This window comes from Alligator mississippiensis, chromosome 5, assembly GCF_030867095.1.
Source record: "Alligator mississippiensis isolate rAllMis1 chromosome 5, rAllMis1, whole genome shotgun sequence".
Taxonomy (NCBI): domain Eukaryota; kingdom Metazoa; phylum Chordata; order Crocodylia; family Alligatoridae; genus Alligator; species Alligator mississippiensis.
The window spans coordinates 107,336,272-107,408,360 of record NC_081828.1 but is presented as its reverse complement, the minus strand read 5'-3'; the positions used below and the strand labels follow the sequence as shown (position 1 = coordinate 107,408,360).

Genomic DNA, 72,089 nt, shown 5'->3' with positions numbered 1-72,089 from the left:
AATAGTAAAGAAGCCAGAGGCTGGCATGCAATGCAGACAAGTGAAGCCAGTCATTGAAAGTGGAAATGGAGGTATCAGGAGGTGAGGGACAGGCCGGGGTGGGGGAAAAGTGGGATGTAGCAGGTAAAAGTAGAGAGATACATGGGGAGTCAGATGTCTGGCATGTTGTAGTGTGTCAAAATTCCAATGTCTATATTGAGTCCATGAGTTTCTGTACCTAGGAGGTTGATGAAGTGAAATTCATAGGCTCATCTGTGAAAAGTTGTTTGTAAATTCCTTTTCAGGATAAGGCCTGAGAGATTGGAGACAGGTAGTTGTGTGTTCTTGTCTTTGTTAGATTTTTGGTGTGCGCTCATTCTGGTGCACAGTTGTTGCTTGGTATCTCCTATGTATTTTCCATCAGGGCATTTGGTGCCCTGATGGAGATATGTATTGTGAAGGTATCTCCATACTGGAGATATTGTTGGCAGGTTCTGCATGTATTGTCATGGTATGGTCTGGATCCATTCCGTGTGTTTTGGGCTGTAGGAAGTTGGCTTCTGGTGATGAGGCTAGCAAGGTTCAGTGCTTGTTTGAATTTACAAACCACTTTTCACAGATGAGCACCTTGAGCTGCATTTACACACACACATGACAGGAGTTTTGCTATCATAGTATCATAGTACTTAGGGTCGGAAGGTACCTAAACAGATCATCAGGTCTGACCCCTAACCTCAGAAGGCTGAGAGGGGATCTGGTGACCATTTACAAACTCACCAGGGGGGACCAGCAGGAATTGTGGGAGGCTCTGTTCCCCTGGGTACCACCCGGGGTTACTAGGAATAAAAGCCACTAATTGTTAGAGACAAGGTTTAGGCTGGACATCAGGAAACATTACTTTACAGTTAGGGCTGCCAGACTCTGGAAAGCGCTCCCAAGTGAGGTGGTACGCTCTCCTACCTTGGGGGTCTTCAAGAGGAGGCTGGACAGATATTTGGCTGGGGCGTTATGACCCCAGCACTCGTTCCTGCCCAGGGCAGGGGTCAGACCTGATCACGTCAGGACATCAGTTCTCTCAGCAAATGAAGGTGTGGGCACACTTTCTGAGAGAGGATTGTGGATCCATGGTGTCTTGAGCATTATGTGTAGTGATTCCTTCTGATGTGAGACTCACAGCTGCTTCACAGCTGCAGAATAGCAGTGGAATTGGGGATTGGCCCAGTCAAGTGACATCTAAAAACATCACTGGGACCTCAACATCGGAACAACCCTTGCTCTAACACCAGTCAGCAGTGCTTACATTCTCTTGCAGGACTCTTGCCTCTCGACAGTGCCTGTCTTGACAAAGGGGTGGGGAGAGGGACCCCTTCTGATTCCTGATGTGCTACAATGCTACTAATTCCCATCACTATGCCTTTTCACATAATTCTTACCTTGAAATTCCTTATCTGCTGCCCATCCCCATGGCATGGCATAGCATGGAGAATACCAATACCTGTCACAGCTGGGGAAAATAAACCAAAGGCCTGTGAGATAACAGGAAAGCACTAATACCAAATGTGAGGTAGAGATTGAAACTGGCCAGTGAATTGAACATCAGTTTGTGTAGCAGGGCACTGGGGAGGCTGCTGGCAGATTGTGAAGGGAGCTAATGAGAGCATCATCTGACAAGAAGAGGGCTCAGGATGGAGCTATATAAGCCCACAGCCTGAACCAGTCTGGAAGTCTCTCCCTGGCAGCCACCAAGTAAGGAGCTCCTGGCAGCAGCATGGCTCCTGAAGGTAAACAACTCTGCAGACCTGGGAACAGGCAAGTACCCTGGAAAGAGAAAAATGGGGTTTTATAGGCAAATGGCCTTTGTTTTTTGTTACACTCAGAGCAAATTTGAGGTGCCTGCCAGAGGGTTGTGATGCTTCTTTTTATTTAAATGCACCCATGGTTTAGCCTTAAGCCTTGCTGTGGCAGTCTCAAGAGCTACTTAGAGAACTGGTAATCCCAGAGCCCGCAAACTGAGTGGGGCCCAATAAAGCTGTGGGGGAAGGCTGGGACACAGGCCAGAGGGAAGGGCTGAGCCAGACCAGAGGATCCAAAAGCCCAGAGGGGACTAAACCAGACTAGGGTATCCAAGAGCCCAGAGAAGGGGCTGAACGTAGGACCAATGGGGTCCAAGAGTCCAGAGGAGGGGTTGTGTGTAGGATCAGGGGTCCAATAGCCCAGAGGGAAACTGTGTGGGACCAGGGGTTCCGAGGGGCCCGGGGGGGGGGGGGGGCAGTGAATAAATAGGCAACGTCAAAAGAGAACACCCGTGAGGCTTGGAGCATGGTATAGGGAAGGAATAGAGCCACAGAATTTGCCCTTAAGGCTACAGGTGCCCAGCAGGCCAAAAGGGCCTACTAACCTGTGGGGGTGGGAGGCAGGACTATGACTAAAGGGACCCAGGAGGGGCCAAGTGGTGATTGGCACAAGCTCAGGCTCACTCAGAGCCCACAGGAAACTTCCTTTACATAACCTTCAATAAGACAAAGGCATGGTGGGCAAGTGATCAAGGGAGGGCTTTAGTTGAGGCTGAGTCAGTCATGAGCTGCATAGCCACCAGGGGGGTGTCACAGCCACCTCTCTAGCCATGAGCCTACTATGGTTTGCAAGGCAAAACGTGTGAAAAAGACCACTGTAATTTTGTGGTGTTTAAGCAACATCTTGCTATGGATCACAGAGATTATAATTTTCATTTTATGACTTCTATATTAATTTTCTGGATTGGGGCCTATCAGGAAGACTTTGAGTGACTGGAGTTAGTTCAGAGAACAACAATGATAATAATTACACTTTGGAAGTACAGATTTCTGAGGAAGTAGAAGAGTTGTACATCTACACACACAGACGTGTGTCGCACACACACACACACCCACACGCGCACACACACACACACACAACCATTCATACTTCAAAAACCAAATTAAAGAATTCTGTTGACAAGACAATATAGGTTCCAAACTTAGTGTTCAAAAAAGTATAAGAAAGTAGAATCAAACTCGTATACTTATGAAACCTTACGTCTCCCATTTTTGCATATCCATTATGATTCAGCCTTTAACTGCATGGTAACTATATTTTTTTTCTGCAGGATTTTTGTTTCTATTCAGTGTAAAGGAGTAAGTAGCCTTCCCTGTATTGATAGAATTCAGTATTTCACTTTATACTCCTTGTTTGGCCTCATCCCATATTTATTAAACCCTGTCCTAAATAGAAGATAACTACTATTTTATATAGGCTTTCCAATGCATTTTTCAAAACTTAAAAATGTACCTTTCCAGTATCCCAGGAGATGAAATGAGACACAGTTCAGATGAAGAAAACATTGTTACAAAAGGCAAGTCTTAAGGTAAACTTGAAAGGAAACTTTTGATATTGCAATATTTTTTATACAAAAAACAATCTTTCAAGTAACGGTAATGATAAAATTTCCGTTCATTGAGGAATTTAAAGTAAAATTAGACTGGAGAGAGCACTGTACACTGTTGCAGAGAATAACCCTTTTGGGCATTTTTACAAGGGAGGAGGGGCACTACAATTAGAGCAAATTCAAAATGGTGGCAGGGTCGCTTTAACTAAAGCTCATCGGACGCAGGGTTTTCAACCCATTTTGAAGTGCAGGGATGCTGATACATGAAATGCAGAGGCTGCTTGAGGCATGCTAATCAATTAATCCCCACACATGTACAAACACTCTTATTGTCCAGTAACTGAGTGAAGCGTCTATCCTAAGATCTTTAGCTACTTTATACTGTAACCTAAATTAGAAAACATAGTAGCTGCTTTCTGTCTCTGACTTCTGTCCTTTTATTATTTATCCACTTTTCTAGGACTTGATTTACTGTGTGTTTTAACAGAACCCTATTAAATTGTACAAGTCTTAGAATGAGTAGTGTTCTAGATCAGTTCACAACAAGCCAGCTAAAGTGTTTTCTCTACAAGATGACTCTTAACCCTGGTCAGAAGTAGTCCATTGGGCAAATTGGAATTAGCAAAATATTTGTCCTCTGAAAGGCTGGCAGTTGTCTGGCCTCTTATTTCTTGCAGGGAAACCTGCTCCTAATAGATAAAGGGCTCTATTGCTCCTAACCATTTTGGATAATTTTACCAGCTGTCTCTAAAGAAACTACAGATCTGATTCCATTTGGAGTTCAACATAAAGGGCACATCTACACATGATGCTATGTCACTGTTGCAATGCGCTATGACAACATAACATCTTTGGCACCTACAGGTGACCATCAGCTACTTTCCCCCAGTATAGCATACTAATAATACAGTGAAGCAGCTGCTAAAAATAACCGTGCACCGCATGTATGGCACAGTATGGGCTGTTACTGCACTGTGAAGGAAGTACTAAATCATGATGCAGTAACAACATTACCATAGCTACATGTGTAGATTCACCCAAAGAGTTGATTTCGGTGATGCTTGACTAGTTTAAACAAGAACAAAACCAAGCTTTTGGTTATTTACATGAATTAGGGCCAGAGTGTGCTCAGCAAAGGCTTTAATCACAGATATCCTATGTCTATAATCTTATGTCTATAACCTACATCTGCAGACGTACCAGTTTAGTAGAACCTAGCTTATTCTAAGACAAGATTTGCCACATAGTCATATTGGGATCAAGGAAGCGGATTTCTAACATAGGACTGTTTATTAAGTTCTCAGAACAATGTGCCACTACTCACTACTACAAGTTAAATTCACCTTTCTATATAGAATGTGACTATGATTACAGCTCTGTGAGAAATACTTTCTTCTTTGAAGCATGCATTATACCACTGAGATTTGAATTAGATCTCTGGAATTTTCTATAGACTTATCTAGGAACTGGTATAGTCAGCGTCTCCATAGTATCTGAAAACCAATTGGAGTCTTCTGGGACAACAAGAAAAGGATGGGTAAAGCTGAAACAGATCATTACCTTGTCTCTGGAGGCATGATGACTGATTTCAACAACACTAACAAGTGTTTCAGAGAGCGATCTTAGCATGCAGAGTTGGCATTTATTACCTATCAAACAGTTGAAAGAATATCCTCTTGTGAAGACTGCAAACTGAACTGCAATGACTGTTTTTAGGTTTGGTGGTCGACATGTGCAGTATGTTTTTTCTTTTGCAAACCATGGTGGGAAAGGCTCCAGGATTCTTTGTCTGCCCTTTCATACTGTTGTTGTTGTTAAATATTACATAACTATAAGGCATGTGTGATTAAAGACTTTGCTTAAGCATGCTGTGCCCTTAATAAATAATAATAATAGTTGCTTTTTTCCCCCCTTGAGTGTGCTTTCTAAAATGCAGACATTTCAGTTAGACATCTAACAGTACAGATAAAATTACATGATCTCCACCCTAAAGACCTTACATGCTAATGCTTCCAAACATCTGCCAGAGATAATCTCGTGCATCTTTCATGAAATGGTCAGTAATCATTAATTCTACTGAGGTGATTATCCTAGAACATGCTACTGTTTATGTATTGAAAATATATTTGATCTATCCATGTTCTTTCTGAGGGAAACCTTTGACCTTGAAATAAAATAAGGTGTTAATAAAAATTTATAAATAAAGGTGGGAGGGGGGGCAGGGGGTTGTTTTTGCATTATTTTGGTCCCAAGTCAAAACAATAGTCTGTGGTATCCAAACTTTTTACCTGCAGACTGGATGGGCGGTGCTCCATCCATCCATGGGCTGGATCCAGCCAGTGTGTCCAATCATGATCCAGTATGTGAAACAGGTGGGGAGGGGGCTTGGCCCAATTCCATCAGGCCACTGCATGGGGAAGGGCATGGCACCAGGCCCCATCCAGCCTCATGGAGGGGAGAGGACATTGCTCAACCCCAATCCCTGCTCCCAGTTCAACTGTTGGGGTCTTGGGAACTTGGCTGTGGGGGAGGGTTAGAAGTACTAATTACCACTTCTCCCCCATCATCACATTTCATGACCAATGGGCAATCCCCATTGACTGTAGGCCAGATTTAACCCATGTGCTGGGGGTTGAGCACCCACCATGCATGCTCATTGGATAGATATTGTTAGGATTTTTTTCAAAATCTGTCAGGGTTATAGGCACACTGTTTGAAAAAAGACTAGCAGTCACTTGACTGATTCTCAGCTTTGTACTGTAATCATTTTAATATACTTCCTATGAATTTAAAAATTCCATATATTATGTTGGCCTCTGTCCAGAAGAAATGCCATACTCTTTGTCTGATTCAACAAAAAAACTGTTTAATGTCAGTTTAGACAAATTGGCCCTGCTAAAGTGAGATATACATTTGTCAAACCAAATAAAACCATTCTTAAAGAGAGAACTTAACGATGTACGGGCCAGAACCAGACACACGTTACAAGAACTACCTTTCCTCAATTTTTGTCCCCACTGAATTAAAGGTAACCAGCAAAAGACTCGTTTATGTAGACATTAGAGACATAACTTTCAAAATGGTGTTTGAACCCACTCACAGCCAACAAAGCTTAAACTGGAAACAAAAGTTTGTGTATGCCCAGGTAGAGCCAAAACATAATAAGAAATCTATATTGATGGTTTATGGATGTTCAGCTGAATTCCATGTTGCCTTTAGTAGGGTTCAAATGGATTTTGGAAAATGAGTTTTAGTTCATTGTAGAGCTTCTGCAGGTACATCATGGAAATGCTCATGTAAAAATCTTCCTACCAATTTTTTCCAGTATCTTTATTCCCATATATTTGTTTGTGACAACTGCATATGGCAAAATCATAGAATCTGCAGTTGCTTATTATCAGTGAAGAATACTCAAATAGGCATACTGTGACCTGTTAAAGAAAGGAACCTTAGAATGAAAACTAGCTTCCACGGCTATAAGGCATATGTGCTCCATGAGTAAGTGGCTGTGGAGAGGCCTTTTATGGACAGACACACTAACAGAAGTCTTACAGTTGGCTTTTTTTTTTTTTTAGAGTTAAATTGAACATATATTTTCAGCTTGTTAGATTTTGTTTATTAACTCTAAAAAAAAAAAAAAAACCCAACAAAAAACAACAGCCCAAAACAGTAGAGAAAAAGGGTTTTGGAACAAAGGTATTTATTTGCTTGTAATTCCTGCAAGAAAAACTTAGTAATTAAAACCAGGATCTCCCCCCCCCCCCCCCCCCCCCCCCCCCGCAAAAAAAAAATACCGGGGTGGAGGGATGGAGGGTCAAATAATAGTTGGCTTATGTGTATTTTCTTTTCTTCCCATACTAAATCAAGAAAATGGTAATTAAGAAAATATGTAATGAAAAACAATTTTCTTTGTCAACTTACATTTATTCTGGCATTATTTATTAATTAGATGACTCATACAGTCTTTCTGTGTTCTACTTATGAATTTGTCTCTGAAAATATGAAATCCACATTTCTCAGACTTGACAGAGAAATTGTGCTTGATAAAAGATTCAACACTCTTTATATTTGTGGTTAGATTCTAATGTTATATATGCTTTCCTTTGCAGATCATAGAATTTTTTCTCAGTGAAAATAATGTAGCAAAAGATTCCTTCTTTTATTTTGTTGTAGATATTGAATGATTTTCTACTTAAAAGTTAAGGACTCATTCTTTTAGTTCTTGTTCTTTCTGGATTGCATATTAAAAAGATTTGCTTACAAGTGGTGTTTTTCTATAGCTCATCAAGTAAAAGAATGTGTCCGAATGCCTTTCTTACTGAAATACCAAAAATACCTAGCAAGGTGATGGCAGTATAGTCTGAGGTTAAATTTACTATATAACATGGTATACAGCTTTTACTAAACTGTTCTGTGTTTGTGATTCCTATTTCCTGTTCATGGACTGAAGTTAATTGCGCCTTGCAGTGTTTTTATTATGTTGTGGTAGTCATGCATGTTTTTTATCAAGATTTTTCATTCTTATAATAAAATAAAACTTATAGGTGGTGCAGGAAGAAGTTATATTTTTATTTTCACCTGCTGTCAAATGACGTTTTAAAAACCATTTAGAAGGAGCGATGGTGATAGGAGTGGATTTGATTATCTCTTGGAGCAAGTGACTGAAAAGTTTAGCAGACATTTTCAGCTATTCAGATTCCCCTAAATTTATTAACTTTATGGTAAATCCTGTAGTTTGGTGTCCATATTAACCCTTATTAATGTGAGAATGCATTTAACTACTTTTCTATAGTTTCAGTTTAGAAATGCGCTCATTCTAAACCATTTTCAATTACTTATTTTGAGGCAAGATCAGTGTATCTAGGAAGCATCCACACTTCTCTTCAATAAAATGGCCGAGTCATAAGGCTGGCAAGGAAAAAAAATTATGAAAGATGTTGAAGTTAGGAAAATGAATGAAAATGGAACAATGTGAGGTTCTTTTGTAAAAAATAAAACAATGTAAGAGGTAGAGAGACCCACCCTAGAATATTCTGGCAGATAGGTATTAACTTGATTGTTAACTTGTCTGAATTAAGCAGAGCAGGGATTTGAATGTTGGTCCCTCACATCCAGGTTTAGTGCCCTTACTACCAAGCTTTTAGCTGTTTTGGGAGTATGTATGTGATGTATGTGTCTTGTATGGTCAGTTAATTCCATCCGGAATCTGAAAAGCCTTCGTATCCATAACTGATACATATCTATCAAGTTTTCAGTTGTGTATATAAATATATATATATATATTTTTTTTACTAAAACTCAAATATCTGAATTAGATTTACTAAATTATGCATGTTTGACCCTCCTCGAAGCATGCTGTACTAAAGCAAATTTTCATGCCAACACTTATGATACATCACATTCTTGCACAAATATAAGTTTGCTGTCATTCATGTCTGAGGAAAATCTATTGGGGTACATGCAGACATTATACTTTGATTGACCAAACCCTAGGTATGTCAGTCTAAGTGCCATACTGTACGTACATTCAGGGTAAAAAAACGGCCGGTCCAATCTGACTTTGTTTCCCCAAGGAAGTGCACTATGTAGATCAGGTTAACCTATGCTGGATCTAATGAGACAAGTGCACACATTCAGACTGCAACCTCAGGACTTGGAAAACCCAGCCATTCACCCTAGCCCTGAAGCTGCATTCTTGCTAACCCCACTCATGACCAGGCTATTTTTAGTCCTCGGATCTCCCCTGTGGACCTGCCAACCGTCCTTGATCCTGTCAAAACACCTGCAGACATGCTAGGTCCCATGATCCTACATTAGAACATGTTTCCAGCATAGCTCCCAGTACAGAAAAATGCACAAAGCAATCCACATGACCATCGATCAGGTCTTTTGAATTTTGCATATACCCTTAGATGTTAAAAGTCAGAACACCAAGGTCTTGATAGTGACAGAACCTTGAAGAAAATAAAGTCCTGATTAAAAGAGTCTGGAGGGAAGAGTGGGGGGAAAGGGCATTTTTTTTTTTTTTTAAAACAACGTGCATAGAAAACTGTACTCTTAGAATTTACACCATAGACTTATTCTCAGAGTTACCTCTGAGTCACACATTTCAAAAAGGGTCTCAATTCTATGATACAGAACCATGCTGTGATGGAGCACCTTGGTGTGTTCTGTAGTGGGTGTGGGCAATTATTTTGGCTGGAGGGATGCTTAATGAGTTTTGGTGAGCTGTCAAGGGCTGCAAGTCTATCCCTACCACTTGACAGGTGCCCTGCCCCCTGGTCGCCATCTTGGGAAGTTCTGTCCCTAACCTCTGACCTTTGCCACTCAAAGTCCCTCCCCTTGCCCCACAGAAGTACTCCTTTGGGAGGGAAGGGTTTCCATCTTGGAACTGGAAAAAAGCTAAATTCATATACTAGAAGTCAAAAACGTACTATAACATTAATTTGATTACAAAAATATTTTTGTGATGATTTGTGTTTGCATACTAATATGGGGGGGATTGCATAATAACTCAAATGAGGTGGTTGTGGGTGGATGTGTGTGTTGGGGGTGTTAGTGATGGGGTGGCTGTGTTTGTGTGGGGGGCTGTAGAGTATGTTGTGGGGGGTGGGGGGTGTATATGTTCCCAAGGGAGTCCTGGGACCTGCTTGGAAGGGAATCATGAAGGCAGCCAGCTCTGTCATGCAGGGATTTCCCTGGTGGCACATGTGCTGCATGAAGCCCCATGTGATAGGGGTGGGCCAGCCAGCCTGTGCTCCTTGTCGCCCTGTGCAGTGATGGCCAGAGCCATGAGCTGCCAAGTGGCAGCACCTGTGTGGGCCATGAGTGCCCTGAGTACCTACCTCCTGCTCCTGCTGCTGCTGCTGCCGCCACCGCTGCCACCAGCAGCGTGGGGTGTGCACCTTACACCCACACCCTGGCCACCCAAGCTCCTTGCTCCTACAATGCCTTTGGCATAGACTGCACACTGCTGCCAGCCCCATGCTTTGTGCTACCACCCAGCTCCAGCTTGCTTCCACCTCCATTGCTTTATTACCTGGTGCCTGGAGTGAACAGGACACTGGGAAAGTTGAGCAGGTCTGCTGGAGGCTGCAGCAGTGGCGGCAGCAGCTCCAACTAGAAGCTGCATGCTGGCTGAGCTGGGTCCTTCTCCCCATGAGGGTGGGAGCAATGCACACAGGCTGGGCAGGGTACAATTAGTTGGTTGGCCACCCGCAAGCTGGATGATATTACCTGGCAGGCTAGATCTGGCCTGCAGGCTGTATTTTGCCTACCCCTGTTCAATGGGGTTTCCTTATATTTTGGTATTTATTCTAATAGTTATCTTTAAACTTTAAGATTAAAACAGCTGTGTGTTCTTTAAAAAATCATTCTGATTTAAAAAAAAATAAAGTGGAGGGAAGAAAAAATTCTTATCACTTGTTACCTTTTCTACTTTTTGAATACTAGATTTTAATAAAATAGGATTGAGCAGTTTGAATTATTAGTAGTAAATAATTTATTTGATTTCTAATACTTTTTTTATGATTTCCCTAGTTGTGCAGAGGATCAAATTGTATTTGGTGAATAATGTATTTGACACATAATTTAAGTCAATTGTTAATGCAGTTATGGCTAAACTATTTCCTCCTACCTGTTTTCCCCACTGCATATGCATTTAAATTTGTTACATTGCCAGAGAGTGTTTCATCTGTAGAAGGTTGTATCCCTATATATTATTTAACCATGAATGTTCTTATCTTATGAGGCCTCCCCTATAGTTTCAGGCCCTCTACTTTTTTACTCATCACCCACTACAAATATTGCAAAGAAGCAAAACTTCAAAGACAGACAATAAAAAATAATTAATGAAATTCAACTGCATATAGTTAAGCTTACAGTCCAGTTTGAAGACTTAAAGAACATGGAAAAAACCTTTTCTAAAATTATTCACACAGTGGGCTAATGACTCAGACATAATAAATAGACAAGAACATATCTGAATTTTCCTTGATTTTTAGCATTCTTTCCTAGGAGATGACTAGATGTCTTAGTTTTATATAAATGTTTCAGATAAAATTTACATTACATTTTAGAATTTCTGTTTATAAAAATGGTAGTTCAAATTGAGTTTTGAGGCATCATAGAATTTTTCCACTACGTTCCATTCATTTCAAAGACTAGCATGCTTAGTAATTTCTCTGGTGGTGGTAGTATTACTACTACTACTGCTGCTGCTATTATTATTATTATTATTATTATTATTATTATTAATAATAATAATAATTCAGCTCATTACAGTAATGCCTCTATTGACCAGCATTGGTGGCCTCATTGTGCCAGGTCATGTACAAATAATATCTAATGTAAGCCCTTGCCTTAAAACCCTTGCCCCAAGAAGCTCCTAGTGTTCCCATGCTTAAAAATGGGGTGGGGGGGGGGGGGAGAGGCAGGGAGCCTAGAATGTGTTTTCATTGTCCATGAACCCAAAGTTCCCTATTTTGTTGCTTTTCTGTTGACAGGAGTCTGTGGCTTGATCTTCCCAGCAATCTTTCTGAAAGGAAGCACCAGTTGGTCTTAGTGTCTCCAAAATGTTCTCCCCCCAAACAGTTCTAGGTCTAACATGGATGGGTGGTAGGGTTGTGTGAAGCTTCGGTCACTGATTCGATTTGGTGGAGATTCGGCCTGATTTGGTGGCCAGATCTCTAATGCGAATCAAATCAGGAGACCCTTTAATCTCTCCAAATTGAACCAGAACTTTCCAAATCGATTCAGAGAGATTCAATGATTCAGATATAGACACAGCTTGAAATCTTTTTTCTACATACCTCAAGGTACCAGGCGGCTCATGAATGCTGAGATGCTGGGGCAGATGGAGCGTCCCACAGGAGCACAGAGTGGTCCCCAGTGTGCTCAGTAGTGGACCCAGAAGTGAACCAGAAGCACTTATAGTCCACTTTCAGATCTGCTACGAAGTGTGTGGGGGGAACCCCCCCCCCACCTCCCTCAGCTCGGTGACTGGTGCCTCCTGGATTGGGGGGGGTGCCCAGGGTCCCCCCTGTGGATGATTGCCAAGCTGGGGGACTATGAGAGGGGCCCCCTGTGCGCTCAGCAGTGGACCTGCAACTGGACCAGAAGTACTTTGGTTCACTTATGGATCTGCAGCCGAGCAAGCAGGGGCCCCCCTCCCACACTCCTGTGGGATGCTCCATCCACCCCACCATTTCATTGTTCGCGAGCCATGCCTGGTATCTTGTGATATGTTAATAAAAACATTTAAAGCTGTGCCTATGGCCGAATTGCTGCTTCTCTAAATCACCATCGGATTTGGCTGAATCGAATCAGGACAGTGATCTGAATCAAATCAAATTACTGTCCATGATTATGGCTGAATCTGAATCGAATATGGCCTGTTTTGCACACCCCTAATAGGTGGTTTTAGCTGAGCCCAATTTTTACCTGTTACCTGTGTTTTAGCTGTTTCCTGTTCTATTGTTATACTGGTTTTGGTTTTTTGTTTGGGTTTTTTTAAACATAAACCAGTAAAGTGTGGATCATTGTAACACTATAGATCAACTTTCACATGCCTGTACAGTCAATGCTGTCAACTGTTGGCTGTTTTCCTATAATGATCAAATGAGCAACACAGAGCTCCTTTGACTATCTGTGTTACTCATTGCTTTTGCACTCAGTGTTGGGCAGTACTATCCTATAGTGGAGTTAATTAGGTTATTGCACCCTAATATAGGTGCACATGTAGACTGTGACACTTTATTGAGTATCTAATTAGTCACTCTGCAGTAAAGAGTACATGTAGATGCACCCAGCAACCATTATTTTTACATCTAGGGTGTGTCTGCATGAGACACTTAACTTAACATTAGGATAATTGCAGTAAGTATGTGCATCTACACATCACAGTATACTTTCCCTAATGCTGAGTAAATTTTCTACCTGCAAATGCAAGTACCAAATTTACTTGACATTAGTAATTGCGCCATAGTGCTAGTGTAGATACATGACTGTAAAAAAAAAACCTACTCCCTGTCAGCCATCCACCAGGGGCAGGAAATAGCTCCTTGCCCCCGGGAGCTGCCTCCTGCCAGGGCAGGCTCCAACACAGGAGCTCAGGTAGGGACCATGTCCCCCTGCCCCAGCAGCAGGGAGCTCCAAGCCCCCTGTCCCCTATCTCAATTGGGGAGCAGGGACTGGAGAGCCTTATCTCCCAACCCCCACTTCACCATCACAACTGGGGAGTGGGAGGGATGAACACACTTATCTCCTAGCTTGAGCCCTGTGACTCCAGGGTTGCTGTAGGGAAAGTCTTATCTCCCAGCCTGAGTTCTCTGGTCATGGGACTCAGGCTGGGAGACATGTATCTCCCAGCCCAAGCCCAGTTCAGTGAGTGTGGAAGATAAGGGTTTCCCAGCCCAAGCTCTGTGACCATGGAGCTGGCACTGGCAGCTCCTTAGTGTCAGGGATAGGGGAGCCTGTTCCCTGCCCAGCTCCATGACTGCAGAGCTGGGGAAGGGAACGAGCTGGGGAAGGGAACAAGCTGGGGAGCTTGTTCCCCACCCTCCCCCTTAGTTTCACGTGCATGGAACTGAGTGGGGAACAAGATCCACAGCCTCTGCCCTCTACCTTGTTTTTTGGTTACAAAGTAAGCATACAAACAACAAACCTTCTGCATGTATACATATTTCTTGGCTAACTAGCTGAATGGAAAAAAAAAATACAAGTATGTTTTGGCACAAAGTAATGCATATTTTCCAAATCAAGGTATTTAAGTTTAATTGAACCCAAATTACCTAAAGAATGGAGAGTTATATCATTCCAACTCTTATACAAAAAGAGCGGGGGTGGGGAGGGATATAAAGTTGTTATATATAAAGTTGTGGTGATACCGTAGAGGTCCTCAACATTGCTTGATTATCATCCAAACAAACAAAGTGGCATATCTTTCATTAGACATATAACTAATGTATTTTATGCTTATTCAGTTCTCTCCTGCTTAATATAGATGATGCATCTACACTACATATTTATTAGGGCTGTGCAAAATTTCGCCGGCTTTTTTGATTCAACATTGTTTCAACTCATTTCAAGCTTGATACAGTGAAATCAAATTGAAATGAAGGGCTTCAAAATAGCCTCGAAACAAAATGAGGCTAGTCAAAACATTTTGAAAGTTTTGAAATGTTTTGAGTTTTGAAGCAGCCAGCAGCAAGGTGGTGAGAGACACGGGAGAACCAGGGCTAAGTTCCCAGCAGCAGCCATCAGCACAGCCCTGGCTCTCCCCATCTCTCGCCACTGGGCTGTGGGAAGCCGATAACAGTGCAGGAGAAGGGAAATGAGCCCGGGCTCAGTTCCCCTCCTCAACTCGGCGATTGGGCTGGGGAAAGGAACTGAGCCCTATCACTCAGTTCTCCTCCCCAGTGCTAGATTGGGCGGGAGGTGGGGAGTCAGCCCAGCCCAACTGATTCTCTGCCCCTCGCCTGATCTAGCACTGGGGATGGGAAGTCAGCCCAGATGGGCTGACTCCTCTCCCCCAGCCCGATCTAGCGAAATGTTGAAACAGCGAAGAAACAGCCTCACTGTTTCGATGAAGCAAAATGGAACACCTGTTTCAAATTGAAATTATATTCAAAACGGAACAGTGTTCCATCAAAACCTCGAAACTCAAGGTGAAATGGAACAGTGCCATTTCGCACAGCCCTATTATTTATGTTAAGGTATTCTGTGCCTCATGTATATCTTTTTATCTTTCCTGTTATATGTGAAGTTCAGCATGTGAGGTGATATGACAAGACAAAACACTACATAAAACATTGCACATATTCAATGCGTCACAAATGATGTACTTTAAAGATGTCACTTACTTGCAACTAAAGCCTCAAACATGGTGTAGTAAACTAAATTACCTTATGATGTTTTAGATGTTTTTATGCAAATGTGTCTCTCTCTCTCAAAGGATGACAACACTTTTCTAAATATCACTTTATTTCCTAGTTTTTTTATGAAATAGAATATACAGAACCATAGGATTTGAAGGGGGCATAAGGATCATCTACACCTCCTTGTACAGATGTAAGTTATCCAATAGATATAATCTGTCCAGCCTCTTGAAAATTCCCAAAGAAGAAGATTCCACAGCTTTCCTAGGCAGTTTCTCCCATTATTTTTCATTGCTTATAATTAGGAAGTTTCCCCTAAAATTTCAACTAAATCAGTTTTTCTGTGATTTAAACTCATGTCCGTGTCTTCTGACCCCCTTGACAAAGTAAGAACAATGCTTCTGTATCTTAGAGCAGCTTTTCAAATAATTGTGAGCTGCTGTCATGACCCTCTTTAAATCTTTTTCTATAATCTAAACCTACCTACTTCTTTTATTATTTATGGCCTGTATTCAAACACCTTTATCATGTCCCTGTTGATGCTTCCAGCTTCTCTACATCTTGCTTATAATGTAGTGCCTAAACTGGAGTACTTGGGCTAAGGTCTAACCAGAGTTTCATACAATGATACAATTGTATCCTAGTTTTACATATAATGTTTCTGCTAATGCAACCCAAAATTACATTTCCATTTTATTTCCCCCCTCAGCTCAAGTATATTAACTCACACCCTGACTGTAATTGGCTTTATTTTAACAACACTTCTTTAGAATATTAGATGTGCTTCTCTGTTGGACAGACTTAAAATCTTAAAGCAAATGGATAATCCACACTCAGACAAAGAAACATCTATCTCATAGCTGTCTGAAACAATCTAATGGAAATCAGAGCAGTTTCTTGGAAAGTAACAAGTAGCCTTTGAAGAACATATAATGTCTCTACTTAGATTCTTATGTATACCCATGGCCATACATATTCTGAATAGTGATATTAATTTATTGTCATAACACTGCCAGAAAGAACAGAAGTATTTATTGTCTCTTGGGCTAGGGACAGACATTCAAAAAGCCTGAGCCTGAATTGATTCAGTCTTTGTAGGTTAGTCTAACCTGGCTAGGCTGAACCAGTTGTAAACTGGACAGACATTTTTTTCTGGACTGAGAAAATTCAGGCACAGGCCTGCAATGGCTCAGGCTAGAGCAGCCCTCCCTTCCCTTCCACAGAGCTGAGTTGAGGTGGGTATGGCCAGGCCCTGGCAGGGCTCTCTCATTAGGGAGGTCTGCCTGCACAGTCCCAGGCTTTTCCCCACTGGCTGCTCAAGGAGCGGGAGTGTTGTCAGCTCCCAGCCCTGGGCTACCACTGTGAGGCAAGGGGGGTGGGGGTGCAGTGTATGCATCTGTTAATGATATAGAGCTTTCAGTCTCCCTTCATGCTTGTCATACTTTCTGCAGCAAGGTGACAGGCAAGCAAGCCAGCCAGGAGCTGGCTGGGAGAGGGATTCTGTGCCCTGTTGCTGCTGCTTCTCTTGAGCTGATTGAGGTGGCAAAGTGGCAATAGGAGGGGAGAAGGTGATTTGAGATGGGAAGAGACTGATTCAGAGGTGTAGGAGGTGACAACCCAAAAGCTCCCTGCACCACTGTCTTTCCACCCCTAGCCCCTCTCCTGTCCCTTTTGATCCCTTTTCCTTTCCACCTCATTCACTTGCCACCCAGCTATCAGTCCAGGGCTATAGAGTCCACCTGGATGATGGCTAGTCCACCTTGGAGCAGAGCCTTCTGGGATACTAAAGGGCAGCAAATTAATAATTTTATCCCAGGTGGACAGCCAGAAGTTAACTTAAGTAGCACAGTTCAAAGATAACCCTCAAAGTGGAGTAACTTTAAGATACCTAGAGCTCACTTAGCACTTGTTTAGGAGCCTTAATATGCAAGCATACAAGTCTGAAGCGCTCTTAACATGGTCTAATTGTAACATGTAATTTTACCCTTTGTTTACTAACTAAGACACCTATCACTCAACCTAATTCATTTTGATTTTTATACTGAGTGCCTGTGACTTGTTTCCAAAACACTTTTAAATGCACATGACTTATAAGCCACTTCTGATGTTTTGTAAAACCAATATGCTGCACTATAAATGATACACTTTCTTCGAGCACACCAAATCTTAATCTTGGATATAAGAACATAAGAAATGCCATACTGGATCAGAATAATGTTCCATCCATCCCAGTATGCTGTGTCTGACAGTGACAAAAGTGGATGCTATAGAGGGAAACACTGAACCAGATATATCACTCTAGATATCTCCTATTCATTTCCTTCCCTGACATGTACTGTTATTGGCTTAGAGGTGTCAAAGGAAACATCTCCAACCACTCGGTTCAATAGCCATTAATAGAACTGTCATCCATGAATTTATCCAGTCCCTTCTTTAAACCAGGTTATGCTATATCCATCTGACACCACCTACTATGGCAATGAATTCCACAAGTTAACTAGGCATTGCATAAAAAACCCCCACTATCTCTCTTAGTTTTAAATATGTCACCTGTTAATTTCAGCAGGTGCCCCCAGTTCTAGTATTCGAGGGACTTGGTGAACAAAAGTTCCCTGTTCACTTGCTCCATACCCTTCATGATTTTATAGCTCATTCCTGAATAGTCATTCCTGCTGTCCTCTTCAAGACGGTATAGAATCTGAATGGCATCCTTCTTTGGGGTTGTGTCAACCTGACATGTGTGCTCTTCAATGATAGAGTTGTTTGGGTGGATTTTTAAAGATTTAAATTAGTCTTTTTTTATGGATGACTGATAATGACCCTGGTTAGTATTTGAAGTATACTAAGATCAATATTTCATACAACATTAATGTTCTGCTTATAAGAAAAAAAACATGCCTGGTGCCATATCCCAACGGTATAAATGACTGGCAATATAGCTACTCAATTAACTAAAATTTTGCTGGCAGTATACTCGTAAATGCCATTAACTTTTCAAAGTATTAACTCTACTTTATGAAAATCTCAATACATTAGGAAACCTAAGCAAAAAATGTATGACCGTCAAGCTTAAAAGAGATGGTGAAAGTCACCGTGTTAAAAGACATATGTAGCAGGAAGTAGAGCATTATTTTACAAGTCTAAATAAATAGTCCATATATTTAGAAATAACTTCTGATCTTGAATAAATTTTCTCATCAGTCTGGAAAAAGAACAAATATTTTCAATTATGCTCAAACAATCGTGGTCCATTTAATCTCTAGCCCAAGTTGCCAACTCTACGATTTGTATAACTGAGGAAGAAAGGCAGGAGCTATCAAATGTTTCCTACAGATAATTAGTCAAGTATGTAGCGCCGTGTATGAAGACTTGAACATCTGTTCTTTCCTATAACCAGGTGTAGTGTGACAGACAAATGTCTGAGATGATTTTTTTTATTGGGGTTTACATTTTAAGAAAAACAGAAACCAAAGCTGAGCAGCATGTGACTTTTTTTTCTTGTGAAAATTAGAGATCTGGGTTTTTGTGGGGGAGCATCATAAAGGATGATAAGAAAACATTAAGGGTCATAAATAACCCAGCAGACTGCAATCACTCTGTGTCTTTGTAAGATCTGACTTTAATAGCAGATGACAGTCAATCTATAATTTTGGTATTGTAGTGCACCATTAAATTTCTCATTTTATAAAACTTGCATTCATACTTTTAACATGGGATAGAACACAAAGTACTCTTTTTTATAATGATTCATAAGCATGGTATAAATCTTGTTGTTCCATTGCTCCACATAGAAATTATATACTTTCCATTTTAAATATAATTTCTGTAAGATTTTTGCTGGTTGTCTGTCTTCAATGATATTTTATTTTACTGACTTGATATGCTATTTACATTATAAGCAACTCTTTGATAAGTGCCAGATAAAATGTGCCAAGCTTTTGGAGGTTAGATATAACTTCAAAAGCACTAAAATAATATTTTGCTATCTATGAAAAGCATCCAGCAAACCTCCTTTTTGTATACATTTAAGGAATAATCAGATAAGTCTCCAGCATTATTGTGTAGTACTGCTGAAACTTACGTCACAGTTTTGACTAAAAAAGTGTGTTGGAAGATGCCTTCTCTTGATTCCTCCATAGTAAGCTTTCAGCATTCTATTGTTTTTCAATAATCTTGTGACATAGTTTTTCTCTGATATTGTTTTCTGTGGCTTTTGATTGGTAGAGATTCTGGTAAGGAGTAATGTGAATCTGTTTCAAAATGATGTCCATTTTTGTTACCCTCTAATATATGTCTATCAAAAGGCTATTAGTTATTAAACTGAGTCTAGGCCGCGGGCTGCCTTCCCCTGCCCCCTTCCCCCCCCCCCCCCCAAGTCTCAAAGCACCTTGAGCCCCAGCTGGAGGGTGGCTCAGTGTGGGTGCTCCATGTGCCTCAGCGTGGGGGCTCCACAGTGAAGCAGGCATGCTGAGACAAGGGATCAGGCAGCCGAAGGCTGCCTGCTCCCATCTTGAGGCACACTGAGCCCCAGCCAGTCCAGGAGTGCTTTGTGCCTCTCTTTTTTTTTTTTGGCTCAACACTGCAAATTAGCAGCACTAGGCATAGCTTAACGTTGAACATGTGTGGCTTGCTGTGCCACAAACCACGCATGCCTGCACATCTGAATCAGCCACAATGTCCATAATATTCCCCATAATTACCTACAAAGCTATGTCATTATTCTCCTTCAAACCCTCCATAATCCTTTCCTTTTCTGTACTCTTTACAACTGTGAGCCTGATGTACATTTATTACTTCTGTCTATCAGGATGACTACTAGTACTTCATTGTTCCCTTGTACTTTTCACTCTATTTATGTACATCTGTTGTCTCCTCTGCCATATTGAGTTGATAAAGTCTCCGGTGCAATAATCATTTTTTTGCTGTGAGTCTGTATCATGCTAGCACAATGGATCCCTAGTACATTAATGCAGCTCCTGTGTGCTGTAACAATAAGCAAATAATAAAAAATATTTAGTGGGTACAAACCCACATGGAGTGTGGACACGTGGAAAAAGGGGTCTTTTTTTACAACCTTACTTGTAACTAACTCTGTATAGCTACAGGCACCATAAAAATCAATGTATTAGTAAGTGCAGTAAAAAGCAGTTTTTGTTATATACTGCATAGTGTGATTTACCATAAGCCAAGCAGATTTTTATTGGAAATTTACAACAAAGTAAATTGTAAAAACAAAGGTAAGTTTAAAAAAAATGCTCATGGCCAATCAATACTACAAGAAGAATTGCTATCTCATCTAAAAGCTTATGTTAAAAGATATTGAAATACCACTTTGTACGATCATGTTGTGGCACAAATCCTTTATTTTCTCATGGCTCTTTTCCACATTTTAACAAATGGGATTTTTAGCATGGTCTTCATCTTCACCTGGCATGGGCTTCATCCTGATTAGCCCTTACAGCTGAAGTGGTCTGTTACTTTCCTCATGCTACTTGCATCTGATGCACACATTTCTTTGGATACAAGGTGATCAGACACAACAGTTATATGGAAGATTGAAATAATGAAGATAGGTACCTGTATGTTACATCACTTTCTAAAATTATGCCAAGATTATTAAATATAGCTGGGTACCATTTTATATGACTTATGCTTATTACTACATCCAGTTTACTTCTCTAGCATCTATAAATAAAATATATGGATCTCACCTGTACCCACTAGTAAAGCCAATTGATAGAAATATGTGGCTGTAAGTTTTTCATAATTTAAAAGCATAGGGGCAATTAGTACAATAAGGAAAATCTCTCTGTCATGGGATGTTGCTCATGGTAATTGTGAGAGAAATAATCTAAGAATAGAAATACACATGTCCCACCATAGCTGATGAGCTTTACTGGGCAACACACACATTGCTCCTTGTCCAACATCAGATTGGATGCAGGACAGGAGGTGACATGTTTGATTGATGCAGGACAGGGGGTGACATGTTCCCCTGGCCATGCCTCACATGAAGGCATGGGTTGACATGGTGGTGCAGGAGTCAGGGAATCCCCAGTGCACTATGCCTTCACACCAGTGCTGACCTGTGCCTCCACCTGAAGTGTGGGCTGGTGTGGGTTCTAAAAGAAGGCATGGGACACCAGGGATTCTCTGGCTTCTCCACACTGTTTCATGCCAGGATCCATGCTGACCCATACTTCTGCCTGAAGCAGATCCAGGCTGAAGCAGGCAAGGTCCAGGCAAGCAGGTGCAGGGCAGTATGGGAGCTGGAGAATTCCCAGGACCATATGCTTCCCTGCTGGTATGTGTACTGAGCCCCATGCCAACCTGGAGGCACAGGTCTATGCAGGTCCTGGCATAGAGGCATGGGGCCCTAAAAATTCCTCAGTTCCCATGCCAGCCTGCATCTCCTTGCCAGGACTTACACTAACCTATTCTTCATATTGAGGCATAGGTCAGTATGGATCCAAGCACAGGATGGTGGGGAGTGTCATGGGATTTGGGGAATCCTCAGTGGGCCATGTCTCCACAGCAAGACCCACACTGATCCGTGCTTCTGCATGAAGCATGGGTTAATGTGGGTCCTCTTGCAGGAGCCAGGGAATCTTTAGTGCATCCTGCAGAGGCATTGCTCAGTGCAGATACCAGCCTGCAGGCCCAGGGTTCCCTGGGTCTCATGCCTCCATGCCAGGACCCACATAACATTTCCCCAGTTGTGGAGATGCACCCCTGGGGCTCCTCTTTGTAAGTGGAGAAAGCCAGGCAAGAGGTTTGGGGGCTTGAGAAGTCCAACCCTACCTGGGTGCACAGGACCAGGCCCTTGGAGCACCTGCCCAAGATGATGGTAAAGTGTGGGCAGCTCAACTCCAGGTTGCCTGCACTCTACCACCTCAGACTAAACAGACATTGACCATAATCAAGTGGCACAATTTTAGTTTTTTGTTGTGCCACTGATGCGGCATAATAATCAATGTTTGTGCCACCATAGAAATTGTTTTGGCAGCAGAAATACAACATCAGGCAACATCTGTTCGTACCCTAAGACTCTTTTCCCCATGATTGACAAAATAAGACCCCCAGCTCATCTACAACTACCTCTTGACACACATTCTGTAATTTCATAAAGAAACAGCCCACAGTTGTAAGTGAAAACCAGATGGCAGAAAAACACCTTAAGTGAGAAGCCCTTTATTTGGAATTGGCTCCTTCTGTTGGTTTAGTGGAGCCTGATACTGTTATGTTAACATTCTGGGATGGCTACAAGGCCTTATTTATTATCTCAGAGGATGTTGCCTGGGAAGATAAGTGAGTAAAGTTTGAATTCATTGTTCTTTAGGATAGCAGTTGTTGTTGGTAGAGCCTGCAAATTGGCTTTGTGCCAGTATGTAAAAACATTTAAAAATGCATGCATTACTTTTATTGCTTATGTGTTGAGATAATTTGTTGGTATGCGTATTTTATTTTTTTTTAATGAAGAAAAAATAAATAAGTTCAGCAAGCCAAGAAATGCCCAGCCATATTTCTAGGGGCATAGCCAAAGGCTTTTTAGCCACAAGTCCTGTTTACAAATGTTAATCTCAGCATCACACAGGTATTTTCATTTTAAGGAAGGGTGAGCAAAAGATTAGGAAGGTTTAGTAACCTGGGATCTAATTAAAAATAAACAAATAAACTTATGACAAAAGAGTTGAAGGGGAGCATTCCTCATAAACAAAGGATTCTAAACAGAATCCTATCAGTTGGCATTATTTTATGTTTCTTTCTCCAAGAAGCAATTGTAAGCATTTAAAAATAAAACTCTTGCCAGTTCTGCCACTTTTGACCATACTGTACTAAAACAAAAATAAATAAATAAAACAGTTGGGAAAAGTCAGTGGGCAGATATTATCCTGACTTTTATCCTGACTCCCAACCTCTCAGTATTACCTCTATTAATAGGATTCATTGAGAGGATTCCATGCTATGATACCTTAATGTTGTATGAAAATAATTAATTTATCCTCATCACCCATTCATCTGGCTCTAATGCAGCAGTTATTTTCTTCAGTGTTCAGTCAATTTATTCCTTTTGCAGTCTGACCAATACCTGCAATGGCCTTCAAAAGAATATAGATGTTCTGCCAGGTCTTGATCCAGCAGTTATTGTCAAGAGTGTCAAATGCTTTCAGCAGCTTGCAGAAGGACATTGGAACTTCACGGGTTTGAGCATCTTTCTTCCTAGTAAAATATATTTTCCCTGAAATTATAGTTAAATTAGAGCCAAGTGAATCAAAATATAAATTATATTTACACATTTCACTTTTATAAATATTGACCATTCATGGGTGCTCCATCTTTATCAAGAGTACTAGTTGCTCAGTACTTGTACAAGAATGTGCCATATATTTCTGGTACCAAAATAAGGCTATAGATGCCTTGTTTGTCATACCATTTCAACTCTAATATCCCCCTGTAAACATCAGACTAAAAGACATTATTTATTATTGAGAAACACTATAACTGTTCAATTGTGATAGCCAGTTTGTGAGTTTAATTTTTGTTTAACTTTATAATACTGAAACATAATGACAGAACAATAAAAATGCCCATGAGAAGGCATGTATAGTGTAAACATTTTGTGCAGCTTATCCTCTTTTCTACAAAGTTAAAATAGTATTAACGATATAGGTCAGTGAACAGGGACTTCATTTCTGAGATCTGCAACTGTTATATTTCATTCACATGACAATACATTTTAACAAACAAGTTTGGATCCTTTAATTTTCAAGTTAAAGTGTAAGTTTAGATATCCTGGGAAAACAATGACAACTGGAGTCCTGGAGAATGATTTTTTTTTCTTGATACATACAATATGGACAGAAGCAATGCAAGGATGGAAATTTAGTATAGGGAGCAGAAGACACAGGCTAGAGTATTTTTAATTATTTGATGTTGTAGGAACTATCAGAAAAGGTAGCAGTAACTATTATGATATGTAATACTCAGCATGAAAAGGGGAACCGATTTCAGCATTGTATATTCAACTTTTTGCTTTTAAAAGCAAACAGTTTTCCCTTAGAAGCATACAGTTCTGGCTGTAAGTGTGTGCAGGGGAGTATGTTTTATTTTAATCTTTTAAATATTATACTTTAATATATTTTCCCAAGAGTCTTCTAGGGGTTTTCTAAGCATGTTCATCTTACATTTTTATTTAGTTTTGCTCTAATTATATTCTTTATCACATGGATGCATTGTCCTTTTATGAGTGCATTTTTGTATTTCCTTCTTGAGTTTTCCTGGGTTTAAAGATTTTAATGCCTTTTCCCTGTGGCTTTTTTTCTTTCATTGTTCCATGTGGCTGCACCCAATAATTGTATATTTTTTCCCAAGATACATTAGTTTTCATGTTTTCCCTTGTCTTTGCTCACACCACAGCCTTTGTCAGCTACCAGAAGCAGCCAATGTAATTTCATAGTCCACGTATGAATAGACCTAAGCCTGTATATACATTGTTGAAACTGCTTTGTTTAAAACAAATGGGGTCTAAAAGTAGTTTGGGCCATTACAGGTTATTGCTGAGTCTGTCATCAGAATGTAACTTGGTTAAATCCATAATAATAAAATCAATATAAATATGTATATTATACCAAATGTTATAGTTTTATTAAAGCTTATTGATATTGATGTGAAAGCTCCAGTCAACATCAATGTGTTTGGGTCAGGCCTATAATAAAAAATTTAAACAATGTAGCTGTTTTGTTTTTATTTTAAACTATAATTAAAATGATTTCAGAATGTGGATATTGTTGTGATGGTGCTTTTGTGGGCCATATATCTGCACTAATAAAGTGATGATAGTTGAACTTAGAGGTCCATCCTACTGGATCCCACTGCACACTTTCAACATACACTATGAATCACAGAAAATTTGGTTTGGAAGGGGCCTCAGGAGGTCATCTAATCCAACCACTGCACAAAGCAGGGCCATCCCCAATTAAATCATTCCAGCCAGGGCTTTGTCAAGCCAGGCCTTCAAAAAAAACCCAAGGATGGAGATTCTACCACCTCTCCAGGTAATGTGTTCCAGTTCTTCACCACCGTCCTAGTAAGACAGTTTTTTCCTAATATCCAACTTAACCTCCCTTGCTGCAGGGAGGAAATACTATGTGTTCTTACAAACTTACTGTGAAGTTTTTCATGCTTCAGTGCTGATTTTTTGGGTGCACTTTTAATTTCATCAAATTAGTTTATTCCTGGATGTGAAGATGAGGAAACAAGGAAGGTACTTGCCAAGAGCAAGGAGAAGAGTGTCCTGGAAGCCACGGTTCCAGAGCAGCTGCTCCATGCTGCTAGAGTGGCCCTGGAGAGAGAAAAAGGAACATGAAGAGCCAGAAGTGGAAAAGTGTGGAGAGCACAGGGAGTCAAGGAGCGGGTATCAATGTCCTGAGACCTGGAAGAAAGGGTGAGACAGCCACAATGGTGGAGAGCCGGTGGATAGCTGGCTGTGGAGCTCTGGGGAGCTCAATTAGGCTGGGACATGCTGGCTGGAGAGACGCTGCCAAGTGAAGCAGTGCAAGTGGTGGAGGAAACTGTAACAGAGAAAGGGGCCAGCTGGAAGAAGAACGGTTGAGCCCAGTTACACGGGTATTAACTTTAAATTACTTTCTTTTTCCTTTTGGTTGCTTAGTCCACTGTGCCTTTGCCTCAATGGGCCAGTAGCACGCTGAGTCTAGCAGCTAGAAATTTAACCTGACAAACATAAAGGGAAAAATCCCCAGATTGATCCTGGGACCAGGGGCAGACCAGGGTCATCAGCCCAGGTGGGCTTTGCTTCTTTTTCTTTGCATTATTTGCTGTGATTTGTCTGTACCTTTAGAGGGCTTAACTCTTGAGCAAGACCAACCACAGGATTCACCTGAGACTGGAGAAGAAGTCTGATAGTCTGCACTAATTCTCTTCTTTCGAGACGGCTGTCAAGACATGCGTGAGCCTGAAATAGACAAGAAAAGTTGCCAGTTAAGACCAACATTAAGATCCTAAGGGATCCCACTCTGGTGACAGCCCAAGGAAAGGTCCCACTTAACCCTTCAGGGAAGCACTGGGCTTCACATGGCAGACAACTTCCTGTACACAAATGCCAGGACCTTGGGAAACGAGCATAAGAAACTGGCCCTTCTCCTATGTGATAATGACTACAGCCTTGTAGGAATTAGAGACCTGGAGATCGGAGATGAGCAGGGAAACCAGCAGGAGGATGGAGATGAGCAGGGGAACATCTCCAGCTCATCTCCAGGGGCTCATCTCAAGTCCCCTGTTCATCTCCAGCCCCCTGCTCATTCTCCTGCTCTGACTTCTGTCCTCCAGAGGCTTGAGACAAGCAGGAGAATGAGCATAAAGCTGGAGATGTGTGGAGGAGGGATCAGGAGGCTGGGAATTCAGGGATTCCCTGGTGGACTCCAGGCTCTCGATTGCTCCCCCACCCAACTCCAACCTTCTGCACTGCCAGCAGCTTACCAGTGACAGTAACGGCAGTGGGGGCCGCTCGTGGCCTCATAGCACAGCCCCCCAACATGGCGTAGGGGGCAGTAGGGCTCTGCCCTGGCCGCCTGGCACCAATGCTACTGCTACCACATTGTGAGGGTGCAGCCTGGCTTGGCAGTGCATCACTTACTGTCTGGAAGCTTGGGGGTGCTACAGCTGTCACCTAGGGCTCATCACTGCTCAGCCTGAGTGGCTGGAGCTCTGAGACAATGTGTGGCACCCTGCTGAGCTGGGCCGCACCCATGCAATGCGGCAGCAGGGGGGCCAGGCAGCTGGGGCTGAGACCTGCTGCCCCCTGTGCAGGGGGTCTGTGCCATGAAACCCTGAGCATCCCCAAACACTGCTGCTACTGCCAGTGAGCATGGGGGGCTGGCAGAGTGAGTGGGAACCTGGAGGAATGAATGGGTGCTGGGGGGAATGAATGGGGGCTGGGACCAGGTGGGGCCTCCCCCATGGTCCCCTCCCCCTCCTCCAGTCCCCCAAAACCCTAGTTACCTGGCAAACTGGGCCAGGTCCCTGCAGCTTGCACTGCTGCCTGTGCTGCATTCAGCACCGGGGCAATGGTGCGGAATGTCTCTGTGAAAGACTGAGCCTTCAGTTGCCTCAGGGCATGGCACAGGACCGTGCCCTGCCCCACTCCCTCCCCTCCCCCCCCAGAAGTCCATGGGTCTAATTTTGCCACGTGCTGCAAATTTGGCATGTGCAGAGGCAGGTGCGTATTCATCTGGATGTGCCCAGTGAATTCAACAGATAGAAGGGAAAATATAGAAACAAATGTTGGCAATTAGTGGGAGCTAACCTTTTTGGCAGGCATGTCACAATTTAGCTCCTCCCCCCCATATGGCCCTCAGATCCCCTTCCTCTTATTCCATCTGCTACTCTTGATTTCTGCTTCCTGCCCTGTGTATCCTGCTCAATCTTCTAATCTGCTTTCTGCTCCCTGCCCTATCTGCCACTAGTCTGCCAGTCCCTACCCTGATCTACTATGTGCTGTATAGGGAGGCTGCCTGTGCTATTTCAAGTTGGCGACCCCTTCTCTAAATGTAGATTCAAAACTTGAAGGTACAAATGCAAACATCTCCTCCAAAGAAGTCATGAATACTCTTTCTTCATTTCCTAGTATCTTGATTGGGCAATGATGTATTTGGCGCACATCAAGAATTACTCATCCAGAACTCCAGTCAAAGGATTACAAATTAACACCAAACTGGTTTTTAAATCTGAAAGGGAGAGAGAGAAATGACATAACAATGACAACGTAGCAAAGAAAATGAAATGAGAATTGAGCAACAAATGTATATTGTTAGTCAGGGAATGTATTTATGGGTCTTTTGCGGGGAGGGGCGGTTCAGGGAAGACAGTCTTACATCAGGTGGATTTTCTTCTCTGTTCTCAAAACCTTTTTCTATGACCTAAATCTGGATATTGGGATGAATATAAGTAACATGGCAGAGAAAGAAGTTTCTCTAGTATCCTACTGTAATTCATTCTCTGTGGATTTAGAGTTTAGGTTGGACTTTTTTAAAAATTTAGGATAGGTAGGAGACTGCAAAGGGTTGGTTTGGTCCTTTTTAAAATTCTCTTTTCTTGTTGTTTTATGTTGTTCATTATTTTTTCTCCTGCTTTCCAGCTCATGGGTAGACTGCTACCTGATCAAAAACTTGCTGGGAATAACTCTAGTATTGGATGTTCCAAAATGTTCATATCTGATACTTTACATGAAACTTTTCTAAAGACCTTCATTCTAAATCTAATCTTTTTATCTTAGAAATTTTTTCTTAACTTCAGAAATGGGAACTTGACATCAAACCAACATTCTTACTGTTTTCTTTATCATGGTGAATCAGCTGTGAAGGTTCATCTGATGATGATAAATCAGATTCTAAAACATCTGGAGATGAGCAGCTACTCATGAAGCACCATTGGCATAGCATTTTTTAACTTTCCATTGACATGGTTTTTGACAAATGCTTAATTTTGAATTTCAAAAAAGCAGAGCCATGCTTTTGTATGTCATAAGTGGTTTGAATGCCTGGCCAAATGTAGAAAACAAACAAGGAAAAAAGGGGTATAGGTTGTAGCCATGTTGGTCGAAGGACATAGGCAAATAAGGTTAGTTGGGTAAATAAAAAATATCAGATTTACGCAAACAACCTTGTCTGCCAAACAAGGAAAAATGCATTAATAGTTTATTTATTCCTTACAATGATGAACCTCATTGCCCCAAATGTTTTTTTTTTTTCCTATTAAACTGTTTAAGTAGTTAAAGATCCAGTTAAAGGAATTTAAGTGGGACTATGAATGTATTTTTTTCCCTAATCAACCACGTTCCCCTGGATGAGTTTTGAAAGGTATAGTTCATGCCAGAGTATATAAATTGTTTTAACAAATATGTATATATACATTGTTCTAAAGAGTATGTATTCCTGCCTGGAAAGAAACTTCTAACTAGTCACATTTATCACATTTAAGATTGCTACAAGTTCATCTGCAAATTTAATTTTTTTTATTTAAAAGTACAGAAAAAAAAAAGGGAATAAAGTAGGCAATAGGTAGTATTTTGCAGTGGTACCTAGATTCAGATCCAGGATTGTTTACTGTGCTATAAAATAACTGCCTCAGCTTCCACCATTGTCTAATTAAAACAGATTTAAAAAAGAGAGAAAAAGAGAATTTCATCTTCTTTTTTTCAGTATTAGTAAAACTTTCTGTGCCTGAGTTTCTCATGGGGATGACTGGCTCAAGGTCACATAGGAAGTCAGTGAACAAAGTTTAGAGAATAAAGCTTGATCTTTTGGTTCCAGACCAGAATTTTTAACAAAAGACCAGGGTTCCTGGTACAGTGCCTCAGTTCCAACTTGGAGAACCATTTCAGTGGTTGACTGTGGTCTTCATACCTGATTGTTCACCTCTCTACTGACACCATTAGTGGCGGATTAACATTGTTGCTTTTTTACTTTTCCTTTATTACCCAGACTGCTGCTCACTAGGAATCACAGTGAGGCCATCCTCCCTTTTGAGAAAGGCCAGTGAAGAGCTGTTTGTCTGGTTTTGGGACTCAGTAGTATTACCAACTCCAAATGTTCAAAAAGTATGCATCAGTTACTGATGATTAGATTAGCCAAACAATCAAAAATTAAAAATGGGTGTATTTTTCTTCTCCTTTTGAACCTTCAGGGAAAATCTATAGATCACATTTGAATATTGTATTTGGAATGATAAAAAGTAACGAATGACAGGATTTTGGTGATGGTGGCTTAATATGAAAACAGTTATCTTTACACAATCTATTGACTCTAAGAGCTGAGATTTCTGAAATGCCAAATATCAAAGAAGTCCCAATAAAGCTATCTGTCACTGTCCACTTATACTGAATTCAAATCAGTGGAGGTGAAATTGCCCATACCTGATCTACATCTGCAGATTTAATCCTAGTAATGCACCTGTATTCTAACTTTAAAAGAAGTCCTCTTTAACATTAATAAACATAGGAGCTCTGTGGTGCAACTACGTTTTTCCTGTTGTTCATGTTTATAAAAAAGAAGTCCCAGTGACCTTATGACACTTCCCACTTCTTATTTCTTTCCACCATTAATTTCAATCAAACAGCCTCCTCTATTGTAGGTGTCATTTACTTCATCAATTTTGATTATATTTTCAGATTAAATTATATACTTATAATGAAGAACAAACTGTAAAATGATTTATTTCTTTATTAATGGAAAAACGGAACATAGAAAACAATGATGATGCAGTAGCTTGACTTAAATGAGCACAGTTAGGCTGTGATGTTCTCATTTTTGTTTATTATTTGATAATATTGTTTTGCTTTATTAACCAAATATCTCACCCCTGGTCCATTAATTAAAAACTGGAGCCAAAAATAGCTATCAAAGTATGGAAAGATAGCTCAACCCCTATGTACTTTCCTTCTGAGAACAAAATTAATTGAACCAATAAATACATAATAATATAAAAGCTTCAGGAAATGGCACTCTTAAACAGACATGTCCAGCAGAAAGGCCAGAGCTGATAAAACTCAACTATTCAGTGAACAAAAGCTAATGTTCAGGCTTCTAAAACTGCTGAGGGGTTTTTTTTATTATTATTATTATTTATTTTTATTTTATTTTCAGTTTCTCAACATGCTTTTATTCTTACAATGTAACTGCAGACCATACAGCCAAACTGTGCCCTATGTTTCTTTGCAGCTTCTGCTTTTAAAGGTTTATTCTCAGCATGGCTACTGTTTATTTGGATTAGATGCAAGTATGTACAGTATGAGTGTTAGGAAGAGGAGTGCACCTGTTGGATAAGGTCGTGTGACCCTTCTATTTGAAGCATGCATCCCTGCACAGTGACAGAGATGTGATTGAAGCTATCTGTGTCATCCAGAAATGTTCTCAAGGTCATGGCTGCAACCTGCAGTGTTTATACTTCACTTTCTACCTCTTTGGTTCTTTCTAGATAAAAAAAAAAAAAATCTAAATAGGTTCTAAATGAAATGTTGTGCCATAGGATTTTTCTTTTTTCTCTTATACTTGCGATCATATTTTCAAAATTGCAGTAGAGAGGCTTGAGACTCCTTTCTGTGTGTGTGGGTTTGTTTTTTTTTACCCTAAAAATAATGCACCAAAATATAACTTCTTTGTCTTTCTGACTTTATGACTCTGAAAGATATTTCAGGGGGATGGAGAAGGAACCTCCCCTCCCCAGTAATTTAAGGCTCTGAATGAGTTAATCTTGAAATTCTGTACATGCGCTGTTAACAGCTTTGAGATCATCTACACTAATTTTTTCTTTCTGCTCATCACTTTTAAATCTTGCTCTGTTCTATTCCATATTAGGAAATTCTTATGCACATTTTCAAGTCACCAAAGCTTCCATGTTTTGACTGAAATAATGATAGCCAGATATTTCAGCTTGTAAGAAGTCTTGTTCAGTGTAATACAGAATAACTTAGAAACTGGTACCGACTCAGGAAAAATAGAACATATAATCAATTTGTTTCAACTGTCTCCCAGCATGATAGTGTTCCATGCTATAAAATGAGAACCTATACTACATTACTGTTTAGCCAATAATTAAACATCTTGGATCAGGTTCTGGTACCCATACACTACATTGCACCTTACCATTGAAATAAATTATATAGAATTAACAATTAATAAACATGAGTGAAGATAGCTGAACCAGGCTTATACTTTAATTTATAGGAACTTTGAGGAAAAATAACACAGGATTCAATAGGAATTTGCCTAGATAAGAACTTCAGTGTGGAGCCCCAGATTTGCTGGATTTCATGAAGATGGTGAAAGAATACATTAATCAATTCTGCAAATTTACAGTGCAGAACAGGATGCTTCTGGAATTATGAGAAAAAACATTAGTTCTGAAATCCACTTTTCAGCATGAGGGATAGGAGATCCAGATTCTTTCTTCTCTCTGACAGTGAAAAAATAATGATCAAAAGTTGGGAATCCTCAGGAGGAACATTTGGCAAACTAGCACAAAGAGAAATTGGTAAATGAAACCTTGCACATGAAAAATTCCTGCTGAGGAGCTAGTTACCACAGAGATAATTATCTACTCAGTATTGGTAGAAGGGCCGATTACCTTAGGAGAGGGAGTTAAACAGGAATGCTAAATCCTGACCTGCTTTTATAAGAAGGACTGTTGCTTACATATTGGTACTTGAATTGCTAAGGCACTCTTCTTTAAAAACAATGTTTACAATGATGAGAACAAATATGGGAAAGTTTGGATTCCTGTTCTTTTCTTCTTCTTCTTCTTCAGATAGAATCACATGCTTATTCAAAGCTTAATCTTAATATAGTTTGCACTGAAAAATAGGCTGAAAATCTGGTGGCAGTAAAGCTTAGTGAGATTTCTAGTATCTTGGCTCTGTCCAGGGATAGTAATCACCTGGGCTGCTTTGCTTGTGGTATTTCTGGTTATGGGCCTTGGGGAAACCAGGAAGTACAGAAGCTGATAAAAATGTAAACAAAACTGTACAGAGATACTCAATCCCTTCCCCTACCCCAAATTACTTTAAAAAAAATCTGGGCTGCTTTCCTGCTTCAATTTTAGATGTTGTTTCTTGTAATTTCTTATCTTGTTCAGACTGCTGTAATTACAGTTTTACTATCGCTATACCAAAGGGACTAGGAGAAATTGACAAATTTATTTGTATTTTCTGGTTTGATTTTTGTGATTCTTAATTGCAACCCTTCCTGAAGGCTCTCTATTGTTCATCATTTTAAGTACATCCAAAATTCAGTAGCTCAAGTACTCTGTGACTGGCTTTTGCTATCATATCAGCCATGCCCTTAAATCTCCCCATTGACTTTTCATAAATATCATATTGAATTTAAGGTTTTTATTACTTATAAAACTCTTTAATCATAAAGGTCCAGTTTATCTCTTAGACCTATTGCTACTGTACATTCCCACCTGTTTCCTCAGATAAGCAACTACAGTACATCTGATATGCCTACAATAAAGATTGAAGTCCTTGGTGCATGGAGCTTTCAGCTGTGGAGTCAGCATCCAACTGAGTTTTTTTTAAATGCTGTTGATTTACACCAGTTTTTTTTTTTACAATCAGGCCAAAGACACTATTGTCTGTCTCTCGTTACCTATCATTCTTAATGTTGTTTTAGTCTGGCACTTTGCGACCATAGGTAAAGAGAGAGCTGAATAGTGGAATAACTCCTGCTATTGTAAAATATTAGCAAATGGGGAGTACTTATAAGTTACACTACTTTTATACTGCTGTGCTCTGACCCAGATGCAAATGCCTTAAAGATCCCATTTTTTATCTAGTTTATCGCTGTGGCCATGGTTCATCATTTTAAACTGATTCTAAATAAAATTGCACATTAATCATTTCCCACACAGTTGGAGTATCATACCATGCTGAGGTGTCATCATTACCAAACATGACTGTGAGCCTGGAGTTTCACTTGTTAATGCAAGTGACAGAAAAAATTACAATTTCTGCCCAACAGAAATTTTTGCTATTTAAAGGGATTTTCTGTTTGTTTCAAATTGGGAAGAAGAGTTGAAACATTAGAATTGTTAGCAAAACACAACCTTTCCACAATTTTGATTTGGAAATATCATTGTGTTTGAGTTCTGATATGTTTAATTTAATCAAACCATTTTGGTTTGGTCTGTTGACCTGCAACAAAGCATTTCATTTTGTTTCAGCTCCATTCCTCTGAGCTTGTTATGGGACCCTTTGGGGAACTGCAGTTTCTTTTTGCTCCTATTCCTAGTAATCAAATTTCCTGGCCAAATTGCTTCTCCCATAATACAGTCTCCCTGTAGCTGACCTGCAGTGCTACATCATGAAAATGTAAATATATTTTTTCATTAATGAAAAAAGTCATTGCTTTTATTCTGCAAGTAGGGAAAATTAAGTCCAGGAAAAAGATGATTGCTAAAAGGCAGTGTATCTTGTTAATGAGAGGGACCTGAAAAGCACAAATTTTATCAGCTAACTGTGGTCCTAACAAGAGCTGTGTGGAAAATTAGAATTTTATTTATTTATTTATTTATTTGTGATTGAACAAAAGAAGCAGAGGAAAAAGTATTTCAGAGCATCCCAAAACATTGTGTTAAAATTGCAACAAAATACCACATTTCATTTTGGGGTAATTTAACATTTTATTTTATATTTTAGAAAGTAATAACCTTGGACTTTTAGTAAGGATTTTGATGTAGTCCTACATTGTATTGTCATACATCAACTAGAAAATTATGGTCTAGGTAAAATTACTGTTAGGTGGTTACAAACAAATGTTGGCTAAAAAGGACTGACTCATGGGACTATAATAAATTCTAGTTTATTGGATGGGATGTGAGTTACCCATAAAATAATAAATGCAAACTTTGAGTTATGGGTGCTACTGGTCACCTTAGCGCGCACACATGCACTCACTCATTGAAACCCATGTCATTCAAACCCATGTAGTATAGTAGCTGCTGCAGTGATTGTGTGAGCACTGGTGTCAGTATATATACCTATGGGAGGCCCTGGAGTCTGCTGTTGATGGTCAGCTTCCTTCAAGGTTATGTCATTTCAAGAAGGGGGTTGCCTGCTTGTCCATCTGTCTTGGTAGGTCAGGTGCTAGATGAGACGTTGCCACTGAGGGTCAACTTCACTGCCTTTTATCCCTTTTTGGCAGACTTGTGTGATTCCTGCAGCATCATCTTGGCTACTCAATCCAGAGGTCACTGTCCCACTTGGGTCTTGAGTAGTACATGACAGCTGTTAGTCACAGGGGTCTCTGCCTGCTGGTACCTGAAGTTTTGGCAGTCCACTCTTGACTTATTGATTTAATGGCTGTATTGTCATGGGTTACAGGAATAGTCCATAGGCTGAGTGCTTAGTTCCAGAAATCAGTTCTTTAGCTTGATTAGCTTAAAATGGAGTTCCTATTGTTACTTAGTTACCTACTGATGATCACCATTCACTCGTATTCACTTAAGGGACCTGTTGAATATAACAGATTTTATCACTTTACAATTATAATTTCAATGCAGTTTTAACAATGGTCCAGGGTGTAACTTCATTCTACAGGGAGTACATTCCTTAAGGGTTTAAGAGTATAAAATATAAAATAAAAAATGCTCATATCAAGACAAGACAGATGAAATATAAAAATGCACTGTGAGAAATATATAAAAATGCAATGTGAAGTAGTGAGGATCAAAGGTTACTGGGGACAGTAAGTGAGTTATTAGCACCAGGATATATTTACAGTCTTTGCAGTGGACATTTTAGTTCATTTGTTTTCTTTAGTAACACTGAGCTTAATTGATATGTAGATGTAGTTTGTAGGTTTCTCCTACAGAAAGCCACTTCAGCTTTCTGGCTTGCTCTGAGCCTTGCCACACCCATTTCATGAGTGCACTAGGTCTCTATACTAAGAAGGAAAATACTGAGAAGGAAAAAAAAAATGCACAAAGGGGGGAGGGGGGTTTGCAGGTAAGAAGGGTCTGCTGTTATATCAGTGTCCAGAAGGGAAATGTACAAAGGGGGCTTTCTGCTACACAAAGAATGTATATCAATGTATTGCTGTCAGTATGGTAAGAGGTTTCATAAGTATTCCTAAGGGATACATTCTGGGATGCAATAGCAAGCTTTCTGATCAAGTGTGCACAAGACAAAAAGCTGAGATGGGTTGTAAACACTTTTGAGGGTAAGAGTAGAATTTAGAAGGACCTTGATACATTAGGTTACTGGGCTACAGACAAAATAAAAATCAACCAAGACAAATGTAAGTTACTTTCCCTACAGAAGAAATACCACAAGGCACAAATATAGAATGAAGGAGAGCTAGGCAGGCAGTTGTACTGCTGTAAAGGATCTGGAAGCAGCGGGTAGAGAAAGGCATGAATCACAGTCTTGACATGAAGCAGCAAGTCAATTAAAAAAAAAATCAATTTGCATAAGAGATGGGAAATGATAACACCTCTCCTTGCTGCTGGTTATGCCTGATCTAGAATGTTGTTTGCAGTTGTTTTATTATATTTTCAGAACTCTGTAGAGAACCTGGGGAAGATTCAGAGGCAAACTGTATGGATGATTAAGGGGCTACAGTACAAGTTGTATGAAAGAGATTGCACATTTAGTTTGGAGAATAAGAGGTCAAGTGGAACAAGATGGTGATTTTCATATATTTAAAAGACCCCCATAAAGAAGAGAGAGAGCAACTTCTGTCTGTAGCCAAAATGGAGGTTACAAAACAACATTTAAATTGCAGTAAAATGGATTTAGATTAAATCGGGGGGGAGGGGGGATTTAGAAAAAACTATGGAACAAGTTGCCCAGAGAATCCGAAAATTTTCCTCCATTGGAGGTTTTCATGAAGTAAGATAAGGATTTGACAGGGGTAGAATAGTGTATTCTGCATTTGCACAAGATCTTTGAGGTCCCTGTATGCTCTGAAAAGAAATGGAACAAAAATAGCCTTGAATAAAAACGTTTCATGTTGAAAATTTTAAACATTTTAACAATACCATTTACCCCTTTTTAAGGTAAAACTTTTATCAAGTTCATCTCGACTTTCTGAATGTAAACAAACAAACAAACAAACAAACAAAAACCCAGCATAAATTTGATTCTGACAGTCAGTTGCCATATGATTTTAAGCCAGTCTCTGATCTTTAGTCTGTATCACTAAAACAGGGAATAGTTAACTGCTTCTGAAGAGTGTTTCAATAAGTATAGATGTGATAAAAATAGAAATAAAGATTTCCTGGCTTCTCCAGCCTGTAATCAGTAGCGTAAATAAGGGAGAGGAGGGTTACTTGGACAGCAGCTTTGGCCACCCTCTCTGCAAAGGGGCACAAACTAGCAGCCACTGCTGCCAGCTAGCTGTGCAGCCCCCATTGGCAGCTGCCAATGTCATGTGCACTGCTGCTGCCCAGGACATACATGGCCTGTTACACCTCTGAGTACTCGCCTCTCATTATTGCACTAGAGCCTGTAGCTATCTGATGGTCACCATTTCTTTCCCCAGTAGATTATTCTGTGTGTAATATTTCCAAATATATTTGCTCCACTCTTTTATGCAAATTTCCAGTGTAAATGGAGCACTTTGAAGTTTTACCTTTCTTCTTGTATTGTGTCTGGAAGTTTTATATGACAGAAAATACTTTGATTTCTCATTTTGAGTCTGCTTGTAAAGGTGCAGAGATATGAATGTTTTCCAGTGACACCCCTATTTTATTTCCAGGGCCCCTGGAATTCTACTACGTGTGAAGAGCTCAATTTTGTGGTATTATTAACTAATGCATGCCTTCCTGCAACAGCCATTCAGGAAGGGCATCTAAATTATTTGACAGGTTGTAAGAGCTGGCAAGAAAACATTATTAACAGTTTTTAAATCAGCAGATTGTTAAAACACATGCTGTAATAAACACAATTCAGCAAAACGTACATTAATAGAGCAATGGGTAATAAACATAATGATACTTGGAGATATTTTCTATTTGCCATTGACTTTAATCCCTGAAAAACATTGTCTGCTTGTTTTTAGAGATGAAAAAGACTATTCACCTGATAGGTTTTTCTGAAAGTCCCTATTGCTTTCCTGAGTAAATTATTTTCTATAGCCTGAAGCTGCTTACAGTTCCTGAAGAATTAATAATGGTGTTGGCACAGGTCAGCTCATATGCTGCCAGTTCTTTCACATAAGGTGCACACACTTAAGATTACAGTACTTCTAAATCCAGTGGGGTTTTATTACATTAGGTGATTATGATGTGGCAGTAATTCTTCAGTGCATAGTAAAGCAGCGTAGTGATAGAAAGGACACAAGGATAATATATTAGTAGAAGAAGAGCTGTTTGTGTGTGTGTGTGTGTGTTTTTAGTAGTTGCAATGCATCTGACTTGCAAAATGTTAGAGGTATATCAGGTACCTTACTAATTCACATGTTATTTCCATTATGTGATGATCTGACAAAACCAATTAAATAAGTTTAAGTACTTGAAAGTTCAGAGAAGAGAGAGAATACCCCTAAATAAAGATATGTAACTTGTAGGCATTTGTTATTTGGTGTTCAAGTTGAGTACTACATTGCTGCCTTTCTGAAGAGCAGGAAAAACTAAGTATGCATACATACATTCAATGATCTGAGAGAATTTTCCCAGTTTATTTTTACTGATAGAAAAATTTACCCAGGCACCCCTAAGCAGACATTTGAATACTGAACTGCTATGTAGTCAGGGGGCCCTCTGCATACATCTGAGTGTGCTCTGCTTACTCAGTCTACCAGGCAACAGCAGTGTGTACCAGCCCTGATTGTCTGACCCAGACTGCCTCTCAGGGTTTGTCTTGATGCAGCACAATGAGGGGCTTAGTTAGGAAGGAGCTTCCTGCTGGGCTGCAGCAGTAGAGTCCAGGCTGAGTGACACACTGTCTCCTTGGATCTTTGGGAGGGAAGGGGAGGATTGGCAAAGCACACTGGGATTCTGGAGGACTATCCTGCAGCTTTATCTCTGAAGATATGTATCAAGAAGTTTGCTCTCCCAGGGAAAATCTCTCTTGGGAGCCATTTAATCCTCATTGTTCCTGGGTTACTGTTCTCCTGGAGCGGCCATTTTGCTCTGGGAGAAAAATCCTGAACATCTATACACATCCTCTGTTCTCAGTAAACTTTCAGTTTTGTTGAACCAAATACTGAATGGCAATGACTCCAGAGTTTTGTGACAAATATCTGACAAATAATGCTATTAGGAATGTTTTGGTGAATGTTATACCTTAGTACAAAATTCAGAAGGGTGTTGCAGGACCTGGAAATCGTAAAGGTACAACAATTCACTATATAATTGGTCCAGTAAAAAAATATCACCAAAAAGCCATTTCTTCTCTTTCATTTTGTCAGGTACTAGTAGGCTATTTTGCAGAGAAAAAAAAAATATTTTCTCTACAAAACAGCTTACTAGTACCTGACAAAACAAAAGAGGCGTGTGTGTGAGATATCAGGTGTTTGAGAAGGCCATGGTTATGTTATGTTAGACACTATACAACTATATAACAAGGAGAAAAGCCTTACCTTTCAGAGTTTATAATCTTAACTAGTGTGGTTTTAACACTATCAGCTTAATGCTGAATAGATTAATTTGATGGGAAATCAAATTAATCTTTGTTCCCATTAAATATTAAAGTAATAAAGGGATATATACCATTGAAGTGTATCTTTGTGTGTTCATGTGTGTCTGTGTAGTATGAGTCTGCTTTCCATTAGAAATAACTACAGTAGTATACATATATAGTAAATTATTTTAAAAAATAGTTGTGTTACCATCTCAAGGTGTCATAGAGTAGGCTGTAATAAATCACCACAGCAGTTCATATTTTATGTGGGAATGCATTCTTTCAAATACAACATAATATTACATTAATGGCAGACATGTTATTATTTTATGAGTGCCCCTCTAAGCCAGGGTTGCTTTGCATTTAAAAGGCCAGTTTCAAAGTAGCTGATCTCTCTCAGGACCAGCTGAATCAAATGTAAATTCTCCCCGTGGATACTTATAAGAGCTTGGCTAGACAGAAGTATCTCCTGAGTTCTTAAGTCCTCCTTTTATACCTATAGTGGGGCATAGTTTAACCTAGTTCAGTAAACTCTGTCTTAGGGTAGAATAACCTATTCAGTATCATTCAACCACCTTTCCTGACTATCAAATGAGCTTCCTGAGAAAGAAAACTGCAGCATCACATGTGATAAATGAAAGCACCACCAATAACTGTACCTTTAAGGGATGTACAGCTGTTACATTTAGATTGTTTTAAGTGGGCTTAGTTCAATTTAAATCTGTAGGGGTGCACCTAGATCAGATTCCAAATGGTGCACATGACCTACATTTAGATTATGTTCAAGGCATACTAAACTATATTGATAGGAGGTAGACTGTTCTATTGAATGCCTGCAAAGTTCCCCTATTGCTTCAAGTTAGCCCAGTATGCATTGAAGCCCCTTCCTGCGCTGCCCCCCCCCCCCCCCCCAAAATCCCATCCCTCACTCACAGGGAGGCATGCTGGAACTTGGCCTCCATTTGGCTACTTTGGAAAATAGCCCAGCTTCTCACCCCAGGCTGTCTCAGGATTAGGAAAGACCAACCTGGGTCCCTAGCCCTGCCTCCAGCTTCAGGACACATACACATACAGGGCTGCCTGAGGCAGCCATATTCCCTGCACATGCCCCAGACACCAGGCTATGCCTCCATGCCCCCCAAAACTCCAGCACAAAGTGCTCCATGACCTATATGCAGACCTGAAGACTGAGGCCAAGAGAACCACAAGACTCGGGCATAGCTCCAGACCCCAATGCTTGCACACTGAGCTAGGAACTCCGAACACCAAGTTTTGCACATGATCCCACAGCCCTGAACCCTGATGCTAGGAACCCTATACCCCAAGATTTGGTCACAGTCCCACAGACCCCACATTTCAAAGGCTAGACCCAGGCACCCAGCAAACTAAATCCCCATATAGACCCAACCACTTCAAATAGGAGGAGTGTATACAGAACCTCATAATGGGTCTGGATGGGACCCTGTCCTCTCTGGAGCTTTGCCACTGCTGTCAGGTGCCTGTTCCTTGTTGACACGGGGTGTTGGCAGGTTTTTTTTGTTGCCAGGTACATGTTCCTGGAACACTTGTGCTTGACAATGGTTATGAGCATCCAAGCTGGTGCAGATAGCTGGATGCCTCTGGAAACTTCAGGCAGGATGTAGCCAGCCACCTTTGGGTTGTGAGACAGAAGCCCCTGGAAAGTTTGAGGTTGGGAGACAGGGTATATCTGACATCTTCAGGTTGCCAAGTAAAAGCCACCTGGAAAGTTAAGGGTCATAGGGATGGTCTGGCCAGTATGGTCACTCTGGAGCAGGGGCTAGAGCCAGATGCAGAGGGAGTGCCATGCTCCAAGCCCCAAATCCACTACACCCATCTACATCCATCAACCAGAACCTCACTCACCCACAGATACTGAGACCCCATGGGCATTACCACACACTGTGGCAGACCTTGCCCTGCCTTCTTCCAGTACTCAACACTGGGCCCAGAATTATGTAGTCACAGAGATGAGGGATAGCATCTCCTTCTGAGGCCAACAGGACACTGAGGAGCAGCTCCACAGCAGGTGTTGCATTAGGTAGATGTTCAAGCAAATTAATGAACAGATGCAAGTTCAAGGTAACAACACAGACTGGGTGCAGTGTGGGGCAAACCCAAAGTGGATGAAGGTACACTACAGAGACCAACAAGATGTTCCAGGGAAGAAGGCACATCATGCCCTTTTGTGAGGAGCTCTCCTGCTTCCTCACAACCAATAGAGCTACTGCCACCCTGCACAGCTTTGGCACTGCCGAGAAGGAGGAGAAGCAGTTGCCAGCAGGAGTCCACCCACAGCATGAGGTGCAGGAGGGCCATGAGGAGACAGGTGCACTAGGTGCTTAGAAGCATTGCACTGGTGGTGGTCTGGCTACTACTGTGCCAACCTTCCCTTGGGGCTCACTGGCAGAGCCTCATGCCCTCCAGCTTGCCCTCCTGTGTGAACTCCCATGCTAACTCGTGCACCAGCCTTAGAAGCATGCCTGTTGGTATGGCTCCAGCCACATGGCTCCCTGGGGGCCTAAGTGAAGTAGGAGCTGGGGGTATGTGACCTTCTTCGGCTTCTCTCAGCTGCCTCCCCACAGCTGGGCTAAGTCCCTCCCACCACAGCCCCCTGCTTACCTCTGGCTAGGCTGGGGGTTGTTGGGGGTCCTGAGGGTTCTGTTAGGGTTCTGGGGGTCCCAGGGTTCACATTTATTGTACCTAATAAACGACCTTCAGCAACTGAGTATGTGTGTAGAGGAAGGGGGCAAAGAAGGGGAATTATTACTATTAGAAGTGATTTAAAAATCATGCAAACATGAAGAGTAATGCACTTCTAATTTTGTATTATTATGTTTAAAAAATGCACTTAGGATACAGGTGTCATGATGCTAAACTGTACAACCTAAGTAGTCACATACTGTGAATCTCTCTTAGGCTCTTATTTTCTCCTGTTCCTCTAGTATCTAAGCATTTCACAGTCTTCATTGTATTTATCTTCACAACAGCTGTATGAGGCTGGCAAGCATTAGTATCTCTTTTTTTTTTCAGATGGGGGCCCAAGACTGTAGTGAAACCAGGAAGTTTCCCAGGTATATGCTGTTAGAAAGTGGGCCATGGTTTCTCTCTGATCAGTATCTTTGGATGACTGAGTTGGGAGAATGTAATGTATACTGAAGTTTTAATCTCTTTGAATTAGTTTTAATCTCTTTGGATGAGTGATCCTAGTAGTTAGCAAATAGTCTCCACATAATACTACAGAGGCTGCTGGCTTTCCACTGCCTTGGATGATACAAAGAGTTATAAAGTATACAAAGTATATAACCTTTCTAAAGGAAGACCAGTTCTTTTAATATTAGAAGGTGTAGCATGCCCAGGAATTCTAAGCAGGTGAACCCCTACACAATCATTTGTATTTTTCAGTGACCAGTCGATACATCTGTATCTTCATGAAAAAATAAGATATGGTGTGAGATGGGGGAGCGGAGGGATAAAGCTCATTGTATGGGACATATCCAGTCCATACCTCTGTGTCGTCCAGTGCTTGACCAATGTGTAGGGTCCAGGGCTGCCATGGGTCTGGAAATTTGGTGTCAGGAGAGTGGTGGCACTACTTCTACATGGCCAGATTTCCAGACCCCTGGGAAGCCCCAGACCTTATACACCAGATCAGGCACTTGATACAGAGAGTGTTATTTTCTTTCCTTTGACAAGGGATATTAATATTGAAGAAGGACCCAGACCACATGGATTAAAACCATCCAAAAGAGGTGGCTAACTGTAAAGAATGGACTCCAGGAAAAATAGTTTTAAAATAAGGACTTTTGTATACTTAACAAGCATTTTTGATATTGTGTGCACAAGGGACTCTGCTGAGTTACCATTGAAATTAACCCATTGATAATATAATTACAGCTCAATTAACCCATTGATAATATAATTACAGCTCAATTAACCCATTTATAACATAATTTCCACAAGTAGCTAGACATAAATCCATCTTTAGAAAATGGATGATCCTCCACTATTGGCCTGAAATGGAAAAATGATAAACTAATGATTTCAATGGAAAATCATGACAGACAAATTTAAGGCTACAGTAGATTTTATAATATGTGATTATCAGTTGTACTGAACTTTTCCAGTGCACAGGCCGGATGAGTGGGGTGTAGCTGGTGGATCTACTTCACCGGATCAGGTCTCCATGCCAGATCCAGCCACAGTTCAGCCCTGCACACTGGATCTGGGCCCATGCAGCTAGTTCAGGGTCATGGTGTGGCCTGATCCAACATGCAGGGCCAAGTCATCTAGCTCATAAGGATGCAAAAAGCATTGGGGGAGTGATGGCAGTGTTAACTGTTGTACAGCTCCCAGAGCTGCAGCAATTAACACTGCCACTGATCTCTCATCACCAAATTTCTGAACTCCTGGGAAGCCCCACAGTCTGGATGACTCAGTTCCATGCGCTGCATTTTATGGTTTGGTCTACAGGTCATATTTTGATTGATTACCATTTTTGGAATTTGAATAAAATAAATACAGTTATCATTATAAGAAGTTGACCAAACATACGCGTGCCATTACAAGGATCAAATACAGGTTATGAACAAGATCTCTTAATATTTGGATGGAATGCTAATGTATGTTAATCATATGTTAACTTTCACTAATAAAAAATATACTATTATATAATGTGACTGGTTTCAGGATGATGACTATTAGCGTATTTATATTTACTTCTGAAGAGCTAGAGTCTGGCATTAACACAAGTCAAGATAAGAGGTGTCCCATACATAGTTGTGTTGCCCCAGGAGCAGACTGCAGAATAAATTTGGCATTTTATATCATAGAATATAACAAGAAGTCAGTGCTGAACATTTTGCAGTCATCTGAGGGAAAGAATAGAAATCTGGAGTTTAGGGCAAACAGTATGTGTTAGAATCTTAGTTTTGTCACTTCTTCAATCATCTCCCTAAGCAAGGCATTTTTCCTTTAGGAAAAACTTAGGCTCCCAAGGATTTCTGTTTTCATGCTACAGTAAATGTATAGGTTTAAAAAAAAATACTCTTACAATATTAACTTTAACACCGTTAACAATAGTGAATGCCTACATAAATGTTATGATAGTTGAAAAACTAGTTTGACATATGGAGGAATCCAGTTTTGAAAGAGAACCACGTTGCCTTTACAGGAGCTAAGGCAGTTCAGTGAAGGACTTAGGCTTGTACATAAAGTAAAGTACCAATTCCATTTTTTATTCAGCAAGGTCCTTACAGTATGTACTTAATCTTGTTTAAAGCTAAGTGTATATTCAAGTGCTTCACTGCATTAGGGCTGAAATTGATAACAAATAATCTGAGAGACAACAAGAAAAATAATGTCTCCCATAACTATGGTAAGTACTTCTGAAAATGTTTCTAATGCTTCTGTGTTTGAAATAGATGCCATTGTAATTTTTTGAAAAAAAGTTTGTGAAATATTAGGATTTTTTTTTCTAATCACCACTCTTCTACTGAATGCTGGTAGGATAAAGCATAGGGACCCAGCTTATAGCTTTAGAATTGCTCCTGCCAAGATTTCAGATGAGTAGAGAAGAATTCTTTCCTCTCGTGGATTGGTGAAACTTGATGTGAAAACAAGTCAGCATGCATGAATGTCCATACTGGACTGCTCTTTACAGATTTTGTATTTGTTTTGATTTATAGAACTTAAATAAAAGCCCATCCCATGCTGTGGATGTCTGGACCTAATGTAATTTTCACAATGAATGGGCCATTAATCTATTCATTCCCCTCCAATAATAGCAATATATACAGCAGGAGAATAATAAAGCAAAGTGTCCTCCACAGCAGGAATGTCATCCTTCTAACTCTACTCTCAGCCATTCTGCCACAAAAGGTGTGCCTTCACAGGGTAGAAATTAGGTTGTGTGTAGATGAAATGAGGGGCATGTGTGCACAACACTTTAAAGTGGGTTAAATGCTTTTGCACCGCTTTAATGGTGTTGGTGTTTGCACAAGGCGGTGGTGTATTGTGCAGTAGTTCCAGCCGCTGTAGCAAATTCGGCAATGTAATGCACCTTAAATGACTTGGGCAGCAGCAAACTAAAGCTCCTCCTTGGAGGAGTTATTTGTGAAAGTTAATTCCTCCAAGGAGTTTTAGTTTGCTGCGCTACAGTTGTGGAGCTCAGGGGCTCTGCAGGAAGCCTGTGCAGGCAGCCTAGCAGCAACCTGGGAAGGCAAGCTACACCCAAGAAAACCAGAGAGCTTTCTCTTCCTCAAATCAAGGGGGCTTCAGCCCAAGTACACCTGTCTCACTCCCTTGTGCCAGTATGGTGCCCAAAGATAAATGGCCTCTCAGGAAACTAAGATAGACAACTTAGAAAGCTTAATAGGTTAGAACCAAGTACTAGAAAGGAGGGTGCTGGCATGATGTCCTCACAGTATGAAAATTCCATGTAATAATTGTGACTGTTTTCCATGGAACTCTATTTTAAACAGTTTTAAAGGAAGAATTCTTTATAGGAACAATCAACCTTCCTGGCAGACATGTACAGCTAGTGAAACAGAACACGGGGAAATGTCTCACAGAAACCAAGGCCATAATGCAACCTATTCAGTAAATGATGGAGTGGACTTGACAGAATCCTCAGTAAAAGGGAATGAAAGAAAGCAATTCAAACAGCTGCTTCTACAAAATGCCATCTTGTTCTTAATGGAAAATAAAAACTGGTCAGATATGAAAAACTGGCCATCACTGAACAATCCTTGAACCTAGAGGTTTCCCACTCATACAACTCACATAGAAGAACATTCTTTTATAACATTCTTCTATGACAGGAAACATTACAAAAAAACATTTATGCTAGCGACTGTTCTCAATGAGTAGCATATGTCATCCAATTGTAATGGTGTGGAAGATTAATGAAGAGAAATCAATATGTTTACTACAAGAGACTTAATTGTCAGCACAATGTAGGCACCCCACACCCAAATATATCTAACAAGCTGAACAAGATGTCAGGAGCAAGATAATTCAGTAATGTAGGTCTGCTGCATGACTATCATCCAATAAAAGTGGTTAAGAGAAAACAAGAGAATCATCTCTCATTTTAACATTCAGGGCTTATTCTAGTATAAGAGAGAGCTGTTCAGAGATTGGAGAATGCTTCTCTGATGTTCTATCAAGTATTAATACTTTATCTAAAGTCCTGACAACTGGAGACACCCTCATGTACTTTATAAACTTGAACTTGCTCCTATGTGGTACTGGGGCTGGGACCATGGCTCCCAGCCCAAGCACCACACTGGACCCGGGAGCTGGCAAGGCTGTGGTGCTGTGAAGCCAGGGGAGAGCCCAACAAAGCCATTTGTTGTGCTGCCAGCTCTCTCACAGGAGAGCCTTGAACCACCAAGTTTCTAGTGTGGTAGAGGTGGATTAGGGGAGCGCATAAAACAGCTGTTTGACAGCTTTATTGGTTCAAGGCTCTGGAGTGTGGTGAAGAGGCTGAGAATCTGAAACACAGCTTTGTTGCACTTCTTCCCCACCTCCATCCCCCCCACACCAGACTCCCTTGATTGTATTACCTCCATGAAGCAGTCCAAAATTAGCTCAGCACATGTTAGCTAATACAAGCTAGAGATACTCCTCACCAGATCCTAACTTTACTATACTACAATAGCACTTAATACATGCTTCACTGCTTGAAAACTCAGATGCTGGCGTTGTAAGTGCAGATAGCACATGCTAAGTGTAACATGTAGCAGTGCCCTCCACAGATGACTTTTGATTTGTCTTCCTGCTGCTGAGCCCTGACCTTGCAACTCCTACTTCTATCACCTCTTCAAAGAGGTTGAATACCAGAACGCTGATCCTCCCTGCCTTGCAGCAAGCTGTCAGCCAGATCTGGAAGGAAGTGGAAAGTTGAAAGCCAGGGCACTTAGCATTTGGCAGCCTGCATGGAAGGTGGTTGTTGATTTCACTTGTTGCCTGCAGGGATCATGGGAAATTGCCAAGTGCCTTCTGGGGAGGGAATGGGGTAAGCTTAAACATTCTTCTCCCCCATTTCCATTCTCTAGACAGTTTCGGTTTACATAAAGCATGCAAGCAGCAGGGGGCTGGCACTGTATAGATTCTAATTCTCATTATGAAATTTAGGTTTGACGTGCTGGGAAACAAATGTCAGCCTTACAGCATTGCCTATTCGTTCCTTCAGATGCAGGAAAGTTAAAGAACTGGCCGAGTCCTACATATCTTGCAGACTTGGAAGGCACACTTGCTTGTAGATCTTTGTGGCTTTTGTAGATTTGTGGAAAATATTGCTGTGTAAATTTCAAAGAATATATTAGAAACACACATTCCTAAATCACCTAATGCTTTAAACTCTCAGGCCTAACCTGTTCATTTGTCAAAATATAATAGGACATGGAATTATGTCAGATTTGTACTTGAGTGGACGAAGTAAGATACTGTGACTGCAGATAGTACCTTTAGGGAGTGACAAATTGGGTGTGTGAGAGAATAGGTATTCAGCTGTGGAGTGGCTCGTATTGTAGAGGCACTCAAGACCCATCAAGAATAATTGCTAGTTACAGAATTCATTGTATCAGTAGACCACAGTACCCTATAGTGGTTTCTTACAAAGCAAAATCCTAAAGAGATTTTAAATGCACATTTATAGTTCACCATAAACCTAGAAAGCATAAAGTGGTTGTAGATACACTTAGCTAAGAGGGTGTAATGAGAAAACACTGTGATTGGTTAAGCTCATTTCTTCTAAGAACAGTCTAAATATTCTGAGCTACTTCCAGTTTAATGGTTCCAGTGGAAAAAAATGTACATTGTGGAGAACTATCAGAGGTCTATAACTGCCATTCATTAATTCTGGAAGTAGGCTCCTTGTCAACAAGGGTCCTTCCCCATAGAAGTAGGACTGGACTGTCTGCATGTTAACCATTTTACCTTTGTAATATGTCTTGAAACCACTGCTCCTGGAATCATGAATTACTCAGCACTTCATCTGTTTTTCAAGGGGTGGGAGGAGGTTTGTTTTAAGTTAGTTGTCAGCCTCTTGGTAGGTAAAAATTTGAAAATGTGGAAAAAAAATATCATAAAGGTTAAAAACATAACCAACCCCCCAGAATGTATAAAATTCCAAAGCTTATCATTTTAAAAATTATGTTGTGATTTTTTTAAGCCAATCATAAGATTTGGAAGGGATAGGGGAGAAGCATAACTGATGTTGACTGCATGAGATTGGTAAGAGGTAGGAAAGAAGCAGGTTCATATGAACTGAGAGAAAGATTTAAGAAGCATTTTAGATCCATTGAGTACCTATAAATGTGCGGTGAGCATGCTCCGATGCGTTATAATTGCAGCGTGTCAGGGCAGACTCGATGATCCCTGAAAGATGAAAAGATGTGGTAATTCATGATTAATCGAGTCTGCTGGAGTGTGGCAATTACCACACTCCAGCAGACTCCAGCATCACATGTATCAGCATCCCCACACTGAAAAATGGTGGCGGGGTGCTTTAACTAAAGCTCGTTGAATGGACTTTAGTTAAAGAGCCCCCATTGCCACTTTTCAGTGTGGGGACGCTGATACATGGGATGTTGTGGGCACTTTAATTAGAGCCACTCTAGTTAAAGCGGCTCCCCTCCCCCCCCAGAGCATGCATATAAACTCTCATTAAGCTGAGCATGGATGAAGGTCTTCAAATATTTGGGATCCTTTGATTATTTAGTATATTGAGAAAAAAATGCAGTGGAAACAAATTACAATCAAACACCAGTTTGTAATACTGTATTGTTTCAAACTATTTTGCTTCCTGCTTGTTTCCTTTTTTACCTTATGGATATATCTAAGGCAATACTGTTGAATTGTGTACTGATTCCTCATCTGGACAGGGACAAAAGGCTTGGTTGTCTGAACACTGTATCACAAGGAAACTTGGTTAATATAAGGGGTTTTTTTTTAAATTCTAGAAAGTTAAATTATGTTTATGGGTACCTGCAAAGGCAACAACAGGTAACGTCACATCTCATTATGGCCAGCTTTCCCCCTGGGTTTTTGAGTTGGAAGCAACAGCAGACGGTTCTCTATTCACTTACTCATAAATTCCAGAATTCAATGCCAAGTCATCACGTACTAACACCTATATATTGCTTTTTCCAGTATCAGAGGGCAAGTTATAAAAGAGGAAATAGCATGGATTATTCCACATTGCAACTGGTATAGGATATTGTCAGTCTCATTAGGAGAAGGCATTTCACATCAGCTCAACTATAAAAGAAGTTTCTGTGGCTGCCCACAAAATAGGCACAGACCGGTTCTTCATCTATGCCGGTGTACCTGTTGGATGTGAAGAATTATTTTGCAAAGATTTATAATTCAGGTTAAATAAAGGAAAGTAATATACAATGAAGAATGCCACCCATTTTCCAGGTTTTGGTGGTGAGGCATCTTTGTTTATCTCCATTTATGAAAACCTTCAGATTTAATTTATTTGGGTGAGAGTATAATAAAAACAATTACAAAACTCAAATTGAACCAACAGCAAGAGATTAGATGCCTACATTGTTTTAGCCTATTAAAATAATAAAAACCTCCCTATTAAATATACTGACACCTAGCCTTTTCTTGGGAAACACTTAGAGTTTTAAAATGTAATCATCTAGCATTTCTGCCTAATACTGTTGACTTTGAAAAAGGATATTCCTAGATGTTCCCCCCGGTCTTTGAATTGTAATTATTTCCATTGGTGCCAACACACATCTTTTAAGAAAGGAGGAGGTTAGAGAAGTGCAAGTTAAATTGCATTCATGGGTGATTGGTGCCTCCTGAGTCAGGGGGGGCACTTGCTCCCCCCTCCTCCCCAGCAGCCAGTCAGCGACTGGGGCCGATTGCACTGACTTGGGGTGGAGGTCAATTGGCCAATTATGCCAATATAGAAGTGCTGCTGGCACTTCTGCGATGGTGTTATTGGCCACAGGGGAACCCCCTCCTCCCCCACCCACCATCAGCATGATCGACCATGGGGGGATCACGGGGATCACTTCTCCTGGTTCCCCTACTCCCTGCCTGGTGCTCTCAGGGGGCTCACCAGCACTTTTGCCTGCCTCCCCTGCCTGTCACCTAAGCAGGGAACACTGCCTGTCAGGGGGTGCACCCCCTATGCGTGACCACTGACTGCATTTAACAGTCCATAAGGAGAAATGGGTAAATCTTTACATCCAGTAACAAAGTAGAGGGAGACAGCCATGCCTCACAGCATTCAACTGCAGGATTGGGATTGTGAGCTAGACCTACAGCTGCTCTTTGGAACTATAAAGGAGACATTTCAGCTTTCTCTTCTTGTCTTATCCTGTCTCTCTCTCAATGAACATTTTTACTGCAATGAGTTAGTTGCAAGCAAGTTTTCAGGCTGTGGTAATCTAGATTTCCATGTAGTCTTTAGCAATATCATTCAATGATTGTGACAACTACAATTATCCTAAATTAAGAACATAACTTTTTTGTAATTAATATGGGCTGATCAGGGAGTTTGCACCTCAGGAAAGATGCAAGATTGAAGGGAAATGTCTGAATTCTTAAGCTTCTAGAGTCATATCAATCTAGGAATTAAGTGGTTGGATACCCTAACATGATCAGTAGTCAGGAGGAGGTTGTCAAACAGAGTTTATTCTGCATCTGCCTGAAATTAGAAATGTTCAGAGATTCTTTCATCTACCTTGCCAAAAATATTACTTTCCTGTTATAAAGTTTGCTACCCTTCCTAAAAATTGTAGCTTTCCACAGAAACCAAATAGACAGGAGTAGGAGCTAAGTCCAGGAAAAGGCCCGGCATGTTTTCTTTTTTCCTTTCAGTACTCAATTACAAAAGAAGGCATATTACTATTGGATAAAATGTGTAGCATGTGACTCGGTTCATCCAATGCAGAGCTCTCTGAACAAGTGATCTGCATCAGTGGTTTCCAATCTTTTGGTCCATGACCTTGTCCCATATCTTGTGACTACATACAACCCTACTTTTGGTCTGAATCTATTCAGGGTAATTGAAGTCTGTGAGGTTCATAAGCCTACTTGTAAGTCCTGTGATCCCATTTGGGGTTGTGACACCTTGTTTGGGAACTGCTGATCTATGCGCTTCTTTCTTCACTCTCTGAGCTGATTTCTTCCTCTATTTGGCTGAGAAATTCACTTGATTTGGAAGTTTGAGCCATTAATCTGTAGTATTGACAGAAACCTATTCATAAAACATGGAGATTTTGCTATATATTCTGGAGGAAAGTCAATGTTGCAAAGTGAAGTGTAAAATTATTCCTGTCTCAATGTTATTTTTGAGTCATATATCTCTGCCTTTTATGAACAGCAGGCATATTTGGAAGAATTATGTCTGAGTCATAAATCCCTATTTGCCTGGAACATGACTAATAGGTGTCTTTAACACAGTAAGATGATATTACTGTCTTAGCTTGCAATTTTTTTTAACCTCTGAAGCGCACACAGGACAGATGAAATTTAAACAGCATGATGGCATTAATACATAGTCTGTCAGAAAACTGTTACCGCCCTCCTTTTCTGGTCCATTGGGTCTAGCAAACGAGTATTGTAATTTATAAGAGTTTCCAAATTTATTATTTCAATATTTAGCAAGCAAAATTTGCCTGGTTGCTTTTAAAACTTATGGGTTGTCATGAATACCGGGCAAGATGGAGTAAGCATATCAGGGAAAATAAAGGCATTCAGCCAAGCCTTACCTGATATAATATTCAGGGAAGCTGTAATGGAGGGGAAAAAAAAGCCTATTCAGCTGAATGATGCTGCAGGACCTTTCCAAATGGTGCTAACAACAAATGCTAGCTTGTATTCTGCAGGTATTTATGAACCTACTGCTGAAATAACCTTCAATGCCACAAACAAGAACTTTATGGGAAAGTTGCCATCATCTGAAGTGTTATTGAAAAAGACCAGTCAGATCTCTGGACCTCATCACATCACAGTGGGCACATCTACACATGGAACATTTATACCTGTACTTTTGTTTGCTCTGATGTGCTGGAAATCCAGCTTAATCAGGGACAGTGATTCAATTCGTTGATTCGACTGAATCTGAATCTGAAGATTCAATGCTGATTTGGAGAATCAGTGATTCAGACATAGACACAGCTTTAAATGTTTCTCCTATGTACCTCAAGGTACCAGGCATGGCTCGTGAACACTGAAATGCTAGGGTGGATGGAACATCCCACAGCAGCGCAGCACTCCCCCCTCCCCCCATGCTTGGTGGCGAACCTGGAAGTGGACCAGAAATACTTCCGGTCCACTTATAGGTCCACTGGGGAGCATACAGGGTCCCCCCCCGCATGCCTCCCCAGCTTGGTGAACAGCCGTGGGGGGACTCCAGGTGGTCCCCAGACGCAGCAGTCACCAGTCACCAAGCCAGGGGGCACAGGGAGGCTCCCCAGTGCGCTCCCCAGCAAACCCAGAAGTGCACCTGAAGTCTTTCTGGTTCACTTCCAGGTCTGTTGCCGAGCGCACTGAGGAGCCCCCCACAATCCTGTGGGATGCTCCATGTGCCCCAGCATCGCAGCATTTATGAGCTGCCTGTACCTAGAGGTACCTAGAAAAAACATTTAAAGCTGAGTCTACGTCCAAATCCCCAAATCTTTCCAAATCTCTCCGAATTGATTTGGAGGGTTCTGATTTCATTCAGAGAGATTAAAGAAAAAAAATGTGCTATTTAGTTAATGTCCATTAAAATAGGCTAATGCACAGTACATGTCATTTAAAAATCATGGGGCATTTATACACACACATTTTTGTCCCACAATGCAGCAGAGATCTTCTGTTTTAGACCATACTTGATTAATTGAGTTGGCTCTGCACACGAGCTGATGTGAACTGCACTGTGCCATGTGCAGGTTGTATAAGCATCGAAATGCATGTCAGCGCACAAAAAATAGAGGTGATGCACTTTTTAAGTAAAACACCTTCTATGTCAAAAGTGCACCACCACCATTTTCTCAGTGCTGAAGTGCATTTCACTGCTTATACAATTGCAAGTAAAGCAGTGCCGGAAGCTTTTGAAAACACCCGGTGCTGAGGTATTTACATCTGTAAAAATGCCTGCTCTTTAGATAATGTGCATTAAGACAGGCTAATGAGCATTTTCCCTAGTACCTCACAATAAGAGATATGAGATTTAATTTGCATTAACTAAGGCATGATACTGCACGTGTAGATGCACTGAGACTCCTAAATTTGATGCCAAAAAAGATGTATTAATAATAGCCATGATGAGAGCTGTGAATTTAACCAGTCAACCAATGAATATAGTCTTTTTCTGATTGTAAATAATTTATGAACAAGCCCAGAAATCTCCAAAATTTTTTATTGTTTATGTCAACGTTCATTAGTGTAATCTCTGAATACATTCCTTAGATAGTATTAGTAGATAGGTTATATGGTGAATTCTTCATAGACCACAATGACCAGTTTCAAGTGTAATTCCTTTAAATTCGGGTCCCACTTGGGCCACACAAATACTGATGTATGAGATATAATGTATGATGAACTGACATACATCAGCCGATGTGTACATTTAAAGGCTAATTCAGCTGAAATCAATGTATGCATGTTAAATTTACACCAACAGAAGATCTTGCCTGTGCAAACCAAATTCAATCCAAAGTCAATCCATGACTCTTTCACTAGGTATCCATGCAGAATAAATCATTAGTTATTTGCTTGTCAGTATTCTGGGTATGTGATTGGTTATCTGAATCACATGGTATTGTTTCTCCTCCTTGAATGGATAATGAACAGTCATACTGGAAAATAACTACCGAGATAGAGAAAATAGTAAGTAGAGTATCACTTGTTTGTAGACTAGTCACCATTTATGCCAAAAGTCATAAAACATTCAGGGATAATCAACATTTTATAAATACATGTATTATTCTCCAAACGAATACTATAAACAAATAATGTAGCCCTAACATGAGAAGCAGAGTTAACTCATGACATATATTTGACATCAACAAATTACATATTGTACTATTCTATGAGCTCTAATTCTAAATGTGACTCAGGGGAGATCCAGTTCCTGTGAACTGTTTATTAGTAGAGAGGAGAGCTGGGTGGTTGGCATTACTATGCTTTCAACAGCCTTGAGGAAAATGAAAGCAATTGCTTGGACATGAAATAAGAAAGTTATCTGCGTACTCAAATATGACAGATAAAAGAGATTCTCTGCTTCTGGCATGGAAGATAATCAGAAGCTATATGTACTTTTAAAATTATTATTTCAATTAATTTTTTCATGACTGATTTTGAAACAAACATCAAGAGAGAGGATTGTTTCAGTCTAGAACAGTGAGGGCCAACATTTTTGGTAGGCATGCCCCAAATTAGCTTTCATTCTCCCCAGCTGCCACTCCTATCCCCTTCCCTTACCAATTCACTGTTTTGTTTTCTGCTTCCTGCCTTGTGCTCCCAGCCTGATCTGATAATCTGTTTCCTGTTCCCTAATCTATATGCCACTGTGCTGCCAGTCTCCACCCCAATATGTACCATACACAGGCTGCCCATGCTGCAATTTGGCTACCCCTAGTCTAGAACATGGGAGGTGATATGTATCTAAAACTCCTTGACATTGTTATATTTTAGAGGCTGACACATTAGTATCTACCACCAAATGAAGTACGCTTCACGTTACTGAGTTTAGTACCAGTGGGTAACAATTTAGTAACACTGATATTCTTTACATAGAAAGATGATTCTGTGAGATTCAGGCTCTGCTGGAAGACCAAATGGCATCTTGAGGTACCAAATACTACATTATTTAAAGACAAAAAGCTGAAATGACAGCAGTTGTTGCCTCTGAGCTTATCAAGCTGGGGACCGAAAAGAGTGATTTCATCCTTCTGCTATGGAAACTGTCATTTTCTGATATAAACAACACAGGGATACTACTTTTCTTCTAAAGCACTGTTAATTACACAGAACACCCTGCAAGTGAAAAAGAACCTGGACTGGTATACACGCCAACTTTTGAACTCTGCATTCACTAACGTAGACACACCTCTAACTCTGAAATACATTGTGCTCTCATATTTTTGCTGGCAGAAAGTGATAGCAAATTGTTTGTTTTAAAGAAATGGTGAGGAGCCCTCCCTAAAAGGAAGGCATTGCTGAGCTTGTATGTGTAGTTTCATGTGAGAGGGGAGACAGGAGCCCCCCCAGCATGGCCCAGACCCCTAACCAAAGCACACGGCACTTACCTTAGGAGCCGGGACAGACAGCAGCAGGGAGGAGGCTGGAGCATGGACACAAATGCAGGCTTGGTGATTTCGCAGCTGCCTGAGCCTGCATGTCGGGGAGAGTTAGGAAAGTGGCCTCTGAGCAGCGTGGGATGCTCAAAAGGCGGCCAGAAAAACAGCTGGGGTGGAGCGGGGGATAGAGGAATGGAGCACCAGCTGGGAGACATCATTTGAGAAGCTGGGAGGCTCCAGCTCTAGCCCCAGCTCTCCGGAAGGGGAGGCAGCTGGCCACCAGGAGACCAGTGAGGCAGGAAGTGGGTTCACGGGCCGGTAAGAACCAAGAAGCCCCACTGGAGAGCAGCAATCAGGTGGGGCGCTGCAGGGGAACAACAAGGCTCCAACAAGGAGCCCTGGAATTAGGATTCAGGGCAGACCCCCAGGTTCGCAATCATCCTTGGACAGTTCTGAAGGAGGCAGAGCCCAGGGAAACACGAGCCCTGAGAAAGGGGAGCAGAGGGATGCTGGCAAGAGCGACCAAGACCGCCAGACCCCAAGTCAGCCAGACTCCAGGGTGGGGATGTCAGAGGAACTGGTACGGATGGATCACAGGGAAGGTCCCAGTACCCCTACTTGCTAAAGGGGAAGGAGACAGACAAGTCCCTAGGAGGGGGAGAGAAAGGAGCCTGAGAGAGAGGAAGGCAGGCTCGAGAGCTCTATCGGCAGGTGCCGGCATCTTTTCTGTTGAGTTGTGCATGACCCCAGATGGGGCAAGTTTATTTTTCTTAAGAGGGGGAGACCAATCTGAGACCGAGGGATGCCCCCCACTAGGGTTCACGGCCCTGAAGACCTGGCCCTAGCAAGGCAGACAGTGTGGGGAACATCTGCAGGAAGCAGCTTCGTCCCAGGCCGAAGGTGTGGTAAGGGTGGGGTAAAGGGAAGGTTTTGGAACCCCATGAAGACAACCCCCAGGGTCGAGACACCTCCAGGCCCCAACTGGGAACTGCCTACTCAACTTATAACAGCAAAAACTTGGCAGGTGAGAAAGAGGGGAGCACCCAGACCATCTAGGGGGCACCAGAACAGGGTTTCACCCTGAAGTCGCTGGGAGGCAGGGTACCCACAAAGAGGTCCCCGAGGCCTTACAATACCTATCAGCAACATTTCAGGAGAAGCTTTTGTGTTAAATAATACCCTAAATGGAAAAAAATATGTATTAGACAACCACATTTCACAAAATTGAATACAAAAAACTAGAACTCTTGGTTCCAAAATGATACCTTTTATTAGACCCTTGTATTAAACCAACTGGAAAATGGCAAGAAAATTGTCCTTTTCTGCAAGCTTTCAGGATCAAAGTCCCTTCGTCAGGCTCTGGGAAAAGTGTAGATGGTACAAGATGGTAAAAAGTCCCCATAGGTAGAAAATAAACATCATTTTTGCACATTTTACAAGATTAGAAACTTTATTTATTTAAAAATATGCACATTGTGCTAATGCCACATATAGGATGGACAGGCTTAGAGACTTAAATGCTGCCTGCAGAACAAGTGGGACTATAGTACAACACCCCCATCATTTTCTGCCTTACCTCTATACAACATAGCATGATCACACATCTAAGTTGACTTAAAATAAGGCGATTTAACTAAGCTGACTTAAGTAAGTTGACTTAAGTTAAGTCATGGCAGAGTGTACACATATACAGCTTCTTGACATGGTGGCAGCCATCACAACATACTTTAAGTCTTAGCGTCAACACTTCAGAGATGTATTATCTTACACTGCATTTAAATCAGCTCTGCCCCTACATACGTGTGTACATTCTGACAGTTAAGCTGACTTTAAAAAATCAAGTCAAATTAACTGTAAGTAAGTTAGTATGTGTGTATGCACCCATGTGACACCGTGTATTATGAAGCTGCTTACAACAAGTGGTGCACTTACTTCTTGTCCAGTTTCAAAGAGTAATTATTACTAGAAGCTCCAGAAGAAGTTATGGGAATCTCCATAATAATTACAGAATATTTATGCAATGGAGAAATTGCTTATTTAAATGCCGTTAGTTAACAGTGGGATTATGTCCTACATAATGCAGATCAGTATCTTTTCCACATGTTTAGCCTTGCAAGTTTCATAGGACAATAACATCAGAGTAATTTTTTTAATTATGCTACATACTGTGCCTCATATGCTATTTCAATGAGTTTTTCTTTCTGATGCACCACTTGATTAATTTTTTACTGCTGTTGTATATGTCACTTATCTTCCCTCTATACCAAAATTTTTGTAATCTAATAATTTTCACTACAAATGCTGTACTTGTTCAATCCTTGTACCCATTAAAACTGCAATGAGAGCTAATACATAGGACTTGATTAATTTTTCTGTCCAAATATTTTTTGATGAATGCCAGTGTACCTTATATCCTAAATCTCTTTGATGGGGCCATGTTCCCCAACCAGACTTTCTCATAATATACCTGAGAGTTCAGCAAGACAGAAGGTGATGGTGCATCATGATCAATATACAGTCCAGACAGTGAATTTCCGCAGATATGAGAATGGAGGCATGAGGTACTTGAAACAGAAATCCCATGAAGGGCCATCAGGAAAATTTAGAAGGAAAATAATTGATTGGCAGATGTGCCAAAACAAATAATTTAAAAATGGTAACCCAGAAGTTTAAATTTTCTGCCAAAAATTTAAAACAATTTCTAACCTGCTCTGCCAGTTCATTTGAGATGTCATATACACTTGTCAAAAAGAACCTGAAATAAGAACACTATCACAATCCACATAGGTTATTGAACAGTCATCAGTTGATAACAACCTTCAGTCATAACCAAGCCAGGTCACATGTAAACCAGGAATCTAGATCTAAAAGACTCCTTAGCTCATTACCAATTCCCTGAGCTATTCAACCCCTCAAGTATGGGGTTTATTATTTTTACTGAGCTGTCAGTCACAGATCAAAGCAGCAAACAAGCTCATAGAGATTTAGCTTGCAGGCTTACTGCCACAGTCCTGATAGACTTATGCTTCAAAAGGTGTTGAAAACAGCCTCCTGAAAATTGTCCTAAGAAATCACTGAAAGATTTAAATTATGGTTTCTGAAAGTTTAAGATACTGTTGGATATGAGATCATATTACTGAGTGAACAAGGGACTGGTATTTAAATTCAAATTGTATAGACTAAGGGGAGAGAGAAAATAGCTTTGCATAAGAACTTGAAAGCATTTTCTCTTTGCGTTTTTATCTTTTACATTTTATATATAAGTTTGTCCCTGTGACCAGTCAGAGAAAGAAAATATATTTTGTGAGAAACAGGAAAAAACCCCACACATACACACATCAGTTAAGCTATGATTATATGAAGAATAATGCCTATTTAAAAATGTCATCATCTTACTGAATATATCAGCTTCCTGTCCGTCATCCAGCCAGAGCTATGTTCTTTACTGAGACAAAGAAATTTATGCTTTACAGCTAGCAGCATAAAACCAATAAACTATGGAAAAAGTCAGATGGATTTTTATTTTTTGTCTGTTGGATTTTCAACAGAATTGTTAGCGAACATGGGTAGTGAGGCAAACATAAACATTGGCAAGAGATAAACATAAATTGATTTTCAGACTTTTTGTTAACTTGTCAGCACTGGCAATAGGATACATCATATTGTAATCCAGATACATCAAATTTCACTTGCATGTCAAATTTACTGATTCTACTTGCATTTGAGTTTGAATATTCAAGATGAAATGTAAAACACTTAACATTGTCCAATCTTTTAAAGTCTGAAAGCATCTATGAACCTGGGGCATTTTGTATGCTCCCACCACCCACACACCAATTTGTCAAATGTATACTGACAATATAAGCCAGCTTATTAACAAAGCATTTTGAATTTTGAGCTGGTTTGCATATCTAGCAGAATTAAAATGGATTAAATTACACAATATTTTACTTTTCAAATTGACTTAACCTAACCCATGTGCTTAAGAGGCTCAGCAGAGCTCACTATACTTTCTTGTCTCAGTAGGAGAGGCTGCCTTTCATTCATTCCAGAATACCCACTGAGAATCAGGTTCTAACCAATATTGGCTTTCATGGTACTGTGAGCAGCGAAAGATATTCTAGTCACTTGAGTAAGGGAAATGGAAACCTTGTCCAAGAAACCCACTGTCACTTGGCTCTGGGGTTTGCCTTATTTTCACTCAAAGGTGCTAGTTATTAGCTATTTGTCTGACTTAGAATTCTATCCAATAATGGCAAGAATGGAGTGACTCTGTCACTTCATAGGCATCACTTACCATAAAGAAGTAAAATATTATCTGATAATTATACAAATATTGTTATACTACTACTAATGATTCAGGGCTTGGAGTAATTAGTGTACCACCCATTAATTCTGCTCTGTTCCCTCATGCGATCCCCCTTGCCACACACACATGCACACAATCACGGGTACCAAAGAGCATGTTGGGGTGAATGGCAGGTCTGGGATCCTTGTAAGCTTGCCACTGACCAAAGAAACAAGGAGTTGGCACAGGTCTTATTTCATGTGCATTCCCAAGAAGAGGACAACAAGTAGAAGTGATCAGTATTTACCAGAATTTGGGTCTGCAGGACTTGTTGGAAGCAGATGGAGTTTATCTGGGGTTCAATGAAATCAGGTATGCTACAGACATGGAAGCAACTGGATACTTAGCACAACAAAAAATTTGAGAGTCCCCTCCACTAAATATATGTATAATTTTGTTATGGTTAAGCAATTTACTCCTGTTTATGTATTTTTGTAGTGGTGAGCCTGGTTTACCTTGTACCATAATAGCTTTTTTTATGTTTCCATCTTCCAAAGTTAAGGAAATGTTTCTATTGAGAGCAATAAATAAAAGAAAAAATTAGCTGCTCAAGAGCTGCTATATTTCCTGTGTCTTGGAAAATAACAGCTAACTGATTGATATATAGCCCCAAATGAGCCTTTATGCACATCTTGGGCCTGAAGTTTAGAAGAAACTAATCTCCTACTTGGTGAGACATAAGTCTTCCCTTCTTTAACTGCCTTTGGCAAGAAGGAGGTCCTCCATAGCTGTCAAAGTATATCTGAAATATGTAATTTCCCTTTAAGGAGGCAGTCAAGGTTAGTCAAGGGTTCCTATTTCCTTATCTGCTCCTGCCTCCTATTTAACTGTTAAACTGCCTCACCAAGTTTACCTTTAAAGATAGCACGGTTTAAAAATATACAAGAATGCTAAAGAATATGCAAGCTGACGACTGAGCGGTGCCAAAGTCTTTCTCAGCCTCAAATTTATTGCAACTGTAAGACAATAATATGGAACATTACTACCTTCTAACTCCATCCAAAGTTGGTTCCTACAAATTTACCAGGGAAGCATAGGAAATGTGACATTAAGATTAAAATAAATTATTTCTACTTAAAAAAAAAAAAATCTTTCATAAAAGGAAGCAAGTGTCAACATACTATTTTCCATAACTTCTAAGCATATGGCAGAAGGTGGTTTGGTATCAGATATCTAATGTGTACCACAAATAGAACTAACTGTATTCTAATTGCAGTTCTTTGGTAATGTGATTTGGGATGAGTTTTACCTAAAAGAGATTAGGTTGGAATATGTATTCAGTTAGATCAGTTTGCGCTTTTATAATTCTGTTAATTTCAGCAGATTTACTCCAATCTTATCCTACCTTACCCTGATGATAATCAGACTGTCTGATAGCAACAGAGCTGATAAGCATACTTGGTTTTCACTTCCTTCTCTCAATAGACTCTGACACTTAATTTGCGTCCTGAATGGCTTTTCTTTTATATTCTTCACTAACATAAATTAAGTATTGAGGGATAGGAGAGGTCTTAATGAAAACGTTATGCAGGCAGATTTCTCTCTCTTCATCACAGCTCTGTCTATAGCTGGTGGTTTTACTAATGCCTGTGCAATATTTCTTTGATCCCACATTAATAAATTAAGATTGCCATATACTCTATGTTTGTATCACAAGCTTCATTTTTTATTATTGCATAAACACTGTATTTTGAAGGAAACTATACTGTAATGAGAAAAAGAAAAGGCTAGAACACTACAACAATATAATTTTAAATGTTAACTTTAACTGAATTGTTTATGAAGTACAGAATTGCAGTAGGGGTAAGAAATTAGATTAACATGAATTTATTAAATTAGATCATAAAGCAAAATACTGTTTCAGGGCATTAAGCATATCACTGTTGAGGTCAGAAAGGAGTGAAGGAAGAATCTATCTTCCAAAGATAGAACTGAATGGCTGCCTGCATGTGCTAGCAAAGAGTTTCTCAACCAGGGTGCCACAGTAACCTGGGGTGCGCTGAAAACCTTTTGAGGGTGCTCAGGATGCCACTCAGTGTCAGCACTGTATTTCTATGGAATAATTACTTAGCATGTATGGCCAGTCTAAATTTATTGTGCCATTAACTAGTTAATGGCATGATAATTACTTTGCATGTATGGCCGGTCTTACTTTTCACATGTGGCCAGTCTGAATTTATTGCATGATTAACCAGTTAACTGCATAATATATGCGATGTTTGGCAGGGGCCTTAAGTGCATAGACATGAATCACAGGATAAACCCAGAAATTTCAAATAGAAATACATCCTGTTAAAAACACTCCGCTCTGTTGTGGTCTTTCTGAGTTCTTGCCAACAGAGAAATTGCACGATTATTTTCCTGTAGTCACAAATGAGATAACATATAAGATTTGGCACTATACAAGGAGTGCCTAGAGTTGGATGAGGGATGTCTCCAGTCATTCATTGAATGCCTCAGGTCTGAAAAGGTTAAGAACCACTATGCTATAGGCTCTTTTCACTTACATCTGAGGTATCAATTGCTAGCCACTTCTGTACAATAGCTACCATGGTTGGAGCACAACCATTGTCATATCTTATGATATTTTCCTTTCTTCTATAGGATTCAGATAAGTCTATAAATATTATTAGGTGTTAAAGAAAATAGCATACTTTTTTCAGTGAAAAATGCAAAACCGGTGACAAAGATAAAAATCCAAATGAAATATTTCAGTATTGTAAATTTCAAATATTTTGTTCAACTTCCAAATGATCAGTCTTAAATTTTCAATTACCCAGTATTATTTAAACACTTTGATTTTGTTCTAAATGTAATTTTGACAAATCAAAATTTCCAAAAAACCTCAAAACTCCATTTTTCACTCAGCTGTATATAGCTTAGAGACAGATTTTTTCTTTTGATTTTGTCTGTTTTTCCCTCAAAGAGAAATCTGAATGATCTTTACTATAACTATGAATATTAATGAAGTAATGCATTATTTATTACAGCACTCAACTGTATTCAACATCTCACAATACACACAAGGCAGACATATTATCTTCTGGCACATGCAACTGCTTGCAGATATGACCATCATTAAAGGAGAAAATTTAAATATTTGCCACAAAAAATAATTGGTCTTTTCAAAAAAAAAAAATGTTCCAAATTGAGTTTTCAACAATACTTTTCTGGGGAAAAAAAATTAATTCAGAAAAATTAATCTCTGCAATTTTGAGGTATAATCATTTGTGTAACCATGGATCAGGTTGCCTTGTGTTCTGAAGAGTTGGGTAAGAAAAAAGGATAACGGAGATGAGGCAGTTTTTTAACATTTATTATATCCATTATTATCTCAATTATGCAGAGTATACACAACGCATGCTTGCCTAAATACCTAGTGATATTGTTTCCAAAGTTCTCCTATATGTAGTTATTCGCCCCTCCAAAAATCGTACTCCATTCAGCCCCAATGCCTGTATTACTGTAGTAGGATTTATGTCTTAGGCTAGGGATAGACATTACACATAAACCAATTTAAGTGATCAGATGTTCAGTGCACATGAACTGGTTTGAGAAAAACCTGGTTGAATGTAGTATCAGACTTAACTGATTTGGCTCAAACCAGTTTATGGAATGTCTGTCCCAAACGCTTTGCTGTTTTAAATTAAATCAGACTCCCCCAGCATCCCTGTATGCTCGCTGGGCTGGGCAGGGCTGTCTGCTCCACAGGAGAGCTGGCTCCTCCCCTCTGCTCCCTGGTTGCAGTTCAGACAGCCTTTGCATGGGTCTGCCTGCCTGTCTGCATGCGTCTGCCTCAGCATTAGCTAGCAGACTGCATGCTGGCTACCTCTGAGTTGCAGCACACAGGACAAAGGCAGAATCAACAGATAGCTGGTAATGTCCCTCTGTTGTTTTCTTAATAGGCTGATAACACTGACTTAGTGGTGATAAACATTCCCTACTGGGCTGGTCAGGCGGGGGGGCAGACCACTCCCCAATGATAGAATTCTGCCAGGGCCTGGCCATGCCCCTCCTCAGCTCAGCACTATGGAAGGGAAAGGAGGGATGCTCCAGCACCTCCCCCCACACACACACACCTTCTAGCCTGAGCCACTGCAGGCATGTGCCTCCATGGCTGGGAGGTCTGTCTGGTTACAAAACTGATTTAGCCTAGCTAGGTTAGACCAGCCTGCAATGATTGAATCAATTCAGGCTCAGACTTTTTGAATGTCTGTCCTTAGCCATAGTGTCTCTTCCAGTACATCTTCTGTATCAGAATTGAGGAAATTGGAAAAACAATCTTTTAAAATGGGAAGTTGTTTTTATTATGCATTATAACTACATAAGTGTACAGTCAAAGGCTCCCAGACAATCTTTTAAAATATAAACAGGTAAATAGATAGCAAAACATATTTTACATGCCATAGCATTATGCCTACAGAGATAAAGCTGGAAAAGAGGTTAATCTTGTTTGTCTTCCTATTTTCAGTAACATCAATCTGGACTTGCCTAAGCCTTCAAAATGTTTATTATTAATTTTGGGGTAGGGAGCTGGGCAAGATTGTTGCTTTTTTTGTTTTTATTTCCCATCAGTTTCTTGTTGCATTAATCAGCATTAACTTATTTTTAGCTGGCAAGATGTATGCACTAGCCCTTATACATCAGCAGTAAACAGAGTACAGAATTGAAGATATAATTCCCAACTAATAGATGTTTTGTGAACTGTGAACATATGTTTTGTGAGCATGTGAGCTGGAGGTCCCCTGTGTTGTTCAGGCATCTTTCTGGAGAATGCTGAAAGAAATACTGATGTATTACATATAATATTCAGGTATCAGTAGTTGATAAATCTTAGCAGCTCCAAAATCTTAAAATGAGAGGATAATGAATTTTAGAAAGATGTAGAATAGTTGCAGGGAAGGAAAAGAAAGGGTACTCTGATATGTAGGATGATTTATGCTGAAGTACAGACATGAATGTGAATAGAAAGTACAAACTCACTCAGCATGAAATCTTGCCCCCATCAAAGCCCATGACAAAACTCCCATTGACCTCAGTGGGGCCAGTATATAATCCCACTGTATATAGACTCAGTCTCTATGGGTGCCTGCTGAATTGGCTGCTAGGAAAACCTCAGACTGATTGGCCACAAATCACATCTTATTTTTCATTTCATAGTCACTCAATACTTCTCCTGCTAGTCATCCCCTAATATTTCAAATAAACCCAATTTTAACTTGCCCTCAGCCTGGCACACATCTGCACCCCTGGTGCTTTACAGGTATATAAGCTTGACTACCTTGATGTCTTTCTCAAGGCCAGGGGGAGATTGTAAAAGATTTTGGAATGGAGCACCAGTTTTTACTCAGTAATAATAGGTACAGTTAGGAAAAATGGAAAAAAAATCCAAGGGGAGGAGGTCAAGACAAAGCAACAGAGGTTATTTTCCATGCAATCCATCCTTTTCCCCTTTACTTCCTGTCTGATATGTTAGAGTTGCTGATTCCCTTTTATCCCTTCTTCCTTTCTTATTCCTCTTTCATAACTTTCATACTATAAGTTTTATGAGGGTGATGTGCTTTTGGGGCTTGTCCTGTCCACTGATAGAGTGTGGGGCTAAGTGATTGCTCGTACACCGGTGGAGAAAGTAATATAGTTTTCTTCCTTGGCAGGGTAGCCATGGCAGGCCATTGCTGCCTCTCCTGTGATATACAGGACTTGCATCCTCACAAATTTCAGGGCTGGAAGAATTTATTTTTTCCTCAGATAATGACCTTGGTTATCCACTGAGGCAATTTTTTCTTTCATCTACCATCCAAAATGGCTGGACTTGGCATGACAAAAATATTTTTTCCTGAATATTTGGCTGGTTTCTGTGTGTTTGGCAGTGTCGCAGGGCACCTCAGTGCCCCTGCTCCTAGAAAGGAGAAACTGCCAGGGAGTGAGTGAGCGCACCCTGGCCTGACATAACGAGCCCAGCTGAGGCTTGCTCAGGTAATGAGCGCAGCTGCAGGTTGCCAGAGCAACCAAGGGGAACCAGCTGCCTGTAGGAGGCAGGGCCTGGCACTTATAAAGCTCAGGGCTGAGGCCAGGCTGGCAGTTCTCTGCCAGCAGCCGGAGAGGCAGGAGTTCCCTCAGCTGAGATATGGGGAGAAGCCTGATGGGCAAGTACAGCTCATGATAGCCCTGAGAGGATTGGGCACTATGGTTAGCCAGGGGGGCTTTATGTTTGTGTTATAGCCAGGAGGCTCTAGTTTACGTTTGGCTCTGTATATTACACCCGGAGGCTTGGGTGAGGCTGTAGGGTTGGAGGAGGCCTCAATCACAGGGACCCCAGAGAGTGTGGGGTGCCCTAGTGCCAAGAGGGCGCATTATTTTCATAGCGCCAGGGAAGGCGCAGCTCGCACGCCAGTGCGTGAGCAACTGGCGGCGAGGAGCGCGGCCAGTGGGTCGCGGGCGCAGCCCGTAGGTTGCGGACGGGGACCTAGACCCCGGATTGCGTGTGGGGGCACATAGACCCCGGCCCCAGGAAAGGGGTGGTATTATTGAGTAGCCCAGAGTGGGCACGGCGAGCCCCAAAGAGGAGGAGCACCATTGTACGTTATTGAGTAGCCCAGTGTGGGCACGGCGAGCCCCAAAGAAGGGGAGCGCCATTGTACGTTATTGAGTAGCCCAGTGTGGGCACGGCGAGCCCCAAAGAGGGGGAGCGCCATTGTACGTTATTGAGTAGCCCAGTGTGGGCACGGCGAGCCCCAAAGAGGGGGAGCGCCACACTGAGCAGCCCTAGAGAGCGGGGCCATATCGAGAAGCCCGAGATGGGCATAGCGAGCCCGGCTGCAGGCTAGTGCGGTAACACCCCTCAGACCGAGGCAGGGCGCTGCGGTTGCCCCGAGAAGACAGGGAGTAGCAGCGCGGTGAGCCAGGGTCAGAGAGGGTGCCCGTGCAGTTGGCCCATAGGACCGGAGGCCCGCTAGAGAGACCCTGAGCGGAACCACACCGGCAGGGGAGGCCCAGAGTGGGCTAGACGAGAGTCCCAGCAAGAGGCTGGGCATGAGAGAGGGAGCCCAGAGTGGGCCACATTAGAGAGGAGGCCCAGGAAGCGGGCGTACAGACCGAACAACGTCCATTACATCTGCAAGGCTTGGGGCGTGGTATTAGGGGCAGGTAGGAGCCATGCATCGCCCACAAGGCTAGGGTGTCCGGGGAACACCCACCATATCGGGAGACCCCCAGGGGGTCTGGAAGAACCGTGGGGACAGAGGTCCCGAGTAGCCGTCCCCAGGGAAAACACAAGGCAGCCTCCCAACATTATATTTACCATCGAAGATGTGGCGGGCGAGAATTAGAGGGTGCCTTGGGCCGGCCTGTACATGGAGCGAGGGACCTCAAGGAGATCACGGCCCTCCGTGAGGACCCCGCCATGACAGGCAGGTAAAGAGTATTTGAAGGGAGCTCCATGGGTTACCCAAGCATTGGTCCAGGACATCACATGGGATGGAGAGTTATTTCTTTCTTTGTCTTAAGCTTGTGGCTTCCTTCATCTCAACTTTTCTATCTCCAGTATTAGAAAGAGAGGAGATTGTGTCAAGCAAGCCAAGACTGAAGAGGTGTCATGGCCTTCCCATGCACTACCAGGTTGATCATGCTTTGAAGGTAATCAGTATCACCTAAAATGCACACAGGAGCACACTACTTACCTGAACTAGTAGTATAAGCTGATAAAGCTGTGCCTTCTACATTTAGCCATATTATGGTGTCTGTCTCATAGATTACAAGTGTGTGTCAAATATTAGACTGAATTAAATAAGACAGCTGAAATAGCTAGAATATGTTGGTGTTGATGGTGAAAGAGAGACAAAATGGATTAACACTTAGATTGCTAAAAGAAGATGAACAGCAGCGGGAAGGAGTGTTTCAGGGGAAATGATGAAGCCTTTTAATATTTAACTGTGTAGTCATAGGAAAGGCAAAATAGAGGGAGGGAGTAGTAATCATCTTAGAGAAAAAAATATTGGTGTGGTGGAGATATTTTCTCTTCCTTTTTCCCTTAGAAAAAAAGAGATCAGAGAGAAATGTTCAAGGAGGTGATGAGGCTTGAGATAACTATCTTCTTTATGTGTTATAAGTTATGACTTGATGCTGATACAGATTAACATTTGTGCCTCAAAGAAATTGACTTTCAATGAAGAAAGAGTCTATTCCATGCATACGCAGCATCAGACAAACAGGCCAAATTGTAGGATGGGCACTAACGGTATTGGTGAAGTAAAGAGTAAGGGGGATATAGTAAGAAAGAGCAATGGAAATGAGTAACCATTTTTACAGCCAGTACTACCTTCTGTTTATTTCTAATTCCCAGAGAAAGTGATGGTTGAAAAATGACTCAGTGATGACAAGGAAATTCTGGGATATGATCAGTGTTTATTATACTAGCATAATTAGTTAAATCTTAGCATGTTTCCCCATCTGTTTCTTGGATCCATTTGTTGTCTCTCATTTTATCTAAATTCTTCAGGAACAGGTACTAACTATATAGTATCATTTATTGCATCTAGAGAACTTTTGAGTTCTATAAGAACAGAAGAAGTTCCATACTGGCTCAGACCAGCGGCCTTGTAGCCTGTCTCTAGCCCAGTAGCCTGTCTCTTATAGTGGCAGGAGTAGATGCTATAGAGGAGAGCATTGAACCAGATTTCTCTTGAGTGACCTCACCCCTATTCAGTTCCCTCCCTGGCATCCATCATTATTGGTTTAAAGGTGCCAGAGGAAACATCTCCAAACATTATGTTCACTAACCATTAATAGAGCTATTATGCAGGAATTTAGTCAGCTCCTTTTTAAACCTGGCTATGCTATCTGCCACCTCATGTATCAATTAATTTCATAAATTAACTACATATTGGGCATGTCTACACATGGCCATATGGTCCCTTTGCTACTGCACCGTCATTTAGTACTTCCTCTTGGAAGTACTAAAAGATGGTGCAGTAACAACCTGTACTGTGCTGTGCTGGTTGTGCATGGTCTTTTTGGGACCACTACCTCACCATAGCAACACGCTATAATGAGGGAGCACATTGCTATGATGACATAGCAGCGGCATCAGTTTTTGCCAACAGTGCCTTAGCGTCTTGTGTAGATGTTCCCATTATAAACAAAAGCATTTTCTCTTATTAGTTTTAAACCTGTCACCTACTAATTTGAGAGTGTGCCCCATAGTTCTAGTATTCTGTGACATGGTGAATAACAGCTGTGTTCACTTGATCCACATCCTTCATGCTTTTATTGACCTCTATCATATCCCTGCTCAGCCTTCTCCTTTCCTAACTGAAGAATTCTAGCCTTTTTAGTCTCTCCTGATATGGCAACTGCTCTATGCCCCTTATCATTATGGTTGCCCTCTCTGTACCTTTTCTAATTCTACTACATTCTTCTTGAGATGTGGATACCAGAACTGCAAACAATATTCAAAACGTGGGTGTGCCATGGATTTGTATAATGGCATGATAACCTTTTCCATTTTGCTTTCACTGTCAAAAAATTCTAGCAGATTGGTGAGGTAGGATTTCATTTTACAAAAACCATGTTGACTCTTCTCCAGAAGTTTATATTTGTCTTTGTGACTACTGATTTATTCCTTATTATCGATTCTAGCAAACTCCTAAGGATGGAAGTGAGGTTCACTGGTCTGTAGTTCCCAGAATCACCTCTGAAGCTCTTTCTGAAGGTGGGTGTCATGTTCTTGGCACAGAGGGCATTTGAAATAATAGGTTACATGCTATTGCCAGCAGTTCTGCAATTTCACCTTTGAGTTCCTTCAGAACTCTCAGGTAAATGCCATCTGGTCCAGTGACATATTAGTGTTTAGTTTATCAAGTTCTTCTAAAACTTCCTCTTTTGTCAGTGTAGATGCTACAACAATAATACGTCCAGTAGATGATAGATTCAGACATACAGATGACTGAAGATAGAAGCAGACAGTAACTTAACATAGTGAGTAGTTAAGTGCAGAAGCATAGCGATGCAGTCACATGCCCTAGACAGCTACCACACCCAGGGACAGCTGTGATTTCTGTTTGCCACTTCTGCTTGTGATCGTAATTGTATGGCTGCAGTAGCATCCATTTTTTCCACCTTCCCCACCACAAACTTGGCCCCTTGGGTGGCCACCTCAGGCACCCATACTAGTTATGTTTTTGGTTAAGTGGCTCCAGTGCATCAGTCACAGGGCACCCACTATATAACCCATACATTAGAAGAGTCCACTTAGCATTTCCTAAGGATTCATCTTGTCTTTACATTTTTCTAGTAATCCCACCACTACAGGAGAAACAGGCCACTAAAGAGGAAGAGAGGCTTGGTCAGCAAAGCTTTCATATCTTCCCTTCTCAAAGCATAGGTTCCACCAGTAAAAAGCCAGGACTCCCAGGGAGCTGACCTTTGGACTTTTATCCACACTGGGCACTTGCTGCAAATTGTGATGAACAAACATTCATATAGACCATATAGATTCAATATCTAAATCCTATCTAATTGTATCTAACTGTGTGTCCATGATGCTGTGGGGAAGATGAAAAAAAGAAAAAGAAAAGAAAATACCATTTCTGCTGATTTTGGCCCCAGTTGGGGGGGGGCGGGGAGGCGGGGGATTCCGATGCCCCTGCCTGCAAATGTGATTTATCACATCTTCAGAATCCCTAAAATATAGTGTTTTATTCCATAGAGAAGGAAGAGAGGGGAATCACAGATACTTGGAAACCAGTGATAAATGTTTACATTTTAAAGAGAAGGAGAACAAGAAGCCAGACAACTTCTCTCTAATTCTGGCTGTCTAGTGACAGAAGAGCGTTCTTATAAAAGAAGAGACATCCTATACTCCTGTCCCTCCTTCTGTAAGCTGTTCATCAAGTCTCTAACCAGATAGGCTGGGGATGTGGAGGTGTGTTGGGTGCTAACATTTTCTCTTGAGATCTTATTTTCAAGGAAATTATTGTTTATATAAATATCTCTATTTAAAAATAAATAAATAAATATTCTTTGTAACAATAGCTTGAGCTAACAGTATAATTTATTACATAACAAATAGCTATTATGCTTGGAGTATAATAATGCTAGTCTACCTTTTAGGATTGCATTTAGTTTGCTGCCCCTCAAACTTTTAAATAAATAGGGGTGCACTCAAGTGTTCTGTCTGGTTGAGATATATTACTATTTTTGGTGGTAGTATTCCTAATTTTTAAGGAAATATCCCCAGTATTGGTACTATCTCTAGAACAAATGAACTTTTTAATACTTTCCATTCTGTTGTGATTTGGTAAAACTGCATTGGCCTGTTCTCCTCACATCTATCTAATGGAACAACTTTTATCGAAAAGAGCATTTGTCTGTCATTTCACTTAGCCCAAGTGAATGAAATACCATAAACTTTGAGAGTCACTACATTTCTCCAGTGCAGTCAGCTGCACACATATTCATGCTTTATTCACATGATGGACAGTAAAAGAAATTGTTTGCTGTGTTGGGTCCCCTGGAGTTCAGTTTGTCATGGTACACAAAGCTTTCTGCACACCTAACATAAGAACTCATTTGTGTTGTTTCAGAAGAATAAATATCTGAACCTTGTGGAAGGATGCTTTACCTTTGTTACCCAACACAGACAGTTACAGGAAGTGGTTAAATACTAGAACTATTGAGTACAGTAGCGACACATACTAGTGGGAAGCTGTACATTGAGGAAATGGACATGCATTAACTTTTGATAATAGTTCACTGTCTATTAGGGGTGTGTGAAACTGGCCCTATTTGATTTGGATTCAGCCCAAATCAGGAACAGTCATTCGATTAATTAATTTGGATTACTGTGCCTGATTCAATTTGGCGGAATCCAAAGATTCAATGCTGATTTGGAGAATCAGCGATTCATCCATAGACACAGCTTTAAATGTTTTTTCTACATATCTTGAGGTACCAGGCATGGCTCGTGAATACTGTGATGGTGCATCCCAGAGGAACGGGGGGGGGGGGGGGGCCCACCCACTCCTCAGTGGACCTGGAAGTGGACCAGAAGTGCCCCCCCCTCCCCCCCCAA

The 72,089-nt window shown here is 40.8% G+C and overlaps 1 long non-coding RNA gene across 1 annotated transcript; it reads right to left on the bottom strand.

Annotated features, from left to right (window-relative positions):
* Nucleotides 1-19,658: 19,658 nt before the first annotated feature.
* Nucleotides 19,659-55,829, bottom strand: LOC109282212 (uncharacterized). Its single transcript, XR_002089130.2, has 6 exons — nucleotides 55,681-55,829; nucleotides 48,728-48,796; nucleotides 34,810-35,281; nucleotides 26,156-26,230; nucleotides 25,425-25,600; nucleotides 19,659-23,497 (listed from the first exon to the last, which is right to left on the bottom strand). It is a non-coding gene; the product is annotated as an uncharacterized LOC109282212 (long non-coding RNA).
* Between the last annotated feature and the right edge of the window lie 16,260 nt (nucleotides 55,830-72,089).